Below are 69,934 nucleotides of genomic sequence, written 5' to 3' on the forward strand. Positions count from 1 at the left end.
CGCTGTTTTGTTCAGCTGCTTTCATGAATATTCATGTATGAACGCTGTTGTTCAGCTGCTTTCATGAATATTCATGTATGAACACTGTTTTGTTCAGCTGTTTTCATGGGTACTCGTGTATGAACGCTGTTTTGTTCAGCTGCTTTCATGGGTACTCGTGTATGAACGCTGTTGTTCAGCTGCTTTCATGAATATTCATGTATGAACACTGTTTTGTTCAGCTGTTTTCATGGGTACTCGTGTATGAACGCTGTTTTGTTCAGCTGCTTTCATGGGTACTCGTGTATGAACGCTGTTGTTCAGCTGCTTTCATGAATATTCATGTATGAACACTGTTTTGTTCAGCTGTTTTCATGGGTACTCGTGTATGAATGCCATGTCGTTCAGCTGTGTTCATGGGTACTCGTGTATGAACGCTGTTTTGTTCAGCTGCTTTCATGAATATTCATGTGTGAACACTGTTTTGTTCAGCTGCTTTCATGAATATTCATGTATGAACACTTTTGTTCAGCTGCTTTCATGAATATTCATGTATGAACACTGTTTTGTTCAGCTGTGTTCATGGGTACTCGTGTATGAACGCTGTTGTTCAGCTGTGTTCATGGGTACTCGTGTATGAACGCTGTTTCGTTCGGCTGTTTTCATGGGTACTCGTGTATGAACGCTGTTTTGTTCAGCTGCTTTCATGAATATTCATGTATGAACACTGTTTTGTTCAGCTGTGTTCATGGGTACTCGTGTATGAACGCTGTTTCGTTCGGCTGTTTTCATGGGTACTCGTGTATGAACGCTGTTTTGTTCGGCTGTTTTCATGGGTACTCGTGTATGAACGCTGTTTTGTTCAGCTGCTTTCATGAATATTCATGTGTGAACACTTTTGTTTGGCTGTGTTCATGGGTACTCGTGTATGAACGCTGTTGTTCGGCTGTTTTCATGGCTATTCGTGTGTGAATGCTGTTTTAGGCTGTTTTCATGTATTGTTGAATGGTAATTAAACTTGAACGAACTGTAATTGCTTCCTTATAGAAACTGAATATTGGGTATTTCCAAAGAAGTACTGAGAAAGGCACAGAACAGAATTCTTTGAATCTTGGTTCAAAATTTCATGACTTTCACAAGTCTCCTAACAGTATAGTAATTTTATTGATTTTCCATCAATAATCAACATCTGTGATTTATGATTTATAAACACCATTAACAATGCAGAACATCCCAAGACTTTTTACAATAATGTGCAATTTTGAGGTGAGAAACGAGAGAAAAATTTGGTAAAACATGTAGATTTTTAAGGAGGGTTTGAAGGAAGAAAGATTTCTGGAGAGAATTCTAGAGTTCATGGATAAAACACTTGAATGCATGATGGCTAAGTAGGGATGCAGAAATTGCCCCTTCAATGGAAACTGCAGCAAATATCAAAAGCAATGTCTACATTGGAAGGATAAAATCTCTGTTCATGCATGATTTAAAGGCAGCAAAGGCAATGGAGAGGTCAGTCAGAGATATTATGTCCTCAGTATCATGAGAGCTGAGCTTGTGTTTTCAGACCACACCATGACAGGCCAAGGAGCAATCCTTGAGGGTCTTGAGATCACGGTGCAGAACTGGGAAGAAAAGTCAACACAGTTAGCAAGAGTCTCCATCATCTACTAACTGCATTATTTCTGAAGTGATTCTTGTTTCAAATATTTCAAGCATCACTGAAAAAAAAAACGCCACGAACATCATTAACTTCAGGGTTTAATTCACTTGAGGTACTTTTAAGATGTTATCAGTAATTTTGTGGCTTGTAAACCCAAAATGAACAAATATAGTAAACTTTTCACTTCAAATTTAGATTTTAATCACCCATCTATGAAAAAGAATATTGCACTATTGAAGAACAAATTTAATAAATAATTTTCAGAAATCATGATTTAAAAAAGTTAACATTTAAGATTAGCTTTATTTGTTAAATATACATCAACACATACAGTGAAATACATCGTTTGCATCAATGAACAATACAGTCCGAGAATGTGCTGGGGCAGCCCACAATTGATGGCACACTTCTGGTGCCAACATAACATGCCTACAGCCTACTAAACCCAAGCCTAAACCGTTTGTCTTTGGAATGTGGGAGGAAACCAGAGCACCAGAAGGAAACCCACACGGTCACAGGGAAAACTCTTTGCAAACAGTGTGGATACTGAACCTCCAACACTGGTGCTGTAAAGTGTTATGCTGAAACCCACACGGTCACAGAGAAAACACAAACCCTTTGCAAACAGTGTGCGTATTCTGTCTATTACTAAAGATGCCTTCAGAAAAATGGGTAGTAATTCAGGAAGAAATAAGAATAGTGGTACAATTCATTTTTCTTCATTTCAAGAAGTGAACAGTTTTCAAGTGTATGCCCTCCCTCCCCCAGCTCATGTTGGTTGGAGCTTGGAAAAACATCTCTCCATCACACAGAAACAGGGATGGACTGAAGATCCAATGATATGCACATCCTGGCCTCAATTCAAACATGCTTGTTCCTTTGGGACACTGGATTGACCACCTGTGTCAATCAGGAAGCTTGTGCATGCAGCATAGAAACAGGCTACTCATACATATTCAGTGTACAAGGTTCATACAAGCTTCCTCTCCCTTCTCTACATTTGACTCAGTCAGCACAACTTTCTTTTCCCTTCTCCCTCACACAAAACTTTGCTTCCTTTTAAATGTATCAATATAATTTACCTCAATTGTTCCCTGTGGTAGGAAGTTCTACACTCTAACCACTGTGGCTACAGAACTTCCTCCAAAATGTTCTGCTAGATTCAGCAATGATCAGTACATACTTTAACCCCTGGTTGAGATCATAGGGCTCCCATGTAATCTCTGCTCAGGAATAAGCAGGATTGTGGTGTCACAGTCAATGAGAAAGATCTTCCTTTGAACTTTCCTTTGTGAGATGTGCTCCCTGAATTCAGCAGTAAACACAAACTCTGATTCTGATCAGAAATTGAACTAAATGAGGCCACAAAAAGCGTTCATTTGGATCAATGCAAATAGCTGACTCTTCAGTTGTGTATGTACTCCCCTATTTCAACCTTTTCTCTCTACCTTTCACATTCCTTTCCAATACAAATTGAGGTCTGTTTTAAATAAAGGAAGAGACTATAGCATCATGTATGCTAGCAGTAACCTAGAACTAAATTAATACCGTTCCTTTAACAGTGTCTATCTAGATCACTAATTTTCTTTCCCGGAATGTGGACTAAGGTAAGCAGGAGGTGTTGTTGTCACTGTGCTTTGATCAAGAGTTAACAAGACCAAACCCAAGAGGAAGAGAGCTAAATACAATTATAAAGAAACCCTAGTTGGCTGTAATGTGCCTTCTCACATACATGATTGCCATCTTCTTTCTTCTGCCCACTTGCGACAGCGCCCAGACTCCATGGCAGAGACTGTGGTTGTGACAACAAGTGTGCTTTTGGAGAATACGAAGGAGCAGAGAAGAGTGTCTGTGAAAAGATGCCAGCCAAGATTGTTGAGATAACAATTACTTTAAAAGACAGATTGAGACATCAGATAATAAACAAGTATGTAATACACAAGCTTACTTCTTATAAAGTCAAAGCCTAATGTTTAAGCTTCCCCTTTTCATGTTTCTAATTGAATTTCATATCACAAGATCGAGTTTGTCTGGGGGGAAAAAAACATCTGAAAAGATTTTCCCTTTCTCACTTCTCCTAAATTTGCAGTTTAGCCCAAAAAAAGTCCTCGTTTGTCAGAATATCGTGAATATAAAGTTTCATTCTAGGAAATCAGAGTCATAGAAAAGTACAGCACAGAAACAGGCTCTTCAGCCCATCTAGTCCATGCTCAACCATTTAAACTGCCTACTCCCATTGACCTGCACTAGGACCACAACCCTCTACCATCAATGTACCTATTCAATCTTCACTTAAACATTGAAGCTGAGCTCGCATGCACCACTTGTGCTGGCAGCTTATTCCACACTACCACGACCCTCTATGTGAAGAAGTTTCCCCTCATGTTCCCCTTAAACTTTTCACTTTTCACCCTTAACTCATGACCTCTAGTTATAGTCCCACTCAACTTCAGTGGAAAAAGCCTGCTTGCATTTACTCTATCTATACCATTCAGAATTTTGTATACCTCAATCAAATCTCCTCTCAATCTTCTATGTTCCAAGGAATACAGTCCTAACCTATTCAATCTTTCCTTATAACTCAGGTCCTGCAGTCCCGGCAACATCCTTTAAATTTTCTCTGTACTCTTTCAACCTTATTTACATCTTCCCTGTAGGTATGTGACCAAGACTGCACATGATACTCCAAATTAGGCCTCACCAATGTCTTGTACAACTTCAACATAACATCCCATCTTCTGTGCTCAATACTTTGATTTATGAAGGCCAATGTGCCAAAAGCTTTCCTTACAATGCCATCAGTCTGTGCTATAGCTTTCAATGAATTAAGAGGCAAACACAAGGAAATCAGGCCTGTATTCCCAGATCCCTTTGTTCTACCACACTCCTCTGCCCCTACTGTTCACTGTGTAAGATCTATCCTGGCTGGTCGTATTGAAGTGAAACATCTTACACTGGTCTATATTGAATTCCATCTGCCATTTTTCAGCCCATTTTTCCAGCTGATGCAGATCCCTCTGCAAGCCATGATAGCCTTCCTCACTGTCCACTACACCCCCAATCTTGATGTTATCCACAAATCTGCTGATCCAGCTAACCACATTATCATCCAGATCATTGATATAGATGACAAACATCAATGGACCCAGCACCGATCCCTGTGGCACCCCACTAGTCACAAGCATCCAGTCAGAGGCAACCATCTCATACCACTCTCTGGCTTCTCCCACAAATCCAGTTTAGACAGACAGACAGACGTACTTTATTGATCCCGAGGGAAATTGGGTTTCATTACAGTTGCACCAACCAAGAATAGAGTAGAAATATAACAAAATAAAACCAGAAATAATTAAATGATATTAAGAAAATTATGCCAAGTGGAAATATTGGCTCAGAGTGTCTGACACTCCGAGGGAGGAGTTGTAAAGTTTGATGGCCACAGGTAGGAATGACTTCCTATGACGCTCAGTGTTACATCTCGGTGGAATGAGTCTCTGGTTGAATGTACTCCTGTGTCTAACCAGTACATTATGGAGTGGATGGGAGACATTGTCCAAAATGGCATGCAACTTGGACAGCATCCTGAAAGCCAAATGACGGAACTTTCTTGAACAACTTCCCATGTAGCACCTTGTCAAATATCTTACTGAAGTTCATGTAGTCAACATCCACTGCCTTGCCTTCATCCAATTTCCTGGTAATTTCCTCAAAAAAACTCTATAAGATCCATTGCACGTGCAAAGCCATGAAACTCTACAAGATCCATTACATGTGCAAAGCCATGCTGACTGTCCTTAATTAGTCCATATCTATCCAAATACTCATATATCCAGAATATGTTCCAATAAATTTCCCACTACTGACATCAGGCTCACCAGCCTATAATTTCCTGTTTTTTTTTAAACAGTGGAACAACATTGGCTATCCTCTAACCCGCCAGCATATCACCTATCGCTAAGGATGATTTAAATATCTTTGCTAAGTCCCTGACAATTTCACCACTTACTTCCCACAGAGTCCAAAGGAACACCTTGTCAGATCCTGGGGAATTTATCCACCCTAATTTGCCTCAAGACAGCAAACACCTCCTCTGTAATGTGTATCGGGTCCATGGAGTTGATGTCATTTTGCCTTACTTCTCTGGATTTTGTGTCTGTCTCCTGAGTAAATACAGATGCAAAATATGCATTTAAGATCTCTTTTGGCTCGATGCATGCATACCATCCTGATCTTCCAGAGAACCAGTTTTTGTCCCTGACAACCCTTTTCTTCTTAACATATCAGTGGAAACCCCTTGGGATTCTCCTTCACCTTGTCTTCATACCTTCTTTTATTTTACCTTCTTTCTTAAGTCATCTCTTGCATTTCTTATAAACCATAAGCACCTCATTTGTTCCTAACTGCACCTCCTTTTCTTTCTTTACCAGGGCCTGAGTATCTCTTGAAAACCAAGGTTCCCGACACCTGTTGTCTTCACCCTTTATTCTGACACACACATACAAATTTTGTATTCTCAAAATTTCACTTTTCAAGTTCTCCCCCTTACCAAGGAGACCTTTACCAGAAAAAAAGCCTGTCCCAATCCACAGTTGCCAAGATCCTTTCAGAGACCATCAAAACTGACCTTTCTCCAATTTAGAACCTCAACCCATGGACCAGACCTATCTTTTTGCATACCTACTTGAAACTATTGACATTGTGATCACTAGATACAAAGTGCTCATCTACACAAATTTCTGTCACCTGCCCTGTCTCTTTCCCTAAAAACAAATTGGGTGTAAATATCTCTGCTCTCACTCCCATATGATACATAGGGAACTGAGAATGCACTATCCTTCCAAAGATGTAGGCTGTTTGCTAAAGAATAGGCATTAAAGCTGCTGGTACTAAATCATCCTGTGACCTTTGTTAACCCCTCAGTCATTATCATATTCTGATTGCAAAATTCTCTCTGCATAGCCATGAAAGTTTTTCATTGGCTGTCTGGAACTTGGAGGGAAACTGACTTCATGAAGAGCACAATGGAAGAACAGAACTTGTTTACAATGTTCTTGACACAATTTGACAGATACTGTTCATTCTTACAGTGACTGTTGCAAAATTTCATTTTAATCTTCAGAAAGCTTTACTCACTGGTAGCCAACGTGGCTGCCTGATCAGCCCCCTGATGACCACTGACGACCACTTAGCCAGATTGTGTTCCAACTCCATCTACAGATAATAGCAGTGTAATGGGCCATATCTCAAACAACGATCAGAGTACAGGAAGCAAATAAAGAGCCTAGTAAACATGGTGTCGTGACAACTTTTCCCTCAGCTGGTCATTGACGTCAGGAAGGGAGGCATTGCGCATGATCCTGCTTTACGTCAATAGTGCTGGAGTTGAGAGCTTGAAGTTCACCTGTCCTATTCCAACCAGCTCACCAGCAACTTTACTTCCTCATGCAGCTAAAGTGACCACTCTGACCCTAACCAATTTTTATCAATGCACCGGAGATAGCATCATGGTTTGGTATGGCAACTGCTCTGTGAGTGACTGTGAGAAACTGCAGAGAGCTATGGACACAACTCAACTCTTCATGGAAGCATGCCTCCCCTGTATGGACTTTGTCTACACTGAGAGCTGCCTTGGCATCAAAGATCGGTCTACCCCAGATATTCTCTGCTCTCCACCATCTCCCCCACCCTATCAGAGAGTACATAGACTGTAGTTTCTATCCTGCTGTTCCAAGACTATTGAACAGTTCCCCAGTACAATAATACAGGCCCTTGACATCGTAATCTACCTTGCCCCTTACTGCCTGCCTGCACTGTACTTTGTAAGACTTGATTCTGCACTCTGTTACTGACTGTTGTAATGAATTGATATATATAAATGGTCTGCAAGACAGTTTTTCCTTGTACTTTGATACATGTGACAATAATAAACCGTAAGGAATATTCTGTATTCTAATATTCAATAATATCAGACATGAGGAACAGGCTCGGTTTGTCTTCTGGGGTTATGCAAGAAGGCATGAAAGGGACGAAGGCAAAACCATTGTGAGACTGCACCAAAGATGTTGCAACATGACCAGATCAGCTGATGAAAAGACGATATTCAGAGGTTGTTGCTTCTCATTACTTTTTCTTGGGCTTGGCTTATGCCGAATATCATGCCTATTTAGCCCCTTGGTAAAATCAGTACTTCAACTTTCTGAAGTCGTTCCTTGTGACACCTCTGCAGGAATAAGACTAAAAATCTAGCAGAGAGTTCATAAAACTATCAAACAACAGTCATCTCCACCTATATCACACTTGTTTTCCAGACCTGCATCGACAGAATCGAGGCCCTGATGATGACAATCAACTAACCCTGGTAGGCAGGCCAGTCACACTCATGGTGGCCTGAGATTACCAGAATAAGAACACTACTCTGGGCTCCATCTCATGAAAAGATTCCTGAAAAGGCTGATAAAACACTGCAAGGATGCTTTTCAAAATTTCCATGAAGTTATTCTGACCGATGAAAACCACTACATTTTGATGGAGGAGACTCTGGAACATCACTATAAATCTCAAGACCCTACAATAGGAGTACACAGAATCTATGAGCACATAGCACCTTATTCAAACAATGTGAGAAGAATTAATGCATAGTGCTCTTCAGTCACCTCATAACCCACAGAGCTGGAGTTGCAACAAATCCTCCTCATCTCCAAGCAACTGCTAAGAAAAGAAAAACTACCAAGAACAACGTTTTAGAAACAGAAAACCTACAGCACAGTACATGCCTTTCGGCCCATAAAGTTATGTCAAACATGTCCCTACCTTAGAAATTACTAGGCTTACCTATAGCCCTCTATTTTACTAAGCTTCACGTACCTATCCAGGAGCCTTTTAAAAGACCCTATCATATCCACCTCCACCACCGTTGCTGGCAGCCCATTCCATGCACTCACCATTCTCTGAGTAAAAAACTTACCCCTGACATCTCCTCTGTACCTACTCCCCAGCACCTTAAACCTGTGTCCTCCAGTGGCAACCATTTCAGCCCTGGGAAAAAGCCTCTGACTATCCACATGATCAATGCCTTTTTTTTTAAATAAAAAAAATATAAAATATATATAGCATGATGTTACTGAATGGCAGGTTCCAGAGGCTAGTCACCTGATTTTACTCCCATTTCTTATGTTCTTTAGGCCTACACTTTGCCACTTAGAATTCTCATCCTTTTCTTGCCTCTGATAGCTTGGTTTTCTGCATTCCATAAGTTGCAGATCTATAGCTTGTTAACTGCTGGAAAGCTGTTTAGAATCTCAGATATTATTTAACCTCCTACCTTGAACAAAATTAATTCACCGATCCTCCTAAAGCATTCTGAAAATTCAATGGTAGTATTAGATGTTTAAAATCCTTTATCAAAAACTGCAAGTTGTTTATTAAAATTGAGTAAATTACTAGAAAAGTTTACATTGGAAACTGTTTTTTTAAACATTTTATAATGGATCTGCACTCTTATCAAGATTGGAATGGGTAAGAATGGCAGTTTTCCTTAAAAGCTATAATGATCCATTTAAGTTTCTTAACAACCTCTAGAAACCTCTTTTATTCTCAATGTTTATTTCAAAATATGCACTTGGACAATGGCTGCACAAGGCTTTGTTCAACTTTTAATTTCAAATCTGCAAATAAAATGCTGAATGAAAGACTGAATTTCTGGATGTTGTATCATTGGACATTGTGGCATAACAAATGGGTCTGGGGACAGTTTTAGAGTATAGAATAGGCACAGCCAGGGTAATGTTAGGAAATCAATTCTTATGACATCTCACCTCATTCATGTAGTGAGCAGCTCTTCAGAATTCGAAGATGCTCACCAAAAGCAGCTGCTACGGCCTTGCACAAAGTTGCTGAGGAACTGAATACTTGTTGACTTCAGTGAGTTAGGATTCTCTGGTGTGAAGCACATCCAATCTTCAGTTTCTGGCTTGCATATAGTCACCATCAGGAGCATCTCCTGATACAAACCCATATCTATTCAAAATTAACAAGCCTGACTTGCACGTAGAGATGTACAAGATAATGAGAGGCATTGATCGTGTGGATAGTCAGAGGCTTTTCCCCAGGGCTGAAACGGCTAGCACAAGAGGGCACAGTTTTAAGGTGGTTGGAAGTAGGTACAGAGGAGATGTCAGGGTAAGTTTTTTACACAGAGAGTGGTGAGTGCATGGAATGGGCTGCTGGTGGCGATGGTGGAGGTAGATACGATAGGGTCTTTCAGGAGACTTTTGGATAGGTACATGGAGCTTAGAAAAATAGAGGGCTATGGGTAAAGCCTAGGTAGTTCTAAGGTAGGGACATGTTCAGCACAGCTTTGTGGGCCAAAGGGCCTGTATTGTGCTGTAGGTTTTCTATGTTTCTATGCACAGTATCTGCCTTGTAATTGTAAAAAATCAGATTCAGTGGCACTGTATCAGATGTGCCTGTTTCCCTGCACATTAATGTAAATATCTAATCAGGCAATCATGTGGCACTTCAGACACACCTGTACCCCTGTCATTAATGCAAATAACTAATCAGCCAATCATGTGGCACTTCAGACACACCTGTACCCCTGTCATTAATGCAAATAACTAATCAGCCAATCATGTGGCACTTTGTCAGATACACCTGTACCCCTGTCGTTAATGTAATAACTAATCAGCCAATCATGTGGCACTTTATCAGACACACCTGTACCCCTGTAGTTAATGCAAATAACTAATCAAGCAATCATGTGGCAGAAACTCAATGCATAAAAGCATGCAGACGTGGTCAACAGGTTCAATTGTTGTTCAGACCAAAGATCAAAATGGGGGAAAATACGAACTAAGTGAGTTTGAGCGTGGAATGATTGTTGGTGACAGGTGAAGTAGTTTGACTATCTCAGAAACTGCTGATCTGGGATTTTCACACCCAACAGTCTCCAGAGTTTACAGAGGATTGTGCAAGAAAGAAATAACATGTAGTGAGTGGCAGTTCTGTAGGTGAAAATGCCTTGTTAAAGAGAGAGGTCAGTGAAGAACGGCCAGATGTTTGAGCTGACAGAAAGGGAACAGTACCTCAAATAACCATGTATTACAACAGTGGTGTGCAGAAGAGCATCTCTGATGCACAAGACATCAGATTTCAAAGTGAATGGGCTACAGCAGCAGAAGACCACACCAGTTCCACTCCTGTGCTTAATAAAGTGGCCACTGGGTGTATCTGTTTCAGTGAGATTACCTACTTATCAATCAGTTCTTTACATTTTGGTTAAAGCTAATGCCACTATATAGTTTTGTTTTTTTTGCAGAAGCAACCAGATGCATTACATGTAAGTAATCAAAGTGCACAACAGGAAGCCATGAAGAGGTTGTTCCCATTCATGAGTAAACCTGTGGTCAACTGCTAGTACCTTTTTTTCCCTTGTGGGGTGGAAGATTGTTTAGTAAGAAGCAGAACAATTTGTCAAACTTTATCCCACACCAACTTATAAACCTAGCTCTGACTCTAGCACTTGTGGGCACCATTTAAGGTCAGCGGTGGACAGTGGTTCACACCACCAACACTTGCATCAGTTTCAAAATTATTCTGTATGTGCTTCTGTATTTTCCAAACCACAGACACACTTTAAATACAGTGTGGGCATTTCTCATGAGTCCAGTTTCCATGTTACGTGGGGGGAAACACTGTCATTTAAATATATGCAGGACAGTCTCAGGAGCCAGTTTCCATGTTACGTGGGGGGGGGGGGGAAACACTGTCATTTAAACAAATATACAGGACAGTCTCAAATCAAAATGGCATTCAAAATTATTCTGCATGTGCTTCTCTCTTGTATGCTCATGAGAACCCCTTTTATCACCCATCTACACTCTACAAAAAATACTGTGGTCTATTAATCTAACAATCAGTTGTTCTTTGGATTAAGGAAAGAAACCAGAATAAATTGGTGTTCCCCAACCTGACGGCATGAATAGCAGTTTCTCCCTCCACTAAAAAAATTCCTTCACTGTCTGCTCTCTGTCTCTTCCCCACTCTTGCCTGTTTTTACCTGCCTACCACCTCCCCCGGTGCCCCTCCTCCTTCCCTTTCTCCCATGGTCCACTCTCCTCTCCTATCAGATTCCTTCCTCTCCAGCCCTTTACCTTTCCCACCCATCACCTCCCCTGGTGCCCCTCCTCCTTCCCTTTCTCCCATGGTCCACTCGCCTCTCCTATCAGATTCCTTCCTCTCCAGCCCTTTACCTCTCCCACCCATCACCTCCCCTGGTGCCCCTCCTCCTTCCCTTTCTCCCATGGTCCACTCTCCTCTCCTATCAGATTCCTTCCTCTTCAGTCCTTTACCTTTCCTATCCACCCAGCTTCACTTATCACCTCCTAAACCTCCTCCACATTCTTATTCTGGCAAATTTCCCCTTCCTTTCCAGTCCAGAAGAAGGGTTTAGTCCCGAAACATTAACTGTTAATTCATTTCCATGGATGCTGCCTGACCTGCTGAGTTTGTGTGTGTGTGTGTGTATGTTGCTCTGGATTTCCAGCATCTACAGAATTTCTCATGTTCTTCCTGATCTTCCATCTCTTGCTGTTCTGATCAGTGACCACAAATCTTTCCCTAATGTACAAACTAACCAATGTGGGTCCTGACCTGAGCACCAGCTCAATGCAAGCCAGCTTTTTCCTCAGTCCAAACAGCTCAGGGTTGATCCGAATTAACTATTACATCTCCAATCTGACTGCCTGACCCTAACTCTTACCCCCGACCGGGCCTACTCCCTGGACAGCACAGATTCATTTTCAAGAAAGACATTCTTTGCTGGTCTGAGGTATTTATGTATCAGTGCTTTATACAATATGGTTTTGATTTATTGACATAAAAGCCATTGTTGTTAGTTCTGAGCTTACTGCCCTCGTAGACAATGCCATAAAGGCAGTGATCGATTCTATAGTTTGCATTGGCAAGTATCAATAAAGGGAACATAATAATCATGAAGGATCTTTAACCCATTGTGTAACTCATCCTTAAAGTAGGAAGACTAAAGACACAGGAGGTGCAGTATTCATTGAGGCCAAATAAGATCAATATTTGGATCAGAGGGATCCTGGGGTCAGAGTCCGCAGGACACTTAAAGCTAGTTGACAGCATTGTTAAGAAGGCTTATGGTGTGTTGGCCTTCATCAACTGTGGGATTGAGTTCAAGAGCCATAAGGTGATGTTACAGCTCTATAGGACCCTGGTCAGACCCCACTTGGAGTACTGTGCTCAGTTCTGGTCGCCTCACTACAGGAAGAATGTGGAAGCCATAGAAAGGGTGCAGAGGAGATTTACAAGGATGTTGCCTGGATTGGGGAGCATGCCTTATGAGAATAGGTTGAGTGAACTCGGCCTTTTCTCCTTGGAGTGATGGAGGATGAGAGGTGACCTGATAGATGAGAGGCATTGATCGTGTGGATAGCCAGAGGCTTTTTCCATGGTTGAAATGACTAACACGAGAGGGCTTGGAAGAAGGTATCAGAGGGATGACAGAGGTAAGATTTTCACACAGAGTGGTGAGTGCGTGGAATGCACTGCCAGCAATGGTGGTGGAGGTGGATACAATGGGATCTTTAAAAGACTCTTAGTTAGGTACATGGAGCTTCGAAAAATAGAAGGCTATGTGATAGGGTAATTCTAGACAGTTTCTAGAGTAGGTTACATGGTCACAACATTGTGGGCCACAGATCCTGTAACGTATTGTAGAATTTAACCATATAAACCATATAACCATATAACAATTACAGCATGAAAACAGGCCATCTCGGCCCTTCTAGTTCATGCCAAACGCTTACTCTCACCTAGTCCCACCAACCTGCACTCAGCCCATAACCCTCCATTCCTTTCCTGTCCATATACCTATCCAATTTTACTTTAAATGACCATACCAAACCTGCCTCTATAACTTCTACTGAAAGCTCGTTCCACACAGCTACCAATCTCTGAGTAAAGAAATTCCCCCTCGTGTTACCCCTAACTCTCAACTCATGTCCTCTTGTTTGAATCTCCCCTACTCTCAATGGAAAAAGCCTATCCACGTCAACTCTATCTATCCCCCTCATAATTTTAAATACCTCTATCAAGTCCCCCCTCAACCTTCTATGCTCCAAAGAATAAAGACCTAACTTGTTCTATCTTTCCCTGTAACTTAGGTGCTGAAACCCAGGTAACATTCTAGTAAATTTTCTCTGTACTCTCTCTATTTTGTTGATATCTTTCCTATAATTCGGTGACCAGAACTGTACACAATACTCCAAATTCGGCCTTACCAATGCCTTGTACAATTTTAACATTACATCCCAACTCCTATACTCAATGCTCTGATTTATAAAGGCCAGCATACCAAAAGCTTTCTTCACCACCCTATCCACATGAGGTTCCACCTTCAGGGAACTATGCACCATTATTCCTAGATCACTCTGTTCTACTGCATTCTTCAATGCCCTACCATTTACCATGTATGTCCTATTTTGATTAGTCCTACCAAAATGTAGCACCTCACACTTATCAGCATTTCTATGTTTCTATGTAACATATCTTTAGATTTGATATTTTAAGTATAAAATCACAATGTTCCTATAAGGGTGGCCTGCTAGCATAGTGGTTAGCACAACACTCTGCAGCACCAGCGACCCAGGTTCAATTCCCACCACTGCCTGTAAAGAGAATGTATGTTCACCCTGTGACCGTGTGGGTTTCCTCTGGGTGCTCTAGTTTCCTCCCAATGTCCAAAGATGTACCAGGTTGGCAAGTGAATTGGTCTTTGTAAATTAGGTGTGGATTAAATCGGGGGATTACTGGGAGCCGCGGCTTGAAGGGCTGAAAAGGACTATCCACACAGTATCTAATAAACAAATAAATGAGCGTCCACGAATTAAGGGGATTAGCATTCTCCTGCGCTTGTTGGAGCAGGGAGATGGTAATGAGGGGTAAAGGAATGTTTCATTAAAGCAAAAGGATGTTGAGAATATAGTTAAAACTGGTTATAACTTGCACCCAAATTTCCTTAATCTTTACAGTGAGAATGTTTTATGCTTTCGTGATTGTACTGAGTAAGATGCGGAAAATTGCAGCCCTCTTTAATAATCCACTGGCAGTGAAAGGATCACATTCTTTTCAAAACGATGTACATTGAAAACATGGTCATGTGTATTCACTACGTAGATGAAAACTAGGTGGAAGTTGTTTTACTATTTATGGTGTTGTAACGTCATGGTGACTGACGTCCTGTTACTTTACTAAATACAGAAGCAGAAGGAGCTCACCCAGAGACGTACTGTTTTGTTCATACAGGATTAGCATGGCTATTCGCTCCATCCTATACATTCTAGTCCTTGCAGCACTTCAAGGTAAATAAAAATTGTTACTTAACTTCTTGGATGTAGAACTATTTTAACTGTACTGTGAAACTACTGTGCAATAAGTCTAAAGCGTGTGAATTATAGGTGTCTTGCGCTGACATCCTGTTTGTAGAACTTTTACATGAAACTTTTTTTAAATGAAACCATTTGAAATTCAATGTTGGAAACTTCCAAGCTCTAAGAATTCTCTACAGAAATAATATTTCTTATTATTTATATTTTACTAATTTTATATACATATAATTTATAGCTACTGACGGTAAGTTATAAAAGATCACTAATATAGCTAGTGAATCACAAAGGTTGAATACAGTCAAACTATCAGAATGACACTGTTCATTGAGAAAATGCTTATAAGAGAAATGCAAAAAGTATTTGTAAAATGATTCAAAAACTAGAATGTTTTGTTAAACATTAATTGAACCAGGACCTTGAGGGAAGTTTGTGTAGAGATAGCAGGAGCTCTGACGGAGATCTTTCAGATGTCATTAGAAACAGGGATTGTGCCGGAGGATTGGCGTATTGCTCATGTGGTTCCATTGTTTAAAAAGGGTTCTAGAAGTAAGCCTGGCAATTATAGACCTGTCAGTTTGACATCAGTGGTGGGTAAATTAATGGAAAGTATTCTTAGAGATAGTATTTATAATTATCTGGATAGACAGGATCTGATTAGGAGTAGCCAGCATGGATTTGTGCGTGGAAGGTCATGTTTGACAAACCTTATTGAATTTTTTGAAGTAGTTACGAGGAATGTTGACGAGGGTAAGGCAGTGGATGTAGTCTATATGGACTTCAGCAAGGCCTTTGACAAAGTTCCACATGGAAGGTTAGTTAAGAAGGTTCAGTCGTTAGGTATTAGTGCTGGAGTAATAAAATGGATTCAACAGTGGCTAGATGGGAGATGCCAGAGAGTAGTGGTGGATAATTGTTTATCGGGATGGAGGCCGGTGACTAGCGGGGTGCCTCAGGGATCTGTTTTGGGCCCAATGTTGTTTGTAATATACATAAATGATCTGGATGATGGGGTGGTAAATTGGATTAGTAAGTATGCTGATGATACTAAGGTAGGAGGTGTTGTGGATAATGAGGTGGGTTTTCAAAGCTTGCAGGGAGATTTATGCCGGTTAGAAGAATGGGCTGAACGTTGGCAGATGGAGTTTAATGCTGAGAAGTGTGAGGTTCTACATTTTGGCAGGAATAATCCAAATAGAACATACAGGGTAAATGGTAGGGCATTGAGGAATGCAGTGGAACAGAGAGATCTAGGAATAACAGTGCATAGTTCCCTGAAGGTGGAGTCTCATGTAGATAGGGTGGTGAAGAAGGCTTTTGGAACGCTGGCCTTTATAAATCAGAGCATTGAGTACAGAAGTTGGGATGTAATGTTAAAATTGTACAAGGCATTGGTAAGGCCAAATTTGGAATATTGTGTACAGTTCTGGTCACCGAATTATAGGAAAGATATCAATAAATTAGAGAGAGTGCAGAGACGATTTACTAGGATGTTACCAGGGTTTCAGCACTTAAGTTACAGAGAAAGGCTGAACAAGTTAGGTCTCTATTCATTGGAGCGTAGAAGGTTGAGGGGGGATTTGATCGAGGTATTTAAAATGTTGAGAGGGATAGATAGAGTTGACGTGAATAGGCTGTTTCCATTGAGAGTAGGGGAGATTCAAACGAGAGGACATGATTTGAGAGTTAGGGGGCAAAAGTTTAAGGGAAACACGAGGGGGTATTTCTTTACTCAGAGAGTGATAGCTGTGTGGAATGAGCTTCCTGTAGAAGTAGTAGAGGCCAGATCAGTTGTGTCATTTAAGGTAAAATTGGATAGGTATATGGATAGGAAAGGAGTGGAGGGTTATGGGCTGAGTGCGGGTAGGTGGGACTAGGTGAGATTAAGAGTTCGGCACGGACTAGGAGGGCCGGAATGGCCTGTTTCCGTGCTGTGATTGTTATATGGTTATATAAATGCATTGGGAAGGCATACAGTCGAACCTTTGTAGGCACTCTGTTGATTAAGGTCAACCATATATGCTGCATCCTTGCTGTCTATGCAAGCCAGGGCATTATAGTACAGAGAGCAACCTGTTGCCCATGCAGCAGGCTACCCCTCTCCACGCAGCTGATGAATCCAAAGAAACGGCAGTTACTGATACAGTTCGGCACCAGCTGCGTTGCAGGAGTTGCCAGTCAGCATTGAATTCAACGTAGGACTGCCTTAGGGATTCCAGCTCCAGAATTTTCCCTCGGGGTTTACTCCCAAAGCCTTCCCCGTGAGTAGGTATAGCCACAAGGCAGTGGAGGTCTGAGATCAGAGTTTTCCTTCTCCTAGATGAGCTGACAAGCCCCATCTGCCCAAAGCAATGGGTGTTAAGGCACCAGTAACCTTGCCCCTTCTCCCATCAGTAGAAGTGGTTCTGCCAGGCTCAGTAGCTCAGCCACAGATGAAGGCCAGAACCTGGCAGGTTGTCAGAGGTTATTTGAGGCGTATGCCATTGGGAGCATTTAGGGAGCCCCACAAACTATAGAAACATGTTGAACATGCAGTTGATTTATTTATTTTTAGTATTATTCCTGCATGGATGGTGGCATGGCAACATCTGTTGCCCCTCCTGGATTGCCCAGAGTCAGAGGACAAGGTCATTTCAGAGTAGATTCCAGGTAAGATTTGCAGGTTTTCCCCCATAGGGTAAATAAATCAATCTGGATTTTTACAACAATTCTTTATTTCAAAGAGCACCATTACCAATCCTGCAGTCCTGATGAAGGGTCTCAGCGGAAACATCAACTGTTTGTTCATTTCCAGCCTGACCTGCTGATTTTGTGTGTGTTGCTCTGGATCTCCAGCCTCTGCAGAATCTCTCATGTTTACCATTACCAATAATAACTTTTTAAATCTTTTTAGCACTTCAAAGTAAAATCAAAAACTTTGAAAATTAAAAAAAAACACAAATGTTGAAAACCTAAACAAATTCTATGAAAAGTCAGCAGATCAGAAAACAACTATGGAGAGAAACAAAATTAATGCTTCATGTTGAAGATCTGATTAAGATAATTCAACCTGAAACATTAACATTCTCTTTTCATTATTGCTGATTAACCTGCGGAGGGTGTCTCTGTTTAAATGAAAACTTTATCTGGCTCCTTGGAAGCAAATTTGCAATAATTTTATGTTCAGATCTACAGATGTTTTGCTGAGGTCAGAATTCAGACTATTAATCTAGGTTTCTAATTTATCGGTTTAGTAATATATCCACTGTACTAGTATCTTCATGTGAGCCTTAGCAACTCAAAGGATGTTCTGACTGGTGTGTAAGGACTGAATAGTCAGCTGCAGTTCAAGTTCACAACTGCAATTTCCCCTATTATCATGTGTACAGAATGAGACCAGGATTAAATTCAATGACCATCACACTCTGTAGAAAAATGGCATTTACATCTCAGTGATCTTCCCAAACCAATCCTCTGCTTGGGGAAATGGTCACAAAGATTAATGTGTTTCGTAAACAGACAGCCCTAATGTTGGTCGGGGATGTTGCATCATAATAATAAATACACAAGCCAGTATACAAGCCAGGGCAATACAATATGGAGAGCAAGCTGTTCCCCATACAGCAGGCTCCAACTCTCCACACAGCTGATGAATTCAAAGGAATGGCAGAGACCGATACACTTTGGCACCAGTGGTGTTGCAGGAGTTGCCAGTCACCATTGAACTCAATGTAGGATCACCTTAGGGACTCCAGCTCCAGAATCTTCCCTGGGGGTTAACTCCCAAAGCCTTCCCCTTAAGTGGGTATAACCACAAGACAGAGGAGGTTTGAGATCAGAGATTTTCTTCTCCCAGATGATCAGCCATCTGCCTGAAGTGATTGGTTTTAAGGCACAAGTAGCCCATCTTTGCTCTTCTCCAGTCAATTGAAACAGTACCACAGGACTTACTAGCTAAGCCACACATGAAGGACAAGAGCTAGACAATCAGAGGCTATCTGAGATGCACACCATTGGGAGCATAGTGGGAGCTCATCCCAACTGCCCACACATACCCCCCTCCTCTGGCTATGAGAACCTTAAGTAACCATGAACACTGTTTCAAATTCATAAAAGACTGGCAATAAAAGGGCATTGTTTTTAACCAGAGGTTAATTTTTCCATGAGGTATTTTTTAAAAATAAAAACAAATTATATTTGTCTTCATTGAAGGGGATTTATCTGTATATAGAAACAATATGCTGTAACACTGCAGCAAGATAAGGGAATTAAAGAATATCATTGACTTTGCAATGTTTTTTAAATTGCAGCAGCATATTTCACCTTCTTTTGATGTGTCTTTTAAAATTATAGCAAAGATTATCTATTTTGCAAATCCTGTATTGAGCAGGATCTTCAATGTTTCAGACTTGTATCCAGAAAGACATTTTCCTTGCTCAGTCTTTCACCTAGCCATGCCACAGAAGCAGTACCACGATTCAGACAATGTAGAATCACCTAGCCATGCCACCGAGATTAAATTGATTCTAATTCTTGATTACAAACTTTGGTATAGGTGAAACTTTCACTTAAAGCTTCTGGCAGTTGATCATCCACTGACTGTCAAACTAGTCCAATAAAATAGCAACAATATCTTTAGGATATTCCAATCTGCTTTGCAGGCTAAGAAATATCTTTGACATTTCGGTATTATTTGTAAAACAGGAAAAGGAGCAGCCCATCTGACAGTACAGACTAATGCTATGGAATGTTGATGGGACGATAAGTAATGCCCAGAAAGCCTGATAGAACTTCCCTTGAGTTCTTCCTGTGGTGTCTTGGGATTTTTACTTTCTCATGAGAGATTAGATCTAGCTGCCTTGCTTGAACATCTCATCATCAAAAAGAGAGTGCTTTCTGGTGAACACACTGAGGTGTCAGCCCAGACTTCATGATATTCATATTCAAAGTGGAATACTATTTATAGGGCCATGGAAGACACAGGGGAGTAGGAAAGAGAATTGTTTCTGAAGTTAAAACCTACTTTCAAATTGCAATGTATTTATGTAGTTCTGAAATACTAAGGGGAAAGAATTTAAGGAGCAAAATAAATGGTAGTCTATAAGTGCAAAATAGACTGGCTGGAGAACAAGCAACAAGTATCCATTTTGCCATGCTGGGCCCTTCATTTAAGTACTTGATGACGTAGTCAATCTCAACACCGTACAATGCAGGAGATATTGCACAGATTTTTACTAGGCCGCACTTACCTAAATATTTACTTTCCATCGCTTAGGTAGAGATTTATCTTGAGGAAAACAAATGTAAATTGTTTTAGAACTAGTTATTGCATTATCAGATTTCAAGCTTTTACTATAAATGATAAGGGGAATTAACAAAGCTCTAAGTTCTCCTACCTGATTTATACAGTTGGCCAAAATAATTTAAAACACTTGTAAGAAAGATCAACAAGTTCAGATTTTTCTCTCCTCTTCTTCTGGCTGGGTTTATTAAGTCAAGGGTTTATTATGTTGAAGGTTTATTTTATTGGCAGGAGACATCAAGAGTTTATTCTAACCAAGAAAGATAGATTTAAATGTCAAGTTGTTGGAAGAACTTCTCCAGCAGCTATTAAAAGTATTTGAAAAGAGTCACTTCAATCAGCTTAAGCATGTTTTTGGAGATTTCCTCTTCAAAATTATGAAAATACTGCAAATACCAGGCTTTGTAGTCTTGAGATGGAATCAACAAGAATAACTCTTTACATCATTGGAATAATATTTGTCCATGCATCTGTTCATGACAAATGGATTTATTATTATTATAGGTTGCATTTCATAGCTTGTTGCACCAGACAGTCAGCCATTCTTGTCTGGTGTGTAGTGTCAGGATTGGTCTCCTTTCGGATTAACCAGGTCATGATATGAACATTCCTGATTCGACCCTTGTTTTTTACGAGGCCGAGTGGCCAGCTCAACACTCAACCCGGCACAGATGGAAAGCGTGCCCGGTGGGGAGGCTGACTGGGTTCGAACTTGGGAGCCTTCGCTTCCAAAGTACGGCGCTGATGCCACTGCACCACCAGCCGGATGAATGGATAGGTTGAATGGATTTTTCACACCTTCTGTGTCACATGACCATAAAGGCAACACTATCATTAACATCATCGGTTAAGGCTTTATTTGTTTAGAACAACATCAAACATAAAAACATGAAAATGTTTACTTCGGCTCATTTTATTGACCATGTTGTCTCCCTAAGAGCAAGTATAGCATTTGAACATGGAATTAGAATTGGTTTATTATTGTCACATGTACCAAGGTACTGTGAAGAGCTTGTCTTGCATACTCTTCATACAGGTCAAATCATTACACAGCGCATTGAGCTGGTACAAAGGAAAACAATAACAGAATGCAGAACAAAGTGCAACACCTACAGGCAGAAAATGCAGTGCAGGTAAATAAGATCATAACTAGGTAGATTTTATCATACCAGGAAACCATTCAATAGCCTTATCATCTTTCATTCAGAAGTGTATTTCATAGGGGCATTTTCTTATCTTAAATAATTCAGGAAGCCAACAATGTCTCTTAATAAACTAGGTATAGGCAGCGAGGAATAGAGTGCATTCCTTGGAACGTCCCTTGTAGTGGACTGATATTACAAATGAGCACCAGCTGAATGCATAATTTGAGTTAATTTTAACAAAGGCTTCACTGTTGCACTGTGAAGCTACTGTAGTACTTGTGGTTTACTTGGTGTCATCTATATGCTCCATTTGTCTGAGACATTTAGCCAACAGTGAATCATCATTCACATGTTTAAAGTAGAAATGTGAATAACATAAGATTAAAGGCGACATAGGTTCGCTTAGACAAACATGTAAAGAATTTTCCATCAGGGGCTTTTTAATGAATCATGCCTTCTTGTAGACTTCTTCACACCGGAAAGACCACTGTGGTCACAGAGACTGGTGAAGGAAGCACACAATACAGCAACCATTTTTTCAGAAAATATCAAAGCATTGAATGTAACATTTCTTCCTCCATGCCTCTTTAAGGTTCCACTATCTAAGGGGGGGGGGGGGTTGGTCACAATTTGCACACTGGTCACATTAAAGTCTTTCTACACATGATTTACATCTAACATTCAGGCGACTATAAAAACCTCTCAGTTTTCATTTCCTCTCACCAGATTGCAAAATCCGTACTTAGTCGAAATGGAATTTCTGCAATTTTCTGTGAATTTGTTTCTCCATATAAACTTGGGAAAGCCCAAATTGTGAATTCCCAAGTAACAGTTGGAGAATCCTGACTCTTCTGGCACTGATTATAGATATAAACCATACAATGGACGCAATGCCATTGATTCCAAAAGATGGTTGATCTTCGGCCTCAAGCTCAATCCCCAAGTCTTCCGATCCCTTTGATTCCCAAAAATGAACTCCATAACTGAGAATTCAATGTCCTAGAAGGTAATTAATTCCAAAGTTTTTCAATTGTCTTCATCAAAGAATTTCACCTTGTCTCAGTTCTAAATGACAAACATATAATCCAAAGGCTATGCCCGTGAGTTCCAGCAAGATTCAACAGCCTCTCAGAGAATGATATATTGAACTATAAGCTCTCTCATAACTTGCATAAATTTGTCAAGATTATTGAAGCATTGAGAAAAGATGTAGCTGTTTTTTGCCTTGGATTTATGCAGTCAAAGATATTTAAATATTACCAATTGGTAATGTGACAGTTGTGGAACTGCATATAGCAAAAATTAATAGTTTCAGAGAATATTTTTGATGTATTTTGGAAAACAAAACTTTTAGAAAAAAACACATTTAGCAATGGAGTGGAGTAGATTTCAGAACATCTGGAGTTACCCTAATGACAAAGTATCTTCAGTAACACTAACAATAAGTTGTTGGAAATTGCTAACTGACCAAAACTCACTATGATATATAACAAATCAATACAGAACTACCTCAGTTCTGCAAGGAATGACATGGTGAGGCAATTCTATAATGAATGGCTAATTTTGATGCACAGAGACAGGAATCCATAATAATATACTAGCAACAAAGGGAAATTCTCATGAACCTTAGTAGCTACTATACTAAACACAGAGGATGGATGAATAACAGGTCCAATAAAGTCATTTCTCAGAATTGAAGGACATATAAAAGTTGTCTTGCTTGACAACTGTAGCTTTGGAGTATTCAGTTAGTAACATGGATTGTGGATTAGTCATGAAGTCCTATGTAATATCAACCTAAGATATGGATGGACTATGGCTTCCAACAGCTCCTTAGTGGGATAGAAAGATACAAAGGCCAATATGTCACTTTCTCGGTAGAGAAAATACTACTTTATATATCAAAATTTGTTTCACCAGAAGTCATGCATTATCTCAGAACATGTATCATTATGAACCAAAGGAGGAAGAAGCTGAATATTAACAATAAAATGGTGTACATTGTGATACATGCAGCTGAATTTTGCTGGTTTAACATGTTTGCATGCTTTTCCTCTATATTTCCAGCAAGCACTTACAGCCTAAAGTTGGAGAATATCACAGTCCTTGAGGGAAATTCAGCAGTCCTCAATTGCACAATGAATAAAAGTGAAGGATCATTTATTGAGTGGAAAAATCCAAAGCAGCAAGTTCTCTACTTTAATGACATCAAAGGTGAGCACGAACACTGCAGTCAATATAAAACTCTACATTCACCAGATCTCCCAGTGTTCATTGCAATCAGTTATTTTCTTGCTCCATACGTGTGTGTGTGTGTGTGTGTGTGTGTGTGTGTGTGTGTGTGTGTGTGTGTGCGTGCATGCGCACACATTGGTGGGGGGGGGGGGGGCAGTGGTGAGCCGGGAACAGAGGCAGAGAAAAGAAAAATCAAACCAATACTATTCTGTTAGAATAAAAAACTTCTAGGCCTCATATGGAGCCAGTGATCATTAATGGAGAATGTGTGGAGCAGGTTAAGACCTACAAGTATCTGGGAGTACAGTTAGACGAGAAGCTAGACTGGACTGCCAACACAGATGCCTTGTTCAGGAAGGCACAGAGTCGACTGTACTTCCTTAGAAGGTTGGCGTCATTCAATGTCTGTAGTGAGATGCTGAAGATGTTCTATAGGTCAGTTGTGGAGAGCGCCCTCTTCTTTGTGGTGGCGTGTTGGGGAGGAAGCATTAAGAAGAGGGACGCCTCACGTCTTAATAAGCTGGTAAGGAAGGCGGGCTCTGTCGTGGGCAAAGTACTGGAGAGTTTAACATCGGTAGCTGAGCGAAGGGCGCTGAGTAGGCTACGGTCAATTATGGAAAACTCTGAACATCCTCTACATAGCACCATCCAGAGACAGAGAAGCAGTTTCAGCGACAGGTTACTATCGATGCAATGCTCCTCAGACAGGATGAAGAGGTCAATACTCCCCAATGCCATTAGGCTTTACAATTCAACCGCCAGGACTTAAGAACTTTTTAAAAGCTATTATTAATGCTTTTTGAGATAGTGATTTAGATGCATATCATATTTTTTTACTGAGTTAAGTATTGTATGTAATTAGTTTTGCTACAACAAGTGTATGGGACATTGGAAAAAAAGTTGAATTTCCCCATGGGGATGAATAAAGTATCTATCTATCTATCTATCTATCTATCTATCTATCTACCATCTTGAAAGGTTTAAGTTACATATTTAATTGGAAGCATGTCATTCTTATTTTCATTTAGCAAGCCGCTATAAGACCATAAGACATAGGTGCCAAATTAGGCCATTTGGCCCATCGAGTCTGCTCCAACATTCAATCATGGGACTATGTTATAAAGATAATAATTAAGAAATTTCTTTTTCCAACAGCACTAAGGGACAACAGATACAAACTAGTTAATTTTTCAAGCTCACAGTTAATCATCACGCTACGCAAAACCACAGTGGACGATGACGGTGTATATAGCTGCTTGTATTATGATCACCAAATAGTAAAGAAGCAATTGAAGCTGACTGTTTTAGGTATGTATACTGGTGAGATAAAATGTGATGACATATTTAATCATTGGTTCGGGAAATTAAACTCCATGCTAAGAAATACATTTACTTTGTATATATCATGTTGTGTGACAGTTAATTTGCATGGAAACATATTCATATCTTCTCAGCTCCACCATTAACTCCCATTCTGAACATCACTAAACAATCACCGAAGAAGAAGGTGATCAGTTGTATCACCACTGGAAGCAAGCCAAAGCCTCAAATAACTTGGCTCCTGAACAATAGGCTGGAGTTGCATGGTGAGAAATGCTTAAGCAATTAGAATTTGAATCCCTTTGTGATATGTAGTTGTTTTGCATATTTACATTAATTCTAACATCTTTGCAGTAGAAATGTAGAAGGTAGATTCCATCACAACATAATGTCATGACTTCCTGCGGGCTGAAATCAGCATGAGAGCTCGTTCATTAGTGATGCAGTGCCATGTTTAAAAAGAGCTTTCAGGTTTCTTTCTGCAGGCTGAAACCTGTGCAGGAGCCAATACAAAGAAAGGAGGTGTAAGCAGAGTGGCCATTGTGTGAGTGGGCCAGTGTTAGAGTGGTCTGGCTTTGGCTTGACAGGCTTGGGCAAGAACTAGTAGAAGTTCTAAATAAGTAAGTTTCTAGTATTTCTTTTTCTGTGAGTATACAGCTATAGTGCTGAGAATGGGTCTGTGAATGGTACTGTTATTTGTGTGAGACCTCCAGTCTCCGTGATAACTACATCTGCACAAAGTGCATCAAGCTGCAGCTCCTTCAAGGCCATGTTCAGGAATTGGAGCTGCAGCTGGATGAACTTCAGCTTATTCAGGAAAATGAGGAGAGGTTAGATAGGAGCTACAGGGAGGTAGCCACCCCCAAGTTGCAGGACCATCAGCAGAGGGAGAGTGACTGGACGATCAGAGTTCCCCTCCGGCCATTCTCCTCAATAATCAGTACAACGCTGGGAATGAGGGGGATGACCTATCGGGGGAAGCCGCAGCGACCAGATGTCTGACATTAAGTCTGGTTCTGCGGCTCATACAGGAATTGGGGAGAAGAGGAGTGCAGTGGTGAAAGCAGATTTCCATAATTAGAGGAACAGCAAGATTCTGTGAACATATTAAAGAATCCCGATGGTATGTTGCCTCACCAATGCCAGGGTCAGGAATGTCTCGGAACAGGTCAACAGCATTTTAAAGGGGCAGGATGAACTGCCAGAAGTTGTGACAAATATTGCTACCAATGACATAAGTAGGAGAAGGGAGGAGGTCCTGAAGAGAGAATTTAGGGAATTAGGCAGAAAGCTGAAAAGCAGGACCTCCGAAGGTGGTCATCTCTGAATTACAGCCTGTGGTATGTGCCAGTGAGGGTAAGAATAGGATGATTTGACAGATGAATGTGTGGGTGAGGTATTGGTGCAGGGAGCAAGGATTCAGATCTATGGATCATTGGGATCTCTTCTGGGGAAGGTATGACCTGTACAAAAGGGATGGGTTACTCCTGAACTCGAGGAGGGCACCAATATCCTTGCAGGCAGATTTGTTGGGGAGGGTTTAAACTAATTTGCCAGGGGAATGGGAACCAGAGCGATAGAGCTGAGGATGAGGCAGTTCATGTATTGTATTGAATTGAATTGACTTTATTTCTTACATCCTTCACATATGTGAGGAGTAAAAATCTTTATGTTACATCTCCATCTAAATATGCAATGTGCAATCAGAGTAATTTATAATAATTTATAATGAATAGAACAATCAATGTTATATAGCGTACACTCAAGTCAGCATGAGTTCATCAGTCTGATGGCCTGGTGGAAGAAGCTGTCCTAGAGCCAAGAAACAGCTAGAAACAGAGTGTAGTGAGGCTGTGAGGAAGAACAGGCAGTTGATAGGGCAAAATTGCAGTCAGTGGGATGTTAAAGTCTATCAGGGCTGAAATTGTAAAGGGCGATGAATACAGGACTGACAGTGTTATATTTGAATGCAGGCAGTATATGGAATAAGATAAATGACCTTCTGGTGCAGTTAGAGAATAGCAGGTATGATGTTGAGGGCATTCCTGAGTTGTGGCTGACAGATCGTAGTTTGAGCTTAATGTTCAAGGATACACATTGTATCAGAAGGGCAAGTAGGTAGGCAGAGAACACAGGGTAGCTCTATTGCTAAAAAAATGAAATCAAAGGCTTAGAAAGAGGTGACAGAGAATCGGAAGATGTTGTATCCTTGTTGGTAGAGTTAAGAAACTGCAAAGGTAAAAAGACCTTGATGGGAGTCCTATACAGGCCTCCCAACAGTAGCCAGAATGTGAACTATAAATTACAATGGGAGACAGCAAAGGCATAGAAAAAGGGCAATGTTACAATAATCATGGTGTATTTCAATATGCAGGTAGTTGAGGAAAATTCGACTGGTGCTGAATGCCAGAGAGGGAATTTGTAGAATACCTATCAGATGGCTATTTAAAACAGTTTGTGGTTGAGCCCACTGAGGGGACAGCATTCTGGATTGGACAGCATAACAGCAAAAGGGAAGGCATATAATATATAGCAAAGTAGTGGAAAGGTAGAGAACTGGGAAGCTTTTAAAAACCAACTGTAGGCAACTACAACAGCCATAAAGAGAGAAAAGATGAAATATGAAAGTAAGCTAGCCAATAATACAAAGTGGATACAAAAAGTTTTTTTCAGATATATAAGGAGTGAAAGAGAGACCAGAGTGGGCATCAGACCGCTGGAAAATGATGGTGGAGAGGTAGCAATGAGAGACAAAGAATTGAAGACAAACTTAGCAATTACTTTGCATCAGTCTTCACTGTGGTAGACACTAACCAAAAATGTGAGAGTGTCAGGGGAAGAAGTAAATGTCATTGTTATAACTAAGGGGAAGGTGCTTGGGAAGCTGAAAAGCCAGAAGGTAGATAAGCCACCTGGACCAAATGGACTACACCCCTGAATTCTGAAAAGGGTGGCTGAAGAGATTGTGGAGGCACAAGTAACGATCTTTCAAGAATCACTAGATCCTGAATTAGTTCCTGAGGACTGGAAAGGTGCAAATGTCACTCCATTCTATAAGAAGGGAGGGAAGTAGAAGAAAGGAAATTATAGGCCAGTGAGCCTGACTTTAGTGACTGGAGGTGTTGGAGTATCCAACACTAGGGTTGGTAATGAACAGTTTCATATTGGTTAACTTTATTTCAGTATGGAAATATCTTATTGCTCTTTTCTTTTACTAAAACTTATCTAATAAATCTCCTCTTTGAAAACACAGGACGTACAAAATATAAACCAGAAAATAAGGGTGCAAAGTTTACAACAATCAGTACATTGAAAATCAAATCTCATGAGAAGAATTTCAGAATTGACTGTGTGGTTCGACATGAAGCATTAATGAACAGAACTCTTAAAGCAACATTCAGATTTAATAACAATTGTAAGTAAATCTTCATCATCATAAATGAACAGAACTCTTAAAAAACATTCAGATTCAATAATAATTATAAGTAAATTTTCATCATCATAAATGCTTAAGCAGTTTGACAGAGATATACGTTTTCAAGCATTAGAGACCTACAATGAATACAAGCAGTAGCTGTCACTTATTTACTAAATATCAAATAAGGTTTAATAACTTTGATTTAAATTTTATTGTGCAAATCATCCCTATTTTTATTTGCAACAGACAATTTCATTGGACCAACTGAATTGTACACACAAACTGCAAATGGTGAGTTCTGATTTCAATCTCAATTCTTCATCCACTGTAACTAATCCATTCATCTTGGCAACAATTAAACTCCTATGTAGCGTTCTTGCTGTTTGGGCTGTAAGCTCCTGGAAATGGTGTTTCAGTAGCTATCATCCCATTTGGAATGTACTTCTGCCACGCTCAAAATGATGACACCCTTGTCATTGCTGATCCCTCTCAACCACCATTCTCCTGTCTTCTCCCCTTTGACACCCTTACCTTTCAAGGACCTATCAACCTCTTCTTTAAATGTACCCAATGACTTGGTCTTCACAGCTGTTGGTGACAATGAGTTCCACAGATTCATCACACTCTGGCTAATAAAATTCTTCCTCATCTCTGTTCTGAAGGGACATCCTTCTATTTATGGTTGTGTCCTCTGGTCCTCAATTTCCCCTCTCCAGGACACAATCCCGGCTGAGAAAACGACAAGTCTGGTGGCTAGTCCTGGACCATCATTTAAGAATACATGCAAAGAAAAGCCTGGGAACTACAGTGCAGTGAGATGAACATCTGTGGTAGGTAGTTTGCTAGAGGAGATTCTGAAAGATAAGAGGTGTACACATTGGGAAAGACAGTAGTCGATTAGGGATTGTCGGCACAACTTTTTGGGTAGGCAGTTGACAGAGTCTATATAGACAGAAATAAGGACATATAACCATATAACAATTACAGCATGGAAACAGGCCATCTCGACCCTTCTAGTTCGTGCCAAACGCTTACTCTCACCTAGTCCCACCGACCTGCACTCAGCCCATAACCCTCCATTCCTTTCCTGTCCATATACCTATCCAATTTTACTTTAAATGACAATATCAAACCTGCCTCTACCACTTCTACTAGAAGCTCATTCCACACAGCTACCAATCTCTGAGTAAAGAAATTGCCCTTCATGTTACTCCTAAACTTTTGCCCCCCAACTCTCAGCTCATGTCCTCTTGTTTGAATCTCTCCTACTCTCAATGAAAAAAGCCTATCCACGTCAACTCTATCTATCCCCTTCATAATTTTAAATACCTCTATTAAGTCCCCCCTCAACATTCTACACTCCAAAGAATAAAGACCTAACTTGTTCAACCTTTTTCTGTAACTTAGGTGCTGAAACCCAGGTAACATTCTAGTAAATCTTTTCTGTACTCTCTCTATTTTGTTGACATCTTTCCTATAATTCGGTGACCAGAAATGTACACAATACTCCAAATTTGGCCTTACAATGCCTTGTACAATTTTAACATTACATCCCAACTTCTATACTCAATGCTCTGATTTATGAAGGCCAGCATACCAAAAGTTTTCTTCACCACCCTATCCACACGAGATTCCACCTTCAGGGAACTATGCACCATTATTCATAGATCACTCTGTTCTACTGCATTCTTCAATGTCCTACCATTTACCATGTATGTCCTATTTTGATTATTCCTACCAAAATGTAGCACCTCACACTTATTAGCATTAACCTCCGTCTGCCATCTTTCAGCCCACTCTTCTAACTGGCCTAAATCTCTCTGCAAGCTTTGAAAACCTATTTCATTATCCACAACACCACCTATCTTAGTATCATCTGCATACTTACTAATCCAATTTACCACTCCATCATCCAGATCATTAATGTATATGACAAACAACATTGGACCCAGTACAGATCCCTGAGACACACCACTAGTCACCGGCCTCCAACCTAATAAACAGTTATCCACCACTACTCTCTGGCATCTCCCATCCAGCCACTGTTGAATCCATTTTACTACTTCAATATTAATACCTAACAATTGAACCTTCCTAACTAACCTTCCATGTGGAACCTTGTCAAAGGCCTTACTGAAGTTCATATAGACAACATCCACTGCTTTACCCTCATCAACTTTCCTAGTAACCACTTCAAAAAATTCAATAAGATTTATCAAACATGACCTTCCACGCACAAATCCATGTTGACTGTTCCTAACCAGACCCTGTCTATCCAGATAATTATATATACAATGTCTAAGAATACTTTCCATTAATTTACCCACCATTGACATCAAACTTACAGGCCGATAATTGCTAGGTTTACTCTTAGAACCCTTTTTAAACAATGGAACCACATGAACAATACGCCAATCCTCCAGCACCATCCACATTTCTAATGACATTTGAAATATTTCTGTCAGAGCCCCTGCTATTTCTACACCAACTTCCCTCAAGGTCCTAGGGAATATCCTGTCAGGACCCGGAGATTTATCCACTTTTATATTCCTTAAAAGCACCAGTACTTCCTCCTCTTTAATCATCATAGTTTCCATAACTTCCCTACTTGTTTGCCTTACCTTGTATTCCTTTCAACCTAACAGGAACATAAAGATTCTGTAACCTCAAAATTTCACCTTTAAATGACCTCCATTTCTCTATTACATCCTTCCCATAAAAGAAATTGACCCAATCCACTCCTTCTAAATCCTTTCACATCTCCTCAAAGTTAGCCTTTCTCCAATCAAAAATCTCAACCCTCGGTCCAGTCCTATCCTTCTCCATAATTATATTGAAAGTAATGGCATTGTGATCACTAGACCTGAAGTGCTCCCCAACACATACCTCTGTCACCTGACCTATCTCATTCCCTAACAGGAGATCCAACACTGCCCCTTCTCTAGTTGGTACCTCTATGTATTGCTGCAAAAAACTATCCTGCACACATTTTACAAACTCCAAACCATCCATCCCTTTTACAGTATGGGCGTCCCAGTCTATGTGTGGAAAATTAAAATCTCCCACAATCACAACCTTGTGCTTACTACAAATATCTGCTATCTCCTTGCAAATTTGCTCCTCCACTTCTCGCTCCCCATTAGGTGGTGTATAATACACCCTCATAAGTGTTACTACACCTTTCCCATTCCTCAATTCCACCCAAATAGTCTCCCTAGACAAGCCTTCTAATCTATCCTGCCAGAGGACCGTTGTAATATTTTCTCTGACAAGCAACACAACACCTCCCCCTCTTGTCCCTCCCATTCTATCACACTTCAAGCAATGAAATCCAGGAATATTTAGTTGCCAATCACACCCCTCCTGCAACCATGTTTCACTAATAGCTACAACATCATATTTCCAGGTATTAATCCCTGCTCTAAGCTCATCCATCTTTCTCACAATGCTCATGGATAAGATTCCCCTATGATCGGCTGCTACAGAAAGATAGATCACATGCAAACCATTGAAGAGTAACCTAACAGATTACAGAATTGCATTGACAACTTAAAGAAAAGCATGTCGGAAAATGTTGTAGAAAGATGAATGAGGATTAGACTTTCACTGTGAACAGTTGGGCCCTGGGAATATTATAGAGCAGTGAATGACTATCAGACTCTCACTGCGAACAGCCAGGCCCAGAGGAATATTGTAGAACAGTGAATGAGGGTCAGTTTCTCACTATGAACAGTCAGGCCCCTGGGAATATCTTAGAAGAGCATTAGGACTGAAGAAAACATGGGTCCGTGAGGTGGTTTCACAAGTAGATAGGTTGATGAAGAAAGTTACTGGCATGCTGGTCTTCATCAGCCAGGCCATTGTATATCGAAAAACATCAGTAGGTCGAATTTGGAGTATTGTGTAATCACCCCGTGATAGCAAAGATATCATTCAGATGCAGAGTATGCAGAGGATATTCAGTCCCTTGCTGAGTCTCAAGGGACTGAATTATGCAGAGAGGTTGAGCAGACTGGAATTTTACTCATTGCACCTTAGGGGAAATCTAATAGAGATGTATAAACTGATGGGGGTAGATGGGATCAATGTACACAGTCTTTTTCCCAGGTAGGGATGTATAATGGGGACCAGGCAGGAAAGTTTAAATGACATCATAACGTTACTAAATGACAGAGCAGGCTTTCAAGGCCATGTGACTCATCTTCTTCTGTATTAGATTTCTTTCCTATGTCTACATTGCTCCACCTAGTGGGTAAATATAAGCTAACAAATCTACAGAAAGAGGAAACCTGGATTAGTACCTGTGTATTAATGGCTTCAAGTTTTAAAAAAAAGTCAACTTTGTATCTTTTATCCAGAATCTTGTGTTCTGCCTATTGATTAATGAGTTACAGATCATCCATGAAAAGTGTATGCCTTCAGTCACTGACAAAAGCTATGAAATCTCCCCGTAACCTTTGTTGCTTTCATCTGCTTTTTCTTTGTCTTCCCCTTTACTACCTCTTCAGCATCATCTTCCAGCAGTCCGATATCTATTCTCGCCTCTCTTTTACTCTTTATATATCTTAGAAAAACTTTAGGTGTCCTCTTTTATTGGATAGCTTATGTTCATTTTTCATCTTTTCTCTCCTTATGGTTTTTTATGGCCTTCTGTTGGTTCTTAATTCGCTATATAATAGCCATAGGGAAACCCTGCGCTGACTGCTTACTCCCTTCACTTCTCCTGGTGGTCACCCATCTACTATCTGAAACCTGCACTCTGGTCTTACGGCTTTGGTAGAATGAGGCTTTCAGCTCCCAAATGGTCCAGTTTACATCCAGCTCCTGCTCCAGTCTCTTGACCTTGTCAGTCAGGAGCTGAAGTTGTGTGCACTTCCTGCAGACGTGATACCCTGAAATCCCACATCTCACCGGAGCAGCATTCCACTGCCTGAACTACCATCCTGCCCACACTTGTTATACCTCTAACTTCTCAATGTTAAGTTCTAGCATGTACCTGTTCTCTACCAAATTTGTTAAGCCAGAGCCTGACCACTCTAACACTGGCCCATTCCAACAATAAGCACTCCCACAATGGCCACTCCACTTACACCTTGCTTTATTTCATTAGCCCTTGCTAAGTTGCTATTAACCCAGGAAATCTCCTGTTCTGCAGATGTCCCAAAAGGCACTATCACTTGTTAAAACTGACATGTAAAGTCCACAAGGAGTCCATGATCTCCCAATCTGCTGCGTGCTCACTATTTGTCATTACCATGCAATTGAAAATTACAAAATTAAATGTGGTTGAATATATAAAATGATGCTGGTTTATAAGGTTTGGCAATAAGCATAAGCCAACTTATTAACGAGCAAGTGATTCATGACAAATATCATACCCAAAATAACAAATTTGTAATATAAATCCTGACCTTGTAATATGTGACTGAGAATATGCCTGCCCTAGATACCAACAAGTTAGACACAATAGAAGCGCAGTACAGTTTGTTATAGACACAAGGAATCCTCATCATTGACTCCATGAAATCCTATGTGGTGGTGTTAAGTATAGAAGTTGGAAAATCAAGTTACTCTATATAAAAACTTTCTCAATTTTGGGTAGGCCTCATTTGGAGTATTGGTTCGAATTCTGCATTCCACATTACAGGCAGGATGTGGAGGCTTTGGAGAGGATGCAGATGATCACCAGGATGTTGACTGCATTGTTAGAGACCTTATGGAAACATATAAAATTATGAGAGGAATGGACAGGGTATTTTGTTGATCTTTTGCCCTCAGGGTGGAAATATCAAATACTAGAGATGAAAGATGGAAAGTTTAAAGGAGATACACAAGGCAAGTTCTTTTTTAAAAGAAAACAGGGTGGTAGATGCCTGGAAAGTGCTGACAGGGGAAATGGTGATTATTGCTGTCAAAGGAAGGTGGCAACCTGCACAACCTGCACATTTCTCATCCTCTGTGTTTCTATAAAATTAAAAATCTACTAAAAAAAACCAGTGATCTCTCCTTTTGAAAACAATCATATATATTTTCACCAGTATTGGTTCTGTTTGTGAAGCTCTGTCATGAATGTGTTGATGTAGTATTATTCCAACAGAAGCTTGCACATCACATTCCCTGCTGGCTTTGCAAGGCAATATTAGTGATAGTGATTGGCCCAATTCAACTCCCTCGTAGTTTTCCATTTCCCCACACAGTGGACTCCTTGGGTTATTTGCCTTACTGCTGTTCCTATTTCCCATCTCTTACTAAGTAGACATAATAATAATTATTATATGTGAAGCAGTAGAGGTCGCATCAGTAACTTGCTTTTTTACAGGACAGAAATTTCAATACTGCACTCATCACTTGTAGAAAACCGCCTAAAAATAAACTGTCTGGCACAGAATCCAGTTCTGATCAGCTGTTATTTAAACTGGGTTCAAGAGAATGATGAGATCAAAACTGAAAAAAATCCTATGCAATACATGGGAATAAGTACACAGATTTTAGTCTCATCAGCAGTACAAAAACCGGGCCAGGAAATCCAGCAGATTGTAGGGGTGTGTAGGGGAGGGATGATATACTGACAAAGGAATGTGTGTTCAGGGGCAAAAAACCAGAATACTGGTAAAATAGTGAATGGTTCAAGATGGCTGCGAGTAGAGAAGCAGAAAGCAATGTGTGTTCAGGGGCAGAAAATCAGAATACTGGTACAATAGAAAACAACAGTGAGATGAGGTGGTACTTTAGATTCGTAAATCAAGAGGTTGTGATACGTAGATAATCAACAAAACACTAATTTCAACATTGTTTTGCAGTACTTGGAATTTCAAGTATTCACTGCTTTTGTCTCTAACTGCCATTGCCACTGTCATTGTCTTTTAATGCCAGGTGCTTTAATTATTCTTCCTACTTTTTCTTGTTCCCGACCATTTGTCTTAATGAGCAGAGCACGCAATCTCTACACTTGCTCCCGACCATTGCTGCCCACACGTCGGCTGTTTATTCCTTTCAATAGATGCTGCCTCACCTGTTCAGTTCCTCCAGCATTTTCTCTGTGTAGCTCTCTTTTTTCTCAACATGTTAGTATTTTTGATTTTCACTGCCTACTGCATAACTGGCCGTAGGGAGTAGATGCACGAGATACCCTTTGTGGATCACACATTTTCTTGTTTCTGTAAGCAACTACATTTCTTCCTAACAGAGAATTGTTTACAACATTATAAATACTGCAAATAATCACATTTCAATGCCTCCGGCCCAACAGCAACACTCTTATGCCACGGGCCATCCCACTACTTTAATCTTACAATACTGTAAAACAGATCTATTCATTTGAAACTGTCCCATTAATAATTAAATATATACTGATTAAATTACGGACAGAAAGTTCAGTTCAAGTAACAGCTAACAGATGATCCTGACTGAAATAAGAGATCAAGCATACCTATTAACATCTCATCTCCCATGTCAAATGTTTGATGCTTTTTAAATAGGATAGTCTTGATTAAAAAAAATAATTAAAATGCAGAATGAAATATTTAAGAAATACAGAAACTGCTATCAGCTTTGAAATGGAGTCAAAGCTGTACAGAACAAAAATGGGTTCTCCAGGCCAACTCAGCCATGATGCCTCCCTACAATAATCTTATCTGCCTGAATTAGGGCCTTGTCACTCTTCTCCTTTCCTATCCAAGTGTTCCTTAAGGTTGGTATAGCCGGGGGAGGTAATGGGGATAACCTCCCACTACTTATTAAATGCTCCCAATGGTGTGCATCTCATATAGTCTCTGACAACCAAGTCCAGATCTTGGCTTATCTATTAAGTCCGGCAGAAGCATTTCTACTGACAGGAGAAGGGGCAAAGGCAGATGGGGCTCAGCAAGGAGAAGGAAAACTCCACTACCCACTCATGGGGAAGGCTTTGGGAGTAAACCCCGAGGGAAAATCCAGAGCAGGAATCCCTAAGGCAGACCTGCAATGAGTTCAGTGCTGACTGGCAACTCTTGCAACATTGCTGGTGCCAAACTGTATTAGTCTCTGCCATTCCTTTGGGTCCATCAGATGCATAGAGAGGGGGAGCCTGCTATATGGGCAACAGCTTGCTCTCCATATCATACTGCCCAGGCCTGCGTATCTAGACAGCTAGGATGCAACATCCATGGTCGACCCTGACCAATGGAGGGTTCATCACCTGTCCGAGTACCTTTTAAACAATGTCATCACTTCTGCCTCTGCTATCTCCTCTGGCAGCTCATTGTGTATAACCTCCATCCTCTGGAGGTTATATGCAGAAGAATGCAGAGGAAATCCAGAGCAATACAAAGAAAATACTGGAGGAGCTCAGCAGGTCAGCGAGCATCTATGGAAAAGAATAAACAGTCGACACATCAGACTGTCACCCATCATCAGAACTATGTGTTTTAATCAGGACTCTATGTGTTTTAGTCAGAACCATGTGTGTTTTAATCAGAGATATCTGTTTTAATCAGGACTCTGTGAGCAACTTGTTTCTACTGAGGAATTCCTAAGATAATTATAATGTTTTTTCTCAGTCAAAATGGAGTTTTCATATGTAACTGTAAATTTGTGACCTTGCCTATAGGTAAGGAAACTGGCATTTACTTTAGCATTCAAAGGATAAAATGAGAGAGAAGAGAAATGTTGCTGAGATCATCGTACTTCCAGAATCTACATTTTCTCATGTATCCATTTGTACGGAAGGTAGCTATAGGGAACGATTATACATTTGCTATCCTTTTCTCAAATTACTTTCAACCAGTAACAGGCTCAGCACCCTTCATGGAATGACCATTCACAAAAAATCAATAAAGTAGATTCATTCCCTTGTAGGACATGAGAATAGAACAGTACAGCACATTACAAGCCCTTCAGCCTATCATGTTGTGGCAGCCTTCGATCAACCTAACCTTACATCGCCCTCCATTTTTCTTTCATCTGTGGTGCTCATTTAAGTGATCTAAGATCTACTGTATGATCTTATCTAAAAGTTATTGCAAAATGAAATACGTTCTTTTTTTAAAAAATAAATCTTATGGCCATGATATAGTTAAAACCCTTTTTCCTATTTTTTCATCAAAGAGCAGCACTCCATTCAATTCAAATGGAGAAAAATATATTTCTTTTACACTGATACATGTGCATGATATGCAGAAAGCTTTGTCATAACATCCAACTGATGTTACATGTTCTGAATAAAGGTAATCGGTGTGAAGTAATAAGTTTTCACAGATCCTGTTCTCTTTCAATTTCAGATTTCCAGAGTCTTGCAGCTTCTTGCTTTTCAATGTGTATATAGGACCATTGCTGGGAAGAATTATTCATTTGAAAATATTAACAGCTCTTTTTGGATTAACTTTGACAACTAGATTTTTGTTTCCTCCATAGTAAATGAGACAACAATGAATCCAAGCTCAACACCAAACACAGAGTTACCATTCACAAAAATGCAACGAAGCACCTTCCCGAATGAAACGGACTCATTCACTGGTGAGTTGCTAAGCAGAAATGTTTCCTTTTTTAAATGTAAATTTATACCCAGAGTATATTTTATCATCCTTTTCTCTATCTTTTTCAGCAAATGACAGCAATCTCTTTAATTCAAATGAAACCAGCACCGAAAGAAATGGTATGTAAACAGGACTTTCCTGTCAATACGTTGGAGCAGACAGTGGAAGGGAATATCCAAACCTCTTCACTGCAGATCCAGTTGAACTCCTACTCCCTCATCCACTCAATTTCCTCACTGGGCCCCCATGGAGAGAACACTTTATCAGTACTAATCCCCTGACCTGTGACTAACAGGCATCCTCCACCTGCAAGTTGACAAGTTACATTCTATTATTACTAAAAATGAGAAAAATACAATAGCCTTCTCAGTTTCATGATTTTGTTGTTTGTGATTTGACATGAGGGTGAAAAGCATTATTCAATTAGATCATCAGGAAAGGATAAATTCCAACTTATATCTATTAGCAATAAAATATTTAAGAAAATTCTACCTAGGGATTCAATTGTATCAGGTTTAGAAAAGTGATCAACTTTGAATCAATTTTGAATCAATGAATGTGCTCATTATTCATTGATGATTGTCAGAATAAGCATAGTGATTGATCACCATTGTATTTCTATTGGGATTAGTAAATACCATTCAGGTATTAAACTTTCAGCACCAATACCTCAAAACACAAACACACTCTTTGAAGATTGTATTTATTAACTCAGTTAATTCATGGAAAGGCTAGTATTTGAAGTTGGTTTGATGAGCCTTTTCAAACACTATAAAGAGTAAATCATATTATCATCACCCAATAGTCACAGTGTAACTGGGGAAGTACAGCACATTTTCCTGAAGGGGATTAATGTGATTTTTACTGAAAATGCAGGGTTTTCATTACTAACACTGGTTTTACGTTCTATTTTAATTTAGTTACCTATTGCCATGGAGAGGTATGAATATAGTGCAGGTTTAAAGTGAAAGAGAAAAGTCAGAGGGGCAAGGGTTTTCTGTGGGGAAATACAAAGCCAGTGATGAAAAATAATTTGCAACAGTGAAAGAAAGAAGAGTAAGATGGGATTGGATAAAATTCTCTGCATTGAAGCCAACATGGAGCACTCTCATAAAGTGCAGTGAATTTCTGAAAATCTCTGTTCTGGAGGGTTGTGGGGAATAGATCTGTGAAGATATTTAAAAGAGGAAGAAGAAAATGCTTTGAAAATAAATTTCAGGAATTGGGAGATAGGGAACCATCAAGGATGAGGAATTGAGGCTTGGACAGTTCAACCATTGTCACAGGACTGACTGCCATGTGCCCCACTCCTGCTCCTATTACCTTATATTACTGTGACTCAAAGGGTGAAATAACTCACATTTTTCCAATGTTTCAGGACTCTAGTCCCATAACTTAACCACTACAATGCTGTTTCCTTGTTAATTAGAAAGAAATTATTTAAAACTAATGGACACAAACCTGAACCACAAGGTTAACCATCCTAAACTCCTTAAACATGTTGGATTTATGCCCCATAGATGAGAAATATTCCATTCAAATCTGCAGATAAGGGTCAACCAATCAGATAGCCTCTGTTCAACTAATGCAATTCCAAGAAAAGTTTCCAGAAGCATACAAATGTAACTACTAAGGGACAGACTAAAGAACTGCATACACACACTGCAACCAATAAGAAACATACTACACACTTACATGTGTATAAATAGTTATATAAAAAAAGCTAGCAAACATAAATTGTATAGCAGCAAAGATAATAACAATTAAACAACCACAAGCACACAATAAAACTATGCAAAAAATCAAAGGATTTCTAGCCCGGTAGAATTTAACCATGAACTTCAGACCAAGTTATAAACTGGTTTCTCAACTGGTTTCCTTTTATAGAACAATACTTGTGTACTGTTCCAAATGTACATTAATCAATAATTATTGTACTTCATTGCATTAAATCACACATTTACTTTTCAGAAGGGATTGCGTTTAATTCTACATCTACCTGGAATGAAACAAGTATTTCATCCATTGAAAATAAGAATTCAACTTCCACAATAAAATGTCAAAACAATAATATCAGTAAGTTTCTCTAAACTAATTCCAAGGTCACAAAAGTCAGGTGCTGATTGGTGAGATTGGGAGTTGGGGATTGGCATTAGGGGGAAGGGTGCTCAAAGAATCATGAAGTCTGGCCTTTCGAGGTTTGAGAGATCAAAAGGTTGGAGTCAAGACCAATGGGTATCAGAGATCAGGGATTGAAGAGTCTTGGGCCTTGTTGGGTAGATTACAAGATCAGGTAGTTTACAGGGACAGGGTTGAATGATGGGAGAGTTGCAAGAGGATGCATGGCAAGGAAGGAATTGCTTTATAAACCTTGGGATCCTCTCTGAAATGTTCTAAAAGGACCATTGGTACTGCCCATAGCTGCCACTGAAATTGTGTCAGGTGCACAAATGTGACTGACACTGGGGAGTGCCCAGATTCATTTCTGAAGAAGTAAAACATCCGAGAAATGTTTGTGTTTTTTTCCAATTTGGATAAAGTTGTCTTTCAGTTTCTTTTCACTGAACAAAAGCTTTATGCAATTGAATTTCTAAGCAAGCATTTCATACCAACCAAGAAATGTGACCAAGGTTTTCCAATGTTATCATCTGTTGGATTAGTTACTCTCATGGGTAGCAATATAAAGAGCAGATTAAAACAGAAGCACAGTTATTATTAATCTTGCTTCTATTTCCTACAGTGGAAAATGATGCCAAGTATGAGAAACAACACATGAAGAAGAATGGAGCCCTATTACTGATACTTGTAGCTTTCCTGATTTGTGGCTTGGTCATCGTCTTCCAATTATTTGTGCTAAAATTATGGAAAGAGCATTTAAAGTGGAGAAAGCGTAAGTCAATTTCTTGTACGTTTACTAACTTTTAAGATTCCCTGCTACCCTCAGCGTTAAATACGCACTGACATTTTTTTACTAAATTAAGAGTTATCCTTTTGGTTGCCCTCACAGGCACTATTACTCAAAGACTCCACACTAATATGGCTTTACCTCCCATCTTTGCATTCTTCAAACGAGACTTTGTTTGCGAAGAACAAATGGAGTGCTAAGCATCATTGTTGTAATTTTAGATTCCACGGTTACATTTTTTTTCATTTATTGCAGAAAAAGATGAATCTGACACCATTGGGGATAGTAACAGATCAAATAAGTCAAGTAATGAAGAAAATGGTCGAACAGAAAACAATAACCAAGGCAATTTTGGTAAGGCTGACCACATGATTTAGGAATTATTCCTATGTAAAATGAACTGGCTCTCTGCTTCTGTTGAATATGAATAGTCTCTTTAAATCAAGAACAGAGAAACAAAGCCAAGATTAAAAGGACAAGGTACTACCAGGGTAATAAATCAACACAAGGGTCAGTGAATAGATGATAACAAGGTTAAACTTCAATGTTATTGAAGAAAAGCATGTGCCTAGAGCATAGAACAAAAGAGTACAGCACAGGATCAGGCCCATGGCCCACTACTTCAGTATCAAGCATAATGCTAACTTCAACTCTCTTCTGTCAGCACATGCCCCTCCATTCCCTGCCTGTCCAGAAGCCTCTCAAATCATACCTGTTTCCACTATTAACCCTGGTAGTGTATTTCAGATACCTGTGTAAAAACTTTAAACTTTCCTCCTCTCTCTCTGAGGTAAAAATGGTCAATACTACTTATGTCCTCTAATTTTTGACATTTCTACCTTTAGTCTGGCTGTCTCTCCTATCTCTTCCTCTCATACTTCCATAAACTTCTTTCAGGTCTCCCCTCAACCACCAAAGCTCCAGAGAACACAATCCAAGTCTTTCCAACATCTCCTTATAATTAATCCCCTCTAACCCATACAGTATCCCAGTGAACCTCTTCTGCACCCTCTCCAAAGCCTCCACGTTCTTCCTGTAATGGGATGGCCAGAAATGCCTGTAATCATTGCATGTTTAAATTGTCTTCAAACAGTAATTGTATATTGAAGTGTACACCAGGATGCAATTCCAAGACATAACCCAGTATGCAGGTTAATATGTATCTTACAAAGCTTGATTGCCCTGTAAGTTTCAGAATTGGCTTGCCTGCAGAAGGCAGAGGGTCATGGTGGAGGGAGTACATTCAGATTGGAGGGTTGTGACTAGTGGTGTCCCACAAGGATCTGTTCTGGGACCTCTAATTTTTGTGATTTTTATTAACGACCTGGATGTGGGGGTAGAAGGGTGGGTTGGCAAGTTTGCAGACGACACAAAGGTTGGTGGTGTTATAGATAGTGTAGAGGATTGTCGAAGATTGCAGAGAGACATTGATAGGATGCAGAAGTGGGCTGAGAAGTGGCAGATGGAGTTCAACCCGGAGAAGTGTGAGGTGGTACACTTTGGAAGGACAAACTCCAAGGCAGAGTACAAAGTAAATGGCAGGATACTTGGTAGTGTGGAGGAGCAGAGGGATCTGGGGGGTACATGTCCACAGATCCCTGAAAGTTGCCTCACAGGTAGATAGGGTAGTTAAGATGCAATGTAATGATGCAGCTGTATAAAACTCTAGTTAGGCCACACTTGGAGTACTGTGTCCATTTCTGGTCGCCTCAGTATAGGAAGGATGTGGAAGCATTGGAAAGGGTACAGAGGAGATTTACCAGGATGCTGCCTGGTTTAGAGAATATGGATTATGATCAGAGATTAAGGGAGCTAGGCTTTACTCTTTGGAGAGAAAGAGGATGAGAGGAGACATGATAGAGGTGTACAAGATATTAAGAGGAATAGACAGAGTGGACAGCCAGCACCTCTTCCCCGGGGCACCACTGCTCAGTACAAGAGGACATGGCTTTAAGGTAAGGGGTGGGAAGTTCAAGGGGGATATTAGAGGAAGGTTTTTTTACTCAGAGAGTGGTTGGTGCATGGAATGCACTGCCTGAGTCAGTGGTGGAGGCAGATACACTAGTGAAGTTTAAGGGACTACTAGACAGGTATATGGAGGAATTTAAGGTGGGGGGGGGTTATATGGGAGGCAGGGTCTGAGGGTCGGCACAACATTGTGGGCTGAAGGGCCTGTAATGTGCTGTAATATTCTATGTTCTATGTTCTAAGTTGCTAGCACATTGACAGTGCTACACCATTAGCCTCAAATGTAACTAAAGTCCTTACTTCTCAGTTGATATTGATCACTTGCTGCAATTATACCAATGTTTACATCATAGACAGTTGTTAATAATCAACACTGCACCCTAGGTAGGTGGTTTCCAACCTTTATTGGCTCCCACTGCCCTCCTCCCTTTCCCTAACCATAAAGACACTTGAGTTACGATGCTCAATGAAAGAAAACAGAAACTGCAAATTCAAAGCAGTGGCAAATAATTGAAAAAAAAATTTCAAATCTATTTAAAGCTACAAAGAAAATTATTTATTTATTTAATTACAGTAAAAATAATTTTCATCACAATTTTAGAGCATTACTAGTCCAGCTATTCATTACTTCATTATGTTTTCATCTTTCAATGAGATGGATGGGTTTGATGCAGTGATGTCAGCTTCTCAACATCAGGCTGAATTTCACTCAGATCCGCATGTTCAGCAATTTGCAGTCTGTTTCATTGATTTGAGAATGTTGGGTGACTGCACTGAAACTGCACTCCACTAAACATAATGTTGGAAAGGCAATAAAGAACATCTTGACATCTTTCCACAGTGGAGGGTAGCAATCACAGATTTCTTTCTGCAACCAAATGTCTTGATAGGATTGCTTTAACCTCAGCTTCAGCTCAAAGACATTTTATAGCAAGATCAGTTCTTCTTCCATCCTTCCTGTTAGCTCTTCATTACAAGTGTTCAGGAATGGATTTATTACCCAATCTGGAATTCGTATCGAGAGAAAATCCTGAAATCTCTCTGAAATATCTTTACACAGCTCATCCAAGTGGGCACAGTATACTGAAGATCATATATGGTATTTTTTCTTTCTCTTCCAACTTAGAGAGGCTCGGAAATTGGAAACGGTCACGGCGGCTAATGTTGCACTTAAATAGGGTTGACTTGGACAGAAATGTGGAGACAACTGATTTGACTTTGATAGGATTCACATCTTTTCCTTACAATTGAAGATGGATTTCATTAAACTTTGCAAATAATTCTGACTAACAAGCAGTGTCATGCCTCATATTCCTGAGCTGATTACTGAATGATGCATTCAAGTCTTCATAGAATTTTATCAGTTTCAAAAATTGCATAAAAGCATCTTGAGCAGTTTCCTTTTGAGAGCCATCTGACTTGTGTGGGCAACAGCAAGTGTTCAAACTGTTCATCATTCTCAATGTAAAGCTCCTGAAATAGTTGAGAATTAAAAGCATGGAACTTGATTTTATTTACTGCTATGATAATAAAGCTTTTTTGCGACAAGATGTCTTTGAATTACACAGAGAATGGTAAATATGTTATGTACAGCTTTTTTCAAGGAAGTAATAACCACACAGTGGCATCCTGTCATTGATGATGTCCCATCTGTGCACAAGCAAGAATATTGGTGACAGAATGTCCTTCTCTTTGAAAAATTGCTCAACAACCTGAAATATTCACTGCCCCTTCTTACCTGTTCTAGTTCCCTTGCAAATAACAAGTCTTGAACCATGGTTTTATCTTTTATGAATTACATATAACTGAGAAGCAAATATAACTCAGAAGCAAAGATTCGTTGTCTGGCAAAGTTGACTCATCTAACTGCAGAGCAAATTCTGTTGTGCTATGTATGTTGCACAATGTGTCTTCCATGTTCTCAGACATTTCATCTATTCATCTTTGAACAGAGTTGTCACTGAGCAAAATCACTTTATTCAGTCTGGAAACTTATGCAAAACGGTACTCAGAACTTCCTTACTGCCAGCAGAATCAGTTCCTCACCAATTGTATGTGGCTTTCCAGATTTAGCAATGAGCAATGAAATGTATGAAGCACACAACCCATCACTCTTTTGTTGTGAAGTGCTGCCAGACATGTTTTGAAGTGTTTCCATTTCTGAAAGTTTTCATGAAGTGACTGAAAATAAGCCAGGCTCTTGTTTGCTTTATCAGAGTGTATTCTCTTCAAATGTTCATGGAGCCCGGACAGTTTCATTGCCTCATTTGAATAAACATTTTCACACAACAGACACATTGACTGCTGTTAGTTGCCTGGTGCTGATGTGAATTCCTATTTCAGATATTCCACATTATACTATCTACACTTCTTTTTCATTTGGTCTGCTTCTGCCATTTTCGTTTTTGATTAACGACCACAGTCAGTTGCCTGTTTAAGTCCAACTTCAAGCTTGCGATCAATGAAGAGGAAAGTTATGACATTGTCATAGCTCAGGCAAAACCTGATTCTGCCTGACAGTACATAGAGTGGGGCACAGACATCTTGATTGGGTCATGAGCTAGAGAAATGCAGTCAAGACCATTTGAAAGGACAGATGCTGAACTTTACTCCATTGAACACCATACCCTAAGTCACAGGAACTGTGCCATTGTGTGATTAGATTATGGGAATCATACTAGCTAACACTCTAGTGAATGGCAATGCTCGGAAATGACACAATTTCTTCAGTCCAGACTTCTCAAGATACGCCAAACACAGAAATGTCACATTGCTTTTCAACAACTATAATGTGCTTCCAGCAAAGTCTAAGAGAATGGAAGATTAGCAAGAGCTGAGGTGATACATGATCATTGTAATCAATTATGAGGCATTGAGGATCAAATGCCTATAATAAGTGCCTGTAATTCATTTCTTAAAACAAGCCTGTAATCCCTCAGCTGCCACCACCACTACAGAGCACCACTATCTTTATCTTTATTGCCCCCTTAGAAACTCCCACTATACCTGGAGGCGGGGAGGGGTTCACAAAGTATCACCCACTTTGGGAACCACTGCCCTTGATGCATTGACTGTATCAACTAAAGGAAGCAAGTAACCCCCATTTCCTTATCAGCCTTGACAGGGAAAATGATGATGCCCTCACTTTCTATAACACATCTGGTCAGGCACAGGAGACTTCTGTAACACCAGCTGTTAAGAGTCTGCATTCAATTCAATTAAAAAAATAGAATTGGTGTGTCACACTTATTGAATTATTGAATTTCTGGGAGATGCATGCCAAAACACTCCAGCTGGCACTATATCAACAGAAAACATTGTGCTAATTCCTATGTTCAGCTGACAATTCTGTATCAGGATCTCACAAAACTGCTCAAAATGGGAATGTGCATGAAGCAAATTAAGGTTTCATGTATTTCATTTTTAAGCATAAGTGTGACTTGAATTAGGTGAATTTCAAAAGATTACACCATTTTCCTCTCCATAGTCACACTTATGAAATCTTGTCCAAATGCTCAAAAGTTGATCTGTAGATAAACCACTGACTGTTACATGACTAGATTCCCCCTTTTAAACTGTTCTTTGCATTGTTCCATCAGATTAAAGCTCAAATATTGACTGATCTGGGGATCACTGGGGAGCACTGAGATAATGAAAGGTGTAGGGACAATTTGAGATGCTGAACCTAAATAAAACTGAACTTGTAGCTTCAGTTTACTACAACCCTTCATCCACAACCCAGTCACTGTTTGTGCAATAAACTAATGCTAACTCCATTTATCACTATCATCTGGCTTCAGATGACTAATAGAACCACTTTAATAGATTTGCTAAATCAAATTGGTAAGAGCAGGACTTGTCCTGGAATATAAACTACTGCAGGTGTGGGGAGGGATACAGCATTAAAATGAAAGGTCTTCATCTCTTTCCAGCATTTTCTACTTTTTAAGATTTCTATCATCATGTTTTTGTGGTTGTCATTTTTCTGCTGAAATTATCATGATTGTTAAACATACAGCTCATTATAATCACAGTATATGATTTATTTTTCTTTACAGAGTCTGCTCTTCAACCACAATATATAATCCATATAAATCCAGAGGAACAAATTAAAGAATGCTCTGATGATACATGTGAAGATCATATAAAAGAGAGCACAGTTTAAGTTGCTTTATTAAACATAAAGCAAAACATCAACTTTGTTTTTTTTATCGCACTTATTTCAGTGTAAATTTTAGAAAAAATTTGTAATATAAAAACCCAAACCAGTTAAGTGAATGGGAATTAGAAATACTTCTTTAAATATTCTTTACAAACTGTGAAATATACTGTATATGTGTTTAACAATTTTTAAACATGAATTGCACATATATTTATTGCTATTTGCACATTAAATACAAATAAAAGTGTTTTTTTCTGTTTTTTAAAATGTTTTATTTTCATTTCACACTATGTCTAATGTTGGAAATCATCCTATGTGGATGTGTGAGGATATATATGTACTGTATATGTTTGTCTCTGTGTGCCTGTCTGTGTGTTTATTTATTGTTTGATTGATGCAGCACAAACAGGCCCTTCCAGCCCTTTCACCAGTGCCAACCAGCAACCAGTCACACTGGGGACTCTGACAGCAAAATATTGTAAAATGTACTGGAAGTGGAGATCTCACTACATCCACTTCAGGCTTGCACATTTTGAAGAACAGGCTCTTCACCCTGCAGTACTGCAATGAATAATAACCCTTTTATCAACATCATTAAATGGGATGTTTGAAAGAAAGAGGTGGCACTGGAAGAAAGATAAATAGTAATCAGTCTGAGAAAACAATTCAGGGATAGTGGCATGGGGCACATGGGGGAAGAGAGGGACTGAGAACAGATGAAAGGATGTTTACTCTACTCTGATGAAAGAGAGGAAACATTAGGGGAATGTGGTCGAAAATCAACAGGAGTATTGATGTCTCATTAATATAAATATTCTGTTCGTCACTTTTCTCTTGGTCAGGAAATGACTGGCTCAAACTCGACTCCAAAAACATCAGCACAAAGTCTGGATTAATGTCCCACTGTGGTGCAAAGGCGATGCTGCAGGGTCTTGCAAATGGAAAAAGTTAAACTTTCCAGCTAAGTGACTGTAAATTTCACCAGAGATCTTTTAAAGTCAGGAGTTCATCTGAATTCCTGTTCAAAGCTCAGTGCAGAAAATGTCCTATGTGTTAGTACTTTTGTGAAGCTGAGGAACTACCAATGCTTGTCGCTGATGTTAAACAGATAAGCTTCACTCTGTTATATATTATTGTTGAAATTGCAGGGGCCCTGGCAGATATATTTAAAATGTCGATATCCACGGGTCAAGTGCCGGAGGATTGGAGGATAGCTCATGTTGTTCCGTTGTTTTAAAAAGGCTCTAGAAGTAATCCGGGAAATTATAGGCCGGTAAGTTTGACATCTGTGGTAGATAAATTATTGGAGATAATAAGAGATAAATACTAAGAGATAGGATCTACAAGTATTTGGATAGTCAAGGACGTATTAGGGAGAGTCAACACAGCTTTGTGCATGGTAGGTCATATTTAACAAATCTATTAGAGTTTTTCGAGGAGGTTACCAGGAAAGTGGATGAAGGGAAGGCAGTGGATGTTGTCTACATGGACTTCAGTAAGGCCTTTGACAAGGTCCCGCATGGGAGGTTAGTTAAGAAGATTCAGTTGCTAGGTATACATGGTGAGGTAGTAAATTGGATTAGACATTGGCTCAATGGGAGAAGTCGGAGAGTGGTAGTGGAGGATTGCTTCTGTGAGTGGAGGCCTGTGACTAGTGGTGTGCCACAGGGATCAGTGCTGGGTCCATTGTTATTTGTCATCTATATCAATGATCTGGATGATAATGTGTTAAATTGGATCCACAAATTTGCTGATGATACAAAGATTGGAGGTGTAGTGGACAGTGAGGAAGGTTTTCAAAGCTTGCAGAGGGATCTGGGCCAGCTGGAAAAATGGGCTGAAAAATGGCAGATGGAGTTTAATACAGACAAGTGTGTCCTTTGGAAGGACAAACCAAAGTAGAACATACAAGGTAAATGATAGGACACTGAGGAGTGCAGTAGAACAGAGGGATCTAGGAACACAGATACAAAATTCCCTAAAAGTTGCATCACAGGTAGATGGGGTAGTAAAGAGAGCTTTTGGTACATTGGCCTTTATAAATCAAAGTATTGAGTATAAGAGTTGCAATGTTATGGTGAGGTTGTATAAGGCATTGGTGAGGCTGAATTTGGAGTATCGTGTGCAGTTTTGGTCACCGAATTACAGGAAGGATATTAATAAGGTTGAAAGAGTGCAGAGAAGGTTTACAAGGATGTTGCCAGGACTTGAGAAACTGAGTTACAGAGAAAGGTTGAAAAAGTTAGGACTTTATTCCCTGGAGCGTAGAAGAATGAGGGGAGTCTTTATAGAGGTATATAACATTATGATGGGTATAGATAGAGTGAATGCAAGCAGGCTTTTTCCACTGAGGCTAGGGGCGGAAAAAAAAACAGAGGACATGGTTTAAGGGTGAAGGGGGTAAAGTTTAAAGGGAACATTAGTAGGGGAGGCTTCTTCACCCAAGGAGTGGTGGGAGTGTGGACAGAGCTGCCAGATGAAGTTGTAAATGCAGGCTCACTTATAACAAATAAGAAAAACGTGGACAGGTACATGGTTGAGAGGTGTATGGAGGGATATGGGCCAGGTGCAGGTCAGTGGGACTAGGCAGAAAAACGGTTCGGCACAGCCAAGAAGAGCCAAAGGGCCTGTTTCTGTGTTGTAATGTTCTATGGTTCTATCTTCTATATCCGACATTAAAACAGTCATTAAACGTCAAGAACTATCTGATGGCTCATAAAATATCTTGGGACATCATGAAGGGATTAAACGAATGTGAATCACTCCACTCCAATCCAAAATATATGAATGTGAATCATTCCCATCCATTCCATATTTATATGAAATGAAAACACATTCCTACATTCCATTTTAATATGAAAAGGAATCATTCCCCTCCGTTCCATATTTATATCAAAGGGAATCATTCCCGTCCGTTCCATATTTATATCAAAGGGAATCACTCCCCACCATTCCATATTTATATGAAAGGGAATTACTCCCCCCCGTTCCATATTTATAAGAAAGGGAATCACTCCCCTCTGTTCCATATTTATATCAAAGGGAATCACTCCCCACCGTTCCATATATATAAGAAAGGGAATCATTCCCCTCTGTTCCATATTTCCATGAATGAGAATCACACCACTTCATTCCATATTTCTATGAATGAGAAACATTCCCCACCGTTCCATATCTATATGAATGGGAATCACTTACCTCAGTTCCATATTTTATATGAAATGGAATCACACCCCTCCGTTCCATATTTATAGAATAGGGAATCATTCCCCTCTGTTACATATTTATACATATTTATATGAAAGTGAATCACTCTCCTCCATTCCATATTTATATGAAAGGGAATGACAACACTCCATTCCATATTTATATGAATGGGAATCACTCCCCTCCATTCCATATTTAGATGAAAGGGGAACACTCACTTCCATTCCATACTTATATGAAAGGAAATTACTCCCCTCTGTTCCATATTTATATCAAAGGGAATCACTCCCCACCATTCCATATATATAAGAAAGGGAATCATTCCCCTCTGTTACATATTTATATAAAAGGGAAAAACACCCCTCCCTTCCATATTTATATGAATGGGAATCACACCCCTCCATTCCATATTTATATGAAAGGAAATTACTCCCCTCTATTCCATATTTATATCAAAGGGAATCACTCCCCTCCGTTCCATATTTATATGAATGGGAATCACACCCCTCTGTTCCATATTTATATGAATGGGAATCACACCCCTCCATTCCATATTTATAAGAAAGGGAATCACTCCCCTCTGTTCCATATTTATATCAAAGGGAATCACTCCCCTCCGTTCCATATTTATATAAGAAAGGGAATCATTCCCCTCTGTTACATATTTATATGAATGGGGATCATTCCCCTCCATTCCATATTTATATAAAAGGGAACAACACCCCTCCATTCCATATTTATATGAATGGGAATCACACCCCTCCGTTCTATATTTAGATGAAAGTGAATCACACCCCTCTGTTCCATATTTATATGAATGAGAATCACTCCCCTCCATTCCATATTTATATGAATGGGAATCACTACCCTCCATTCCATATTTTAAAAAATGGGAATTATGCCCCTCTATTCCATATTTATATGAAAGGGAATCACACCCCTCTATTCCACATTTATACTAATCGGAATCGCTTTCCTCCGTTCCATATTTATATGAAAGTGAATCACTCCCCTCCGTTCCTTATTTATTTGAATGGGAAAAGTTTTCCTCCATTCTATATTTTATATGAATGGGAATCACTCCCCTTATTCCATATTTATATGAAAGTGAATCACTTCTCTCCATTCCATATTTATACCAATGGGAATCATTCCCCTCCGTTCCATGTTTATATGGAAGTGAATCACTCCCCTACGTTACATATTGATATGAAAGGGAATCATTCCCGTCTGTTCCACACCTGTATGAATGGGAATCACAGCTCTTCGTTCCATATTTATATGAAAGGGAAGCACTGCCCTCAGTTCCACATTTATATGAAAGCGAATCATTCCCCTACGTTTCATGTTTATATGGAAGTGAATTAGTCCCCTCCGTTCCATATCTGTATGAATGGGAATCACACCCCTCTGTTCCATATTTGTATGAAAGGGAATCACACCCCTCCATTCCATATTTATATGAAAGGGAATCACTTCCCTCCATTTCATATTTATATGAAAGTGAATCACTGTCCTCTGTTCCATATTTATATGAAATTGATCACTCCCCTCCGTTCCATATTTACATGAATGAGAATCATTCCCCTCTGTTCCCTATTTATATGAACGGGAATCACTCCCTTCTGTTCCATATTTATATGGAAGTGAATCACTCCCCTCCATTCCATATTTAAATAAATGGGAATTATGCCCCTCTATTCCATGTTTATATAAAAGTGAATCACACCCCTCCATTCCATATTTATATGAAAGGGAATCACACTCCTCCATTCCATATTTATATCAATGAGAATCACTGCCCTCCATTTCATATTTATATGAAAGTGAATCACTGTCCTCTGTTCCATATTTATATGAAAGTCATCACTCCCCTCCGTTCCATATTTACATGAATGAGAATCATTCCCCTCTGTTCCCTATTTATATGAATGGGAATCACTCCATTCTATTCCATATTTACATGAATGGGAATCACTCCCCTACGTTCCATATTTTATATGAAAGGGAAACACACCCCTCCATCCCATATTTATATGAAATGGATTCACAGCCCTCCGTTCCATATTTTATATGTATGGGAATCACTCCCTTCTGTTCCATATTTATATGAAAGGGAATCATTCCCGTCCGTTCCATATCTATATGAATGGGAATCACACCTCTCCGTTCCCTATTTAACTGAACGTGAATCACTCCCCTCTATTCCATATTTTATATGAAAAGGAATAACATGACTCCATTCCATATTTATATGAATGGGAATCACTCCCCTCCATTCCATATTTAAATAAATGGGAATTATGCCCCTCTATTCCATATTTATATGAAAGGGAACAGACCCCTCCATTCCATATTTATATCAATGGGAATCACTTCCCTACATTTCATATTTATATGAAAGTGAATCACTCCCTTCCATTCCATATTTATATGAAAAGGAATCACTTCTCTCCATTCCATATTTATACCAATGGGAATCGCTTTCCTCTGTTACATGTTTATATGGAAGTGAATCATTCCCCTACGTTCCATACTTATATGAACGGGAATCACTTTCCTCCATTCCATATCTGTATGAATGGGAATCACCCCCTTCTGTTCCATATTTATATGAAAGCGAAGCACTGCCCTCAGTTCCACATTTATATGAAAGCGAATCATTCCCCTCCGTTCCATGTTTATATGGAAGTGAATCATTCCCCTACGTTCCATGTTTATATGAAAGGGAATCACAGCTCTTCGTTCCATATTTATATGAAAGGGAATCGCTTTCCTCCATTCCATATTTACATGAATGGGAATCACCCCCTTCTGTTCCATAACTAAATGAAAGGGAATCACTCCTTTCTGTTCCATATTTATATGAAAATGAATGACTCCCCACCATTCCAGATTTATATTAAAGGAAATCACTCCCCTCTGTTCCATATTTATATCAAAAGGAATCACACCCCTCCGTTCCATATTTATATGAATGCAAATCGCATCCCTCCATTCCATATTTAACTGAACGTGAATCACTCCCCTCTATTCCATATTTTATCTGAAAAGGAATCACACCACTCCATTCCATATTTAAATGAATGGGAATTATGCCCCTCTATTCCATATTTATATGAAAGGGAATCACACCCCTCCATTCCATATTTATATCAAAGGGAATTACTTCCCTCCATTTCATATTTATATGAAAGTGAATCACACCTGTCTGTTCCATATTTATATGAAAGGGAATCACTCCCCTCCATTCCATATTTATATGAAAAGGAATCACTTCTCTCCATTCCATATTTATACCAATGGGAATCGCTTTCCTCCATTCCATGTTTAAATGGAAGTGAATCACTCCCATACATTCCATATTTGATATGAATGGGAATCACCCCCTTCTATTCCACATTTATATCAAACCGAACCACTGCCCTCCATTACATATTTCTATGAAAGGGAATCATTCCCGTCCGTTCCATAACTAAATGAAAGGGAATCACTCTGCTCTGTTCCATATTTATATCAAAAGGAATCACACCCCTCTGTTCCATATTTATATGAATGCAAATCACATCCCTCCATTCCATATTTGAATGAATGGGAATCACACCCCACCATTCCATATTTATATGAAAGTGAATCACTTCTCTCCATTCCATACTTATACCAATGGGAATCGCTTCCCTCCGTTCCATGTTTATATGGAAGTGAATCACTCCCCTACGTTCCATATTTATATGGAAGGGAATCATTCCCGTCCGTTCCACACCTGTATGAATGGGAATCACTTCTCTCCATTCCATATTTATACCAATGGGAATCGCTTCCCTCCGTTCCATGTTTATACCAATGGGAATCATTCCCCTCCGTTCCATATTTTATATGAATGGGAATCACCCCCTTTTGTTCCATATTTATATGAAAGCGAACCACTGCCCTCCGTTACATATTTATATGAAAGGGAATCATTCCCGTCTGTTCCATAACTAAATGAATGCAAATCACTCCGCTCCGTTCCATATTTATATCAAAAGGAATCACACCCCTCTGTTCCATATTTATATGAATGCAAATAACATCCCTCCATTCCATATTTACCTGAACGTGAATCACTCCCCTCTATTCCATATTTTATATGAAAAGGAATCACATCCCTCCATTCCATATTTACCTGAACGTGAATCACTCCCCTCTATTCCATATTTTATATGAAAAGGAATCACACCACTCCATTCCATATTTATATGAATGGGAATAACTCCCCTCCATTCCATATTTAAATTAATTTGGAATTATGCCCCTCTATTCCATATTTATATGGAAGGGAACAGACCCCTCCATTCCATATTTATATGAAAAGGAATCACTTCTCTCCATTCCATATTTATACCAATGGGAATCGCTTTCCTCCGTTCCATGTTTATATGGAAGTGAATCATTCCCCTCCGTTCCATATTTATATGAAAGGGAATCATTCCCGTCCGTTCCATATTTATATGAAACTGAATCACTTCTCTCCATTCCATATTTATACCAATGGGATTCGCTTTTCTCCGTTCCATGTTTATATGGAAGTGAATCACTCCCCTACGTTCCATATTTTATATGAAAGCGAACCACTGCCCTCCGTTACATATTTATATGAAAGGGAATCATTCCCGTCCGTTCCATAACTAAACGAAAGGGAATCACTCCGCTCCGTTCCATATTTCTATCAAAAGGAATCACACCCCTCTGTTCCATATTTATATGAATGCAAATCACATCCCTCCATTCCATATTTATCTGAACATGAATCACTCCCCTCTATTCCATATTTTATGTGAAAAGGAATCACACCTCTCCATTCCATATTTATATGAAAGGGAATCATTCCCCTCTATTCCATATTCATATGAAAGGGAATCATTCCCCTCCGTTCCATATCTATATGAATGGGAATTACTTTCCATATTTATATCAATGGGAACCACTCCCCTTATTCCATATTTATATGAAAGGGAATCATTCCCCTCCGTTCCATATCTATATGAATGGGAATTACTTTCCATATTTATATCAATGGGAACCACTCCCCTTATTCATTATTATTATGTAAATGAATCACAACCCTCCATTCCATATTTATATAAATAGGAATCACTCCCCTCCATTCCATATTTGCATGAATGGGAATCACACCCCACCATTCCATGTTTATATGAAAGTGAATCACTTCTCTCCATTCCATATTTATACCAATGGGAATCGCTTCCCTCCGTTCCATGTTTATACCAATGGGAATCATTCCCCTCCGTTCCATATTTTATATGAATGGGAACCACCCCCTTTTGTTCCATATTTATATGAAAGCGAACCACTGCCCTCGGTTACATATTTATATGAAAGGGAATCATTCCCATCTGTTCCATAACTAAATGAATGCAAATCACTCCGCTCCGTTCCATATTTATATCAAAAGGAATCACACCCCTCTGTTCCATATTTATATGAATGCAAATAACATCCCTCCATTCCATATTTACCTGAACGTGAATCACTCCCCTCTATTCCATATTTTATATGAAAAGGAATCACATCCCTCCATTCCATATTTACCTCAACGTGAATCACTCCCCTCTATTCCATATTTTATATGAAAGGAATCACACCACTCCATTCCATATTTATATGAATGGGAATAACTCCCCTCCATTCCATATTTAAATTAATTTGGAATTATGCCCCTCTATTCCATATTTATATGGAAGGGAACAGACCCCTCCATTCCATATTTATATCAAAAGGAATCACTTCTCTCCATTCCATATTTATACCAATGGGAATCGCTTTCCTCCGTTCCATGTTTATATGGAAGTGAATCACTCCCCTACGTTACATATTTATATGAAAGGGAATCATTCCCGTCCGTTCCACATTTATATGAAAGTGAATCACTCCTGTCTGTTCCATATTTATATGAAAGTGAATCACTCCCCTCCATTCCATATTTATAACAAAAGGAATCACTTCTGTCTGTTCCATATTTATATGAAACTGAATCACTTCTCTCCATTCCATATTTATACCAATGGGATTCGCTTTTCTCTGTTCCATGTTTATATGGAAGTGAATCACTCCCCTACGTTCCATATTTTATATGAAAGCGAACCACTGCCCTCCGTTACATATTTATATGAAAGGGAATCATTCCCGTCCGTTCCATAACTAAACGAAAGGGAATCACTCCGCTCCGTTCCATATTTCTATCAAAAGGAATCACACCCCTCTGTTCCATATTTATATGAATGCAAATCACATCCCTCCATTCCATATTTATCTGAACATGAATCACTCCCCTCTATTCCATATTTTATGTGAAAAGGAATCACACCTCTCCATTCCATATTTATATGAAAGGGAATCATTCCCCTCTATTCCATATTCATATGAAAGGGAATCATTCCCCTCCGTTCCATATCTATATGAATGGGAATTACTTTCCATATTTATATCAATGGGAACCACTCCCCTTATTCCATATTTATATGAAAGGGAATCATTCCCCTCCGTTCCATATCTATATGAATGGGAATTACTTTCCATATTTATATCAATGGGAACCACTCCCCTTATTCATTATTATTATGTAAATGAATCACAACCCTCCATTCCATATTTATATAAATAGGAATCACTCCCCTCCATTCCATATTTGCATGAATGGGAATCACACCCCACCATTCCATGTTTATATGAAAGTGAATCACTTCTCTCCATTCCATATTTATACCAATGGGAATCGCTTCCCTCCGTTCCATGTTTATACCAATGGGAATCATTCCCCTCCGTTCCATATTTTATATGAATGGGAACCACCCCCTTTTGTTCCATATTTATATGAAAGCGAACCACTGCCCTCGGTTACATATTTATATGAAAGGGAATCATTCCCATCTGTTCCATAACTAAATGAATGCAAATCACTCCGCTCCGTTCCATATTTATATCAAAAGGAATCACACCCCTCTGTTCCATATTTATATGAATGCAAATAACATCCCTCCATTCCATATTTACCTGAACGTGAATCACTCCCCTCTATTCCATATTTTATATGAAAAGGAATCACATCCCTCCATTCCATATTTACCTCAACGTGAATCACTCCCCTCTATTCCATATTTTATATGAAAGGAATCACACCACTCCATTCCATATTTATATGAATGGGAATAACTCCCCTCCATTCCATATTTAAATTAATTTGGAATTATGCCCCTCTATTCCATATTTATATGGAAGGGAACAGACCCCTCCATTCCATATTTATATCAAAAGGAATCACTTCTCTCCATTCCATATTTATAGCAATGGGAATCGCTTTCCTCCGTTCCATGTTTATATGGAAGTGAATCACTCCCCTACGTTACATATTTATATGAAAGAGAATCATTCCCGTCCGTTCCACATTTATATGAAAGTGAATCACTCCTGTCTGTTCCATATTTATATGAAAGTGAATCACTCCCCTCCATTCCATATTTATAACAAAAGGAATCACTTCTGTCTGTTCCATATTTATATGAAACTGAATCACTTCTCTCCATTCCATATTTATACCAATGGGATTCGCTTTTCTCTGTTCCATGTTTATATGGAAGTGAATCACTCCCCTACGTTACATATTTTATATGAAAGCGAACCACTGCCCTCCGTTACATATTTATATGAAAGGGAATCATTCCCGTCCGTTCCATAACTAAACGAAAGGGAATCACTCCGCTCCGTTCCATATTTCTATCAAAAGGAATCACACCCCTCTGTTCCATATTTATATGAATGCAAATCACATCCCTCCATTCCATATTTATCTGAACATGAATCACTCCCCTCTATTCCATATTTTATGTGAAAAGGAATCACACCTCTCCATTCCATATTTATATGAAAGGGAATCATTCCCCTCTATTCCATATTCATATGAAAGGGAATCATTCCCCTCCGTTCCATATCTATATGAATGGGAATTACTTTCCATATTTATATCAATGGGAACCACTCCCCTTATTCCATATTTATATGAAAGGGAATCATTCCCCTCCGTTCCATATCTATATGAATGGGAATTACTTTCCATATTTATATCAATGGGAACCACTCCCCTTATTCATTATTATTATGTAAATGAATCACAACCCTCTATTCCATATTTATATGAATAGGAATCACACCCCTCCATTCCATATTTGCATGAATGGGAATCACACCCCACCATTCCATGTTTATATGAAAGTGAATCACTTCTCTCCATTCAATACTTATACCAATGGGAATCGCTTCCCTCCGTTCCATGTTTATATGGAAGTGAATCACTCCCCTACGTTACATATTGATATGGAAGGGAATCATTCCCGTCTGTTCCACATCTGTATGAATGGGAATCACAGCTCTTCGTTCCATATTTATATGAATGGGAAGCACTGCCCTCAGTTCCACATTTATATGAAAGCGAATCATTCCCCTACGTTCCACATTTATATGAAAGCGAATCATTCCCCTCCGTTCCATGTTTATATGGAAGTGAATCACTCCTCTACGTTCCATATTTTATATGAATGGGAATCACTCCCCTCCATTCCATATTTGCATGAATGGGAATCACACCCCACCATTCCATGTTTATATGAAAGTGAATCACTTCTCTCCATTCCATATTTATACCAATGGGAATCGCTTCCCTCCGTTCCATGTTTATATGGAAGTGAATCACTCCCCTACGTTACATATTGATATGAAAGGGAATCATTCCCATCTGTTCCACATCTGTATGAATGGGAATCACAGCTCTTCGTTCCATATTTATATGAAAGTGAATCACTCCCCTCCATTCCATATTTATATGAAAGCGAATCACCCCCTTTTGTTCCACATTTATATGAAAGCGAACCACTGCCCTCCGTTACATATTTATATGAAAGGGAATCATTCCCGTCCGTTCCATAACTAAATGAAAGCGAATCACTCCGCTCCATTCCATATTTATATCAAAAGGAATCACACCCCTCTGTTCCATATTTATATAAATGCAAATCGCATCCCTCCATTCCATATTTACCTGAACGTGAATCACTCCCCTCTATTCCATATTTTATATGAAAAGGAATCACTCCTCTCCATTCCATATTTATATGAAAGGGAATCACTCCCCTCCATTCCATATTTGCATGAATGGGAATCACACCCCACCATTCCATGTTTATATGAAAGTGAATCACTTCTCTCCATTCAATACTTATACCAATGGGAATCGCTTCCCTCCGTTCCATGTTTATATGGAAGTGAATCACTCCCCTACGTTACATATTGATATGGAAGGGAATCATTCCCGTCTGTTCCACATCTGTATGAATGGGAATCACAGCTCTTCGTTCCATATTTATATGAATGGGAAGCACTGCCCTCAGTTCCACATTTATATGAAAGCGAATCATTCCCCTACGTTCCACATTTATATGAAAGCGAATCATTCCCCTCCGTTCCATGTTTATATGGAAGTGAATCACTCCTCTACGTTCCATATTTTATATGAATGGGAATCACTCCCCTCCATTCCATATTTGCATGAATGGGAATCACCCCCTTCTGTTCCATATTTATATGAAAGGGAAGCACTGCCCTCAGTTCCACATTTATATGAAAGCGAATCATTCCCCTACGTTCCATGTTTATATGAAAGCGAATCATTCCCCTCCATTCCATATTTTATATGAATGGGAATCACTCCCCTCCATTCCATATTTGCATGAATGGGAATCACACCCCACCATTCCATGTTTATATGAAAGTGAATCACTTCTCTCCATTCAATACTTATACCAATGGGAATCGCTTCCCTCCGTTCCATGTTTATATGGAAGTGAATCACTCCCCTACGTTTCATATTTATATGGAAGGGAATCATTCCCGTCTGTTCCACACCTGTATGAATGGGAATCACCCCCTTCTGTTCCATATTTATATGAAAGGGAAGCACTGCCCTCAGTTCCACATTTATATGAAAGCGAATCATTCCCCTACGTTCCATGTTTATATGGAAGTGAATCATTCCCCTCCGTTCCATGTTTATATGGAAGTGAATCACTCCTCTACGTTCCATATTTTATATGAATGGGAATCACCCCCTTTTGTTCCACATTTATATGAAAGCGAACAACTGCCCTCGGTTACATATTTATATGAAAGGGAATCATTCCTGTCCGTTCCATAACTAAATGAAAGTGAATCACTCCGCTCCATTCCATATTTATATCAAAAGGAATCACGCCCCTCTGTTCCATATTTATATGAATGCAAATCGCATCCCTCCATTCCATATTTACCTGAACGTGAATCACTCCCCTCTATTCCATATTTTATATGAAAAGGAATCACTCCTCTCCATTCCATATTTATATGAAAGGGAATCACTCCTCTCCATTCCATATTTGCATGAATGGGAATCACACCCCACCATTCCATGTTTATATGAAAGTGAATCACTTCTCTCCATTCCATATTTATATGAAAGGGAATCACTCCTCTCCATTCCATATTTGCATGAATGGGAATCACACCCCACCATTCCATGTTTATATGAAAGTGAATCACTTCTCTCCATTCAATACTTATACCAATGGGAATCGCTTCCCTCCGTTCCATGTTTATATGGAAGTGAATCACTCCCCTACGTTACATATTGATATGGAAGGGAATCATTCCCGTCTGTTCCACATCTGTATGAATGGGAATCACAGCTCTTCGTTCCATATTTATATGAATGGGAAGCACTGCCCTCAGTTCCACATTTATATGAAAGCGAATCATTCCCCTACGTTCCACATTTATATGAAAGCGAATCATTCCCCTCCGTTCCATGTTTATATGGAAGTGAATCACTCCTCTACGTTCCATATTTTATATGAATGGGAATCACTCCCCTCCATTCCATATTTGCATGAATGGGAATCACCCCCTTCTGTTCCATATTTATATGAAAGGGAAGCACTGCCCTCAGTTCCACATTTATATGAAAGCGAATCATTCCCCTACGTTCCATGTTTATATGAAAGCGAATCATTCCCCTCCATTCCATATTTTATATGAATGGGAATCACTCCCCTCCATTCCATATTTGCATGAATGGGAATCACACCCCACCATTCCATGTTTATATGAAAGTGAATCACTTCTCTCCATTCAATACTTATACCAATGGGAATCGCTTCCCTCCGTTCCATGTTTATATGGAAGTGAATCACTCCCCTACGTTCCATATTTATATGGAAGGGAATCATTCCCGTCTGTTCCACACCTGTATGAATGGGAATCACCCCCTTCTGTTCCATATTTATATGAAAGGGAAGCACTGCCCTCAGTTCCACATTTATATGAAAGCGAATCATTCCCCTACGTTCCATGTTTATATGGAAGTGAATCATTCCCCTCCGTTCCATGTTTATATGGAAGTGAATCACTCCTCTACGTTCCATATTTTATATGAATGGGAATCACCCCCTTTTGTTCCACATTTATATGAAAGCGAACAACTGCCCTCGGTTACATATTTATATGAAAGGGAATCATTCCTGTCCGTTCCATAACTAAATGAAAGTGAATCACTCCGCTCCATTCCATATTTATATCAAAAGGAATCACGCCCCTCTGTTCCATATTTATATGAATGCAAATCGCATCCCTCCATTCCATATTTACCTGAACGTGAATCACTCCCCTCTATTCCATATTTTATATGAACAGGAATCACACCAATCCATTCCATATTTATATCAATGGGAATCACTTCCCTCCATTTCATATTTATATGAAAGTGAATCACTCCTGTCTGTTCCATATTTATATGAAATTGAATCACTCCCCTCCATTCAATATTTATATCAAAGGGAATCACTCCCTTCCGTTCCATATTTATATGAAAAGGAATCACTTCTCTCCATTCCGTATTTATACCAATGGGAATCGCTTTCCTGTCTGTTCCATGTTTAGATGGAAGTGAATCATTCCCCTACGTTTCATATTTATATGAATGGGAATCGCTTTCCTCCATGCCATATTTTTCTATGAATGGGAATCAACCCCTTCTGTTCCATATTTATATGAAAGGGAAGCACTGCCCTCCGTTACATATTCACATGAAAGGGAATCATTCCCCTCTATTCCATATTTATATGAAAGGGAACAGACCCCTCCATTCCATATTTATATCAATGGGAATCACTTCCCTCCGTTCCATGTTTATATGAAAGGGAATCATTCCCGTCCGCTCCATATCTATATGAAAGGGAGTCACACCTCTCCGTTCCCTATTTATATGAAAGGGAATCACACCCCAACATTCCATATTTTATATGAAAAGGAATCACTCCACTCCATTCCATATTTAAATAAATGGGAATTATGCCCCTCTATTCCATATTTATATGAAAGGGAATCAGTCCTGTCTGTTCCATATTTTTATGAAAGTGAATCACACCCCTCCATCCCATATTTATATCAAAGTGAATCACACCCCTCCATCCCATATTTATATCAAAGGGAATCACTCCCTTCCATTCCATATTTATATAAAAAGGAATCACTTCTCTCCATTCCGTATTTATACCAATGGGAATCACTTCCCTCCGTTCCATGTTTATATGGAAGTGAATCACTTCCCTACGTTACATATTTATATGAAAGTGAATCACTCCTGTCTGTTCCATATTTATATGAAACTGAATCACTCCCCTTCATTCCATATTTATATCTAAGGGAATCACTCCATTCCGTTCCATATTTATATAAAAAGTAATCACATCTCTCCATTCCATATTTATATGAAAGGGAATCAGTCCTGTCTATTCCACATTTATATGAAAGTGAATCACTCCCCTCCATTCCATATTTATATGAAAGTGAATCACTCCTGTCTGTTCCATATTTATATGAAAGTGAATCACTCCCCTCCATTCCATATTTATATCTAAGGGAATCACTCCCTTCCGTTCCATATTTATATGAAAGCGAACCACTGCCCTCCGTTACATATTTATATGAAAGGGAATCATTCCCATCCATTCCATATCTGTATGAATGGGAATCACACCTCACCGTTCCCTATTTATATGAAAGGGAATCACACCCCAACATTCCATATTTATATGAAAAGGAATCACACCACTCCATTCCATATTTATATGAAAGTGAATCACTCCCCTCCATTCCATATTTATATCTAAGGGAATCACTCCCTTCCATTCCATATTTATATAAAAAGGAATCACTTCTCTCCGTTCCATATTTATACCAATGGGAATCACTTCCCTCCGTTCCATGTTTATATGGAAGTGAATCACTCCCCTACGTTCCATATTTATATGAAAGGGAATCATTCCCGTCCGTTCCACATCTTTATTAATGGAAATCACTTCCCTCCGTTCCATATTTATATGAATGAGATTCACTCCCCTCCCCTCCATTCCATATTTTGACAGATGAAAAGATTCAGAGGGCTATGGGGAAGAGAAAGGTCAGAATGATTTTGGAGTAGATTGAATGGTTAGCATACATTAAAATTGCAAAGTGTGGCACGGTCCTATTCTTCAAAATATCTTCCCGTAATTTTCCTACCACTAACTGGGCTGAAATTACCTCAATTACCCCTGCTGAACTTCTTAAATAGTGGCTGGGAGGTGAACCACTGATTACAACTGGAAATAGAAAAGGTGTGTCAAATGTTATGATAGTCATGGGTGATTTTAACATGCAGGCCAGTTGGGAAAAATAGGTTGGTAATGGATCTCAAGAGAATGAGTTTGTTGAATGCCTAAGAGATGGTTTTTTAGAGCAGCTTGTCGTTGAGCCTACTGGGGTTTCAGCTATACTGGATTGGGTGTTATGTAATGAACCGGGTGAGATTTGGGAGCTTAAGGTAAAAGAACCCTTTGGAACTGGTGATCACAATATGATTGTGCTCAACTTGAAATTTGATAGGGAGAAAGTAAAGTCTGACGTAGCAGTATTTCAGTGGAGTAAAGGAAATTACAGTGGTATGAGAGAGGAGCTGACCAAGGTAAATTGGAAGGAGCTGCTGGCAGGGATGTCAACAGAGCAGCAATGGTGTGTGTTTCTGGGAAAAATGAGGAAGGTGCAGGACATGTGTATTCCAGAAATTAAGAAATACTCAAATGGTAAAATAGTACAACTGTGGCTCACAAGGGAAGTCAAAGCTGTTGTAAAGGCAAAAGAAAGGGCATACAACAAAGCAAAAATTAGTGTAGTGTAGTCTTTCACTACAGGAAGGATGTGGAAACTATTGAAAGGGTGCAGAGGAGATTTACAAGGATGTTGCCTGGATTGGGGAGCATGCCTTGTGAAAACAGGTTGAATGAACTCAGCCTTTTCTCCTTGGAGCGATGGAGGATGAGAGGTGACCTGATAGAGGTGTATAAGATGATGAGAGGCATTGATCGTGTAGATAGTCAAAGGCTTTTTCCCAAGGCTGAAATGGCTGCCACAAGAGGGCACAGGCTTTTGGTGCTTGGGAGCAGGTACAGAGGAGATGTCAGAGGTAAGTTTTTTTACGTAGAGAGTAGTGAGTGCGTGGAATGGGCTGCCGGCAATGGTGGTGGAGGAGGATACAATGGGGTCTTTTAAGAGACTTTTGGTTAGGTACATGGAACTTAGAAAAATAGTAATTTCTAAGGTAGGGGTTCGGCACAACTTTGTGGTCCGAAGGGCCTGTATTGTGCTGCAGGTTTTCTATGTTTCTAAAAATTAGTGGGAAGATAGAGGATTGGGAAGTATTTAAAAACCTACAGAGAGCAACTAAAAAAGTTATTAGAAGGGAAAAGATGAAATATGAAGGCAAGCTAGCAAATAATATCAAAGTGGATAGTTCTTTCAAGTATGTTAAAAATAAAAGAAATGAGAGTGGATATAGGACTGCTAGAAAATGAGGCAGGAGAAATAATAATGGGGGACAAGGAGATGGCACGGAGCAACCACTCCCCGCTGAACATCGACGGCTCCTCGGTAGAGATCGTAAAGAGCACCAAATTTCTTGGTGTTCACCTGACAGAGAATCTCACCTGGTCCCTTAACACCAGTTCCATAACAAAGAAAGCCCAGCAGTGTCTCTACTTTTTGCGAAGGCTGAGGAAAATCCATCTTCCACCCCCCATCCTCATCACATTCTACAGGGGGTGTATTGAGAGCATCCTTTTTTCTTTCTTTTTACAATATTTTTATTCAGAAGAAAAAAAACAAGATTTACAGAGTGCAACACATAGATACATCTCAACATAAATTGTGTACATTCATATATTGTAATAAAATTGATCAAAATGTTATAGCATATCACATAAAGGTATACCACTCTGTAATCAAAAATTTAAAGATAGGTCATACATCATAAAAGAAATTTTTAATATAAAAAAGTCAACCCCCTACCAACTACCAAAGAAAAAAGCTGATGGATGATAATGGATAAATTAGAAAAAAAACCATATTCACTTAAGAAGAGAAGATAAAAATATACATAAAAGTCTGTGCACTGTTAAACTTTATAAATTGGAAAAGTAATTTAGGAAAAGTCCCCAGATATCATAAAAATATTGTTTTGAATTTAAGACTGAGCAGCGGATCTTTTCTAAATTTAAATAAGACATAATATCACGTAGCCATTGAAGATGTGTAGGAGGGGTAGACTCCTTCCATTTAAGCAAGATTGCTCTGCTTGCTAAAAGAGAGGTAAAAACTAAAACCTGTAGGTTAGGAGTATTTAAAGTTATATCTTCATTTGCAATAATACCAAACAAGGCAGTAAGGGGGTTTGGGTCAAACTGGACCCTAAAAAGTTGTGAGAAGGTATGGAATACTTCCCGCCAAAACTTTTCAAATTTAGGGCAAAACCAAAACATATGAATTAAAGAGGCATCAGCAGAGTTGCATTTATTACAAAGTGGAGAAACGTTCGGATAAAAACTGGACAGCTTCTGTTTAGAAATATAAGCTCTATGAACCACTTTAAATTGTAGGAGAGAATGATGAGCACAGAAAGATGATTTATTAACCCATTTAAGAATTTTATTCCATCTTTCATCATAAATCTGACAATTTAGGTCATCCTCCCAAGCTTTTTTTATTTTATCTAAAAAAAACTTGTCTAGAATCAATCAACAAGTTATAGATACCAGTAATATAACCATTAACAAAAGGTTTTAAATTTAAAATATTGTCCAGGAAATTTTTATCAGGACCTATAGGAAAAGTAGTTAATTGGAAACGTAAGAAATCTCTAATTTGAAGGTATCTGTAAAAATGTGTTTTTGGGAGTGCAAATTTACTTGACAATTGGTCAAATGAAGCAAGAGATCCTGAGATAAACAGGTTCCAAAAACACTTAATACCTAGTTCATCCCAATCCTTAAAGAATTTGTCAGTCATGGAAGGGATAAAAAAAAATAATTAAGGAGAATGGGAGATGATAATGAAAAATTCGTTAAACCAAAAAATTTTCTAAATTGAGACCAGATCCTTAAAGTTTGCTTAACAATTATATTATCTGTTGTTTTATTTGCTGAAAAAGAGTATGATCCAAGAAGAGAGACAATAGAGAAATTTTTTACAGACTTAACTTCTAAGGAGACCCATGATGGGCAATCTTTACGATAAATATAATAGGACCAAAAAGTAATATTCCTTATATTGGCAGCCCAATAGTAAAACCTAAAATTGGGTAGGGCTAATCCACCCATCTCTTTATTTCTTTGTAGGTAAACTTTTATAGGCAAGCTTGTCTATTATTCCAAATATAAGATGTCAAAATTGAATCGAAAGAATCAAAGTAGGTCTTAGGAATAAAAATAGGTAAAGCCTGAAAAAGATATAAAAATTTAGGAAGAATCTTCATTTTAATCAAATTAATTCAGCCAATTAGGGATAAAGAAAGAGGAGACCATTTAGAAAGCATTTTTTTCACATAATTCAATAAGGGGTTGAAGTTTTCTTTAAATAAATTCTTGAAGTTTTTAGTAATTGTTACACCTAGATATGTAAATTGACTTGTAACAACTTGGAACGGAAATTTGGCATTTGATGACATTAGGTCATTTAAAGGAAATAGCTCACTTTTATGTAAGTTCAGCTTATATCCTGAAAAAGAACTAAACTGGGAAATTAAAGAAAGAACCGAAGGTAAAGAAGTTTCAGTGCTAGAGATAAAAAGTAAAATATCATCAGCGTATAATGAAATTTTATGAGTCATACCTTCCCTTAGTATACCAGAAATGTCCTTAGATTCTCGAAATGCTATTGCTAAGGGTTCTATAGCTAAAGCAAAAAGTAAAGGACTAAGAGGGCAACTTTGTCTAGTTCCCCACTGTAATTTAAAAGGTTTAGAAATTTGAGTGTTAGTAATAACCTGAGCGGTAGAAGACAAGTAAATTAATTTAACCCAACAAATAAAATTAGGCCCAAAATTAAATTTTTCTAAGGTCTTAAAAAGATAATTCCACTCAATCCTATCGAAGGCTTTTTCTGCATCTAAGGATAATATACACTCTGATATTTTTTTGGATGGTGAATATATCACATTCAATAACTGACTTATATTAAAATGTGAGTAACGATTTTTAATAAATCCTGTCTGGTCATGTGATATAATAGATGGTAAAATATTTTCAAGTCTTCGAGCTAAGATTTTGGATAAAATTTTTGCATCAACATTTAATAAAGAAATCGGTTTGTATGAAGAACATTCAGCTGGATTTTTTTTTAAGAATAAGAGAAATAAAAACTTCATAAAAAGATTGAGGGAGTTTACCTGATTTAAAGGACTCTGATAAAACAGAGGATAAATAAGCAGTAAGTAATGTAATGAAAGTTTTTAAAAACTCCCCAGGAAAGCCATCAGGTCCTGGGGTCTTCCCAGAATGTAAAGCATGTATAGCCTCAGCCACTTCTTCATTGGAAATAGGCTGATCAGCAGACAATGTAGGAATGTTGATATTACTGAAAAAAGCATTCATAAAGGTATCATCTGAAGAAGAGTCAGACTGATACAACTTAAGGTAAAAGTCTTTAAATACGTTGTTAAGTTCAGAATGGTCAGATAATAGTACCATTATCTTTAAAAATTTCTGCGATTTGATGATTAACTGTAGAAGATTTTAAGCGATTGGCTAATAAACTACCTGTATCCCCGTGAATGTAAAATTGAGTTTTATCTCTCAACAGCTGTCATTCAATTGGGTAAGTCAACAGAAGATTATACTTGGATTGGATTTCAATCCGCTTATTATATATACTTGGATCTGGAGATAGAGCACATTTTCAATCAAGATCTTTTAATATCGCTGCTAGGTCAGACCTTTCTTTGTCAGCTTTTCTCTTTATCTCAAGTAGAGTAGGAGATAATTTCTCCACAAATATATGCTTTAAAAGTATCCCAGACTGTAGCACCAGCAGTATCTCCTTTAAAATTTTCTTTAAAGAAAAAAGTAATATGAGTATCCTGAGCAGCTGCATCACTGCCTGGTTCGGAAATTGCACCATCTCGGATTGCAAGACACTGCAGCGGATAGTGAGGTCAGCTGAGAAGATCATCAGGGTCTCTCTTCCTGCTATCACGGACATTTACAACACACGCTGCATCCGCAAAGGAAGCAGCATTATGAAGGACCCCATGCACCCCTCATACAATCTCTTCTCCATCCTGCCATCCGGGAAAAGGCTCCAAAGCATTCGGGTTCTGACGACCAGACTACATAACAGTTTCTTCCCCCAAGCTATCAGACTCTTCAATACCCAAAGCCTGGACTGACACCTTGCCCTACTGTCCTGTTTATTACTTATTGTAAATGCCTGCTCTTTTTTTGTGCTCTTTATGCAGTCCTGTGTAGGTCTGTAGTTTAGTGTAGTTTTCTCTGTGTTTTTTTTTAATAACATAATTCAGTCTAGTTTTTTTTTACTGTGTTATGTAACACCATGGTCCTAAAAAACATTGTCTCATTTTACTTTGTACTGTACCAGCAGTTCTGGTTGAAATGACAATAAAAGTGACTTGACTTGAATGAGTATTTTGCATCATTGTTCATTGTAGAGAACACTAGCTGTATGCCTGATGTTGTAGTGTGTGAAGGAAGAAAAGTGGGTCAAGTCAAGTCTCTTTTATTGTCATTTTGACCATAACTAGCTGGTATAGTACACAGTAAAAATGAGACAATGTTTTTCAGGACGATGGTGTTACATGACACAGTACAAAAACTAGACTGAACTACTATTACAAGAGCAAAGGTGCTCAAAAAGCTGAAAGACCTAAAGGTACATAAGTCACCCAGCTCAGAGGAACTGCACCAAATGGTTCTGAAAAAGGTAGCATTAGAGGTTGTGGTGGCATTAGAAATAATCTTTCAAAAATCTTTGGACACTGGCATAGTACTGGAAGTCTGGAAAATTGCAAATATCACTCCACTCTTTAAGAAAGGAGGAAGGTAGCGGAAAGGAAATTATAGACCAGTTAGCCTGACCTCAGTGGTTGGGAAGATGTTGGAGTCAATTGCTAAGGCTGAGGTGATGTAGTACCTAGTGACACAGGACAGGATAGTACAAAGTCAGCATGGTTTCCTTCAGGGAAAATCCTGCCTGACGAACTTGTTGGAATTCTTTGAGATTACAAGTAGGATAGATAAAGGGGATGCAGTGGATGTTGTATATTTGGA

At 39.1% G+C, this 69,934-nt stretch overlaps 1 protein-coding gene across 3 annotated transcripts; it reads left to right on the top strand.

Moving 5' to 3' along the window:
- The first annotated feature begins 14,927 nt into the window (after positions 1 to 14,927).
- LOC140716668 (cytotoxic and regulatory T-cell molecule) lies at positions 14,928 to 47,143 on the top strand. Of its 3 annotated transcripts, none has more exons than XM_073029490.1 (12): positions 14,928 to 15,024; positions 23,542 to 23,688; positions 24,865 to 25,017; positions 25,164 to 25,295; positions 28,283 to 28,444; positions 28,694 to 28,738; positions 37,838 to 37,939; positions 38,028 to 38,078; positions 39,931 to 40,035; positions 40,700 to 40,849; positions 41,120 to 41,218; positions 46,891 to 47,143. In XM_073029490.1, the coding sequence occupies exons 1-12, from the start codon at positions 14,976 to 14,978 to the stop codon at positions 46,995 to 46,997; spliced, it is 1,302 nt and encodes a 433-aa protein (XP_072885591.1). In that variant the 5' UTR covers positions 14,928 to 14,975; the 3' UTR covers positions 46,998 to 47,143. The 3 variants fall into 3 exon arrangements, with proteins under 3 accessions (XP_072885591.1, XP_072885589.1, XP_072885590.1); XM_073029488.1 differs by lacking the exon at positions 46,891 to 47,143 and adding an exon at positions 43,959 to 44,160; XM_073029489.1 differs by lacking the exon at positions 46,891 to 47,143 and adding an exon at positions 43,959 to 44,160 and having other exon boundaries at positions 39,934 to 40,035.
- The last annotated feature ends 22,791 nt before the right edge of the window (positions 47,144 to 69,934 follow it).

This window comes from Hemitrygon akajei, chromosome 26 (assembly GCF_048418815.1).
Source record: "Hemitrygon akajei chromosome 26, sHemAka1.3, whole genome shotgun sequence".
NCBI classification, from domain to species: domain Eukaryota; kingdom Metazoa; phylum Chordata; class Chondrichthyes; order Myliobatiformes; family Dasyatidae; genus Hemitrygon; species Hemitrygon akajei.

Coding starts and splice junctions, on each gene's coding strand:
- LOC140716668 (XM_073029488.1), top strand. CDS start 14,976: ATGGCTATTCGCTCCATCCTATACATTCTAGTCCTTGCAGCACTTCAA. Junction 23,689..24,864: donor CTACTTTAATGACATCAAAG/GTGAGCACGAAC, acceptor TTTTTCCAACAG/CACTAAGGGACAACAGATAC. Junction 28,739..37,837: donor GTACACACAAACTGCAAATG/GTGAGTTCTGAT, acceptor TTTCCTCCATAG/TAAATGAGACAACAATGAAT.